The 72,089-nt window shown below is 35.8% G+C and overlaps 1 protein-coding gene across 1 annotated transcript; it reads left to right on the forward strand.

Moving 5' to 3' along the window:
* The first annotated feature begins 7,112 nt into the window (after positions 1-7,112).
* LOC123941848 (inhibitor of growth protein 1-like) lies at positions 7,113-56,672 on the forward strand. Its single transcript, XM_046005664.1, is given in 3 exon segments — positions 7,113-7,278; positions 45,471-45,504; positions 55,886-56,672. Coding segments are annotated over 3 exon segments (984 nt in total). The 3' UTR covers positions 56,670-56,672.
* The last annotated feature ends 15,417 nt before the right edge of the window (positions 56,673-72,089 follow it).

A 72,089-nucleotide genomic window follows, 5' to 3' on the forward strand; every position in this document is an offset into this window, starting at 1 on the left:
CACATGTTTGTAGGTAAAACAGTGTTATTACAGTAGTTAATTCAATCCTATTATTTAAGAAGAAGTTTATACTACTTAGTGCCTACATTGCATTCAAGCAGAGGTGATTTTTTCCTTAAACCTACAACGTATTTTAATCACATATTGTATTCCAATTTCTATAATAAATTCTGACAAAGATTCAATATTTTATTTTAGGAAACTCATATGTAAGTAGGTATTTTAACCATTTTTTTAACAGTAGCTTTTTTTTTAACAGTAAATTTTTTAACCTATACATCCAAATTTGTTCATTTGAACTTTCATCACTCTATTGCATTTAACAACCTACAGCATCTTTTCCCTTGGTAGCCAATTTCTACCCTGTCAGTTTTTTTAATTTATCTTAAAGGAGGAGTATATTTTATAATTTTAAGGATGCATGTGTGTATGTATATAATGGCTAACTATAACTCTTAGGATCACATATTAACCGACCTCAAAGGAGTCCAAGAACTGTGTTTTGTTTTGTTTTGTTTTGTTTGGAGGGAAGGGGGTTCAAGAGGTTTATTTTTTTTCCTAAGTTCAACAAAAATAATGAGTTTTTTCTGAATTAACAAAATGAAGCAATATAAAAGAAGGATTAGAAAGAAAAATCACCCACTTTAATTACACAGAATAAGAAATTGTATTCAGCCAGTTTTTAAAGCACTTTTTATATAAATCATATTCACATATCCTTGAAACGCCTACTCCTGCTTTTCACGAACGTTGTTCTGTAGTTATTAATACTAGTTATGAATGGTGGTGAAGAATTACATTTCATAGTCTTACTGAATAATACGTTGGAATAAACTGTGTGTTCTGTGAAGCATAAAAGCTACTTGTTTTTGTAGCACACTGACTAAAAAAGAGAGTTTTAGTCTTATAAGTTCAAGACCACAGAGATGTAAAGTTTATCAAAATTAGGTATCTATTAAATCTCCTTCCTGACAAGATGTAGTGGAGGTGGATAAAGTAATTATATCTATATTAGCTCTAGATACTAAGTGAGGACTGTGTGTGAGACAAGTTTATGAAATGTCCTGGGAATTTATAAAATTAAAATCTATTGAGACTATCATTAACACAGCAATTGTGTTCACTGGGTCCTCTGGGAAACAGACAGTGAGATGGAGTTAGAAGTGTAAAATGGCAAAGATCATGATGCAGACATGACAAATTCTCAGCAACTTAATGGGAGTTTCAGAGCAAAGATTGCCCAGTAGAGGAGTCCTGCATTAGGAAAAGTGTCCAGACTCCAGTATATCTAACAGGCTAAGTAATTGGCTGATCTGTCCAGCAGATATCTGGTGATATCTGCATCAACATACCTCCATGTTTAGCAACCCTTCCCTTCTAACCTGTTGTGACAGCAACTACTCCAAATTTCTGAGGGGGAATTTATGAAGGTAGGTAGTGGGATAAGCTCTAACACCACTGCAGGGAAGTCTGGGCTGTCACGAGTACTTCAAACCATACCCGCCTCTTCACTAACCATTCTAAATTTCCTTTTCCCTTAGGTGGTCATTCATGCTGTTTCAGTGGCTTCGCTGGTGAAGTAATTCAAATCCCCATTCCTAAGGGGATCTGGGCTCCTAGAAATTATTCTCTTGTCACACTGGAGTTTCTGCACTTATACTTGGTATACACAGGTGGGAAAGAAAAATAACAATAAGTTCCCAGGGGGCTGCTTGAGTTCCACCCATAATCCTTCTTACCTCCTTTGTTTAACAGCAAGTAAACAGTCTCTCCTTCTGCAGATCAGGGTCAATCATTCCTACTTACATGGTGACTCCTTGTGTCTCTAGATAACTAGAAAGAAAAAAAATGCCCAGGTAACACCTATATCTTTTAACTCATTGAATCTCTGTACATTGCTTGGCTAGAGAAGATTCATTCCATTTTGGAAGTAGGACCACTACCCTTGTAATCTCAGAGGCATGAGGATGGGAAGCCTAAACCTTCCAGTGGGTCACAGAAAGTAACCAGAACACTCATCTTTCCATATCTTGGTCTCAGACACATGCATCTTCCTACTAAGGACAGAAGGCCTTATTGAGTTCTGTAGTCAGTGTGGACAGCTCATCTTGGAAGGTACTGCCCCTAATAAGTTACTGCAGCAGCTGCACATGCACTAAGCCATCCACAGCTTTCTCAGGTCAGTTGCTTCTGGATAGTATGATATGTAGTAAAACCAGTGGATTCCATGGTCATGGGCCTACTCCTATGGTTTCTTTGTTATAACGTGGGCTCCCTGACCAGATCCTATGGTTTATGTAAGTTCCTGGATAGGCCTACTAGGTAGACTCTGTAAGTCAAGCCCTTTTTGCTGCCATTTTGACATGAAGAGCTCTTGGCTTCTGGTGTTTGTTTCCACTTACCAAACAAACATTGCTTTGGGGTCCCATCATCCCCAATGTTATCAATGAGCCAAACTCATTAACAGCCTTTCCTATCATGAGCCCAGCCTGCAGAGGAAAGCCCCCCATGGAACTTCTACGTGTCCTTCTCATCAGTATCCACCTGGTCGCCTCTGTGCAGGGTATGTTATCTGTATCTTAGGTAACAGGTATCTCAGGTAACTAGGATTAGGTAATCCTCTAGTGACACCTCTGGCCTTATAAAATATATCCATCCCAGCATGTTCAATTCTCTGAGCGTTCTAATCTCTTTACCATTTGTGTTGGCAAATCTGACCTTTCAGTTCCACTCAAAATAAGCCACACTTTCTCCAGGTTTCTAGAAGCCACTCTATTAGAGTCTGAGTCTTGCTCTAAAATACTTGTCAGGATGTTGAGCTTTGTCTTAGGTATGTGAGCTCATGTGAATAATCTCTTCCTTATCTGGTCCTATGTTCCAGCTTTCTTGGTTAAGCACCCTCAAAAACTAGCTCAATTTCTGAGGTACATAGCTACCTTCTTAATCAGATCCAGGTGTTGTTGCTTGAATTATACTGGCACTTAACTTTGTTATCTGTCTGGCAGCGAGAGATGTGGTAAGGCAAGTCCTGGTGCGTCTCCTACTGACTTTTGGGGGAGAGGCTTCTGGAATGTCCCCTGAGTTGTGATGTTTTCTTAGTCTCAGGAGAATGCTATGTTTTAAATGGGAGGCCAGCTCTTCAGACTCTGAAGTTTCAGAAGAGTCTGGGGAGCCCAAATCCTAAGGGATGTGCACTAGATTCCCTGCCCCATGCTTTAGTCAGTTTTTCCAAAAAATATTGATAGAGCAGATTTGCCTCACTTGAGCATTTAATTGTCTTTGGTTTGTCTGCTCTTCTATGGGAATTAATAATGGCTACTTTGTAAGCTGCTAGGGAGTCTTTACTCTTAGTTTTCCATTCTTTAAATATTTCCCTCTGCTTTTCATTATCACTTCATCAGGCATCCGCACTATTAATAACTAGTCAATTTCATTGTCTTAGCATGTATGATTTCCCTTAAATTTCTCAAATTTCTAAAAATGCTGCAATGACCAGGGAACTACCCTTTACCAAAACATTCTCTCAAGTTGCTAAGTCACCATCAGTGAGAATTAAAGCAACTGAGGCACCACTTTGTGCTAAGGATTACCCGTGTCTCACAAACTCCCTGTAATGAGGGTTTTGTCGGCAAAGTGATAAGTGATGTGGTCCTCAAATCCCACTTCTGAGACTGTTGTGTTATATCCTCCACAACAGTAAATGCTAACACAATTATGAATGGAAGAGGTCTACTGCAGGATTATGCCTGTGAAACACAAAGGGAGGATAAAGTGGAATTGGTTAGGGAGAACCTAAGATAACAATACCAATAAGTCCTGGACAACCCTAACGGAGAGCTTTATATTGAAGAGTAACTGGTAAAGAAGCTGCATGGTAGACAGAGAGTTCTAGTGTTCCTGATCTGCTTAATCATTGGCTGGGATTGCCGGGGAAGAGCATCATTTCAGATGGAAAACCATGAAGAAAGTGGGTATATGTTACACCTTTTGAGAAGTTGAAAATATTAATTTTCTTGGTTTTGTTGTTGAAAGCAATCAGGCAGAAAGCTAACAGGGACATTAGAGGTGGACCTTGAAATCATTAATATTTGGAGGCTGTCAAGAAAGTATAGTTCTTTAAGCTAACTATCTAGTATTTTCTTTATAAGATGTTTGAGATGAGCTCACCTCCTCAGCTGACACATCAAGGTCATGAAAAAATGGATTGAAACTAGTTAATGGTATTGCACATATAAAACGACTAAGTTATGTGGTATATAGATTACATTTTTGTTGAATGCTATGACATTTGCAATCCAGGCTAACAAAATCCATTAGAAAGTATAATTTTAATATTATGACTATATTTTATACCTTTTATAAATAAATCACAAAGCACAAGAATAATTGTCATTGTTATGTGTTTAACTTAAGCAATTCATACAGCACAAGGAAACACCTGTGGTAGTTGATTACATAAGGCAAAAGCAGCAAAACTGGTCATGTATATTTCAACATGCTTTTTCTAGTATCCTGGAAGCACTTCTGTATGGTTAGAGCAAGGATTCTATTTAAAATTTTTTTTTTTTTTTTTTTTTTTTTTTTTTAGATTTTTAAAAATTTTTAATTATTTATTTGACAGAGAGAGAGGTCACAAGTAGGCAGAAAAGCAGACTCCCCGCTGAGCAGAGAGCCCAGATGGGGCTCAATCCCAGGGCCCTGAGATCATGACCTGAGCCGAAGGCAGACCCTTAACCCACTGAGCCACCCAGGCGCCTCTAAATATAGGTTTTTACTAGAGCGTATCATGCTTAGTGAAATAAGTCAATCGGAGAAAGACAACTATCATATGATCTCCCTGATATGAGGACATGGAGTAACAAGTGATACTGATTAAAATCTATACATTAAAATTTTTTCCAAGATCTTCTATCAGCTTGAGACTGATTATAAACTTAGAATAACTCATATGTTAATTTTAGTATCATTTGCAAGCCATAACTGAAAGCAAGCATTGACTTTAATAATTTTAATTCATTTTAGCAAGCAATTTTCCAGTTTTTTTAGCAATAGATTCTTAGGCTTGAATAGTTAAATGAAATTACTCTCTTCAATGAGAGTTCATTCTAAGTCCTATAAGAAAGGTACTGATGGCTATGAAATTTCATCCAGAGACCTCAAGTGTCTGGGGAGGTAAGAAAAGTTTGACAGAAGAGGTGATGTTTAGGAAAAGATAGGATATATTGAATTTCAATAGAAATACAGACATACCTCACTTCACTGAGCTTTGTAGATACTGCATTTGTTTTTATACAAATCAGAAATTTGTGGCAACCCTATATCAAGCAGGTCTATTGACACCATTTTCCTCACTTTGTCACATTTTGATAATTCTTGGAATATTTCACACTTTTTCATCGTTCTATTTGTTGTGATGAACTGTGGCTAGTGATGTTACTGTTGTGATTAATTTAGGGTACCACCAAGTATGCCCATATAAGATGGTGACCTAAAAAAAATGCATGTGTTCTGATTCCTCCACTGACCTGCCATTTTCCTGCCTCTCTCTCTCACCCATCAGGCCTCCCTATTCTCTGAGACACAATAATATTAATTAATAACACTATAATGGGCTCCCAGTGTTCAAGTAAACAAAAGAATCACACATCTCTCACTTTATCTCTTTTAAAATTTTATCTTAAATAATAAGCAGAGGCTCCCCACTGAGCAGGAGCCCTATCTCAGGGCTTTATCCCATGACCTTGGGATCATGACCTGAGCCAAAGACACTGACTGAGCCACCAAGGCACCCCTCTCTCACTTAAAACAAAAGCTACAATGATTACGTTTGGTGAAGAAGGCATGTCAAAAGCTGAGATAAGCTGAAAGGTAGGCCTCTTGCCCCAGTTTGCCAAGTTGCAAAGGAAAAGTGTTTTGTTTTGTTTTTTTTCCCAAAGGAAAAGTTCTTGAAGGGAATTAAAAGTGCTACTCCAGTGAACAAACAAATGATGAGAAAATAATACAACCTTATGACTAGTATAGAAAAAGTTGAAGTGGTCTGAATAGAAGATCAAACTAGGCACAACATTCCCTTAAGCCAAAGCCTAATCCTTAGCAAGACCCTAACTCTCTTCAGTTCTATGAAGGTTGAGAAACGTGAGAAAACTGCAGAAGTAAAGTTTAGTTCATGAGGGTTAAGGAAAGAAGGGTGTCTGGGTGGCTCAGTTAAGCATCTGCCTTCAGCTCAGGTCATGATTCCAGAGTCTTTGGATCAAGTTCTGCATTAAGCTCCCTGTTTGAGGGGATCCTGCTTTTCCCTCTGCCTGCTGTTGTCCCTGCTTATGCTCTGTCAAAATAATAAAATAAAGTAATAAAAAATTAAAAACTCTCTCCATAACATAATAGTTCAAGGTGCTGCAGCAAGTTGTTGAGAAGATCATCTAGCTAAGATAATTAATGAAGATGGCGAGGCTAGACAAACTTTCAAAGTATATAAATCCACCATATATTGAAAAATGATGTCATCTAGGACCTTAGCTAGAGAGAAGTGAATGCCTGGCTTCAAAGGACAGGCTGACTCTCTTGTTAGGGTCTAAATAGCTGGTGACTCTAAGGTGAAGCTAATATTTATGTACCACTGTGAAAATCCCAGAGCCCTTAAGAATTATGTTAAATCTACTCTGTGTTCTACAAGTGGAAAAACAAAGCCTGGATGGCAATATATACGTTTACAACATGGCTGACTATTTTAAGCCCAATGTTGAGTCCTATTGCTCAGGAGAATAAGATTTTCTTTCAAAATACTTGTGCTCATTGACAATGCAGCTGGACGCTGAGAGCTCTGATTGAGATGACCAATGAGATTAATGTTTTCATGTCTGCTAAAAGAACATCTTGCTGCAGCCAATGGATCAAAGAGTAATTTTGACTTTCAAGTCTGTTTAAGGAGTACATTTCATAAGGCTATAGCTGCCATAGAGAGTGATTCCTCTGATGGATCTGGGAAAAATAAATTGAAAATCTTCTGGAAAGGATTCACTATTCTGGATGCCATTAAGAGCATTCATGATTCATTGAAAGTAATCAAAATATGAATATAAACAGGAGCTAGGAGAAAGTTAATTTTAACCCTCATGGATGATGTTGAGGGGTTCAAGACTCCAGTGGGGGAAGTAACTATAGATGTGGAAATAACAAGAGAAGTAGAATTAGAAGTGGATCCTAAAGATGTGACTAAGTTCCTACAATCTCAGGATAAAACTTTAACAGATGAGGAGTTGCTTCTTCCAGATGAACGAAGTGGGTTTTTTTGAGAAGAAATCTATTCATGGTGAAGATGCTGTGAAGATTGTTGAATATTACATATACTTAGTTGACAAAGCAGCAGCAGGGTTTGAGAGGACAGACTCCAATTTTGGAAGAAGTTCTAATGTGGCTAAAATGCTATCAAATAATATCACACACTACAGAGAAAACATTCATGAAAGAATCAATTGATGTGGCTAACTTCATTGCTGTCTTATTTAAAAAATTGAACAGCACCTTCAGCAACTAACACCCTGATCAATCAGCAGCCACCCACATGGAGACAATGCCCTTCACTAGCAAAAACAAAAACCAAAAAACCAAACAAACAAAAAAACGTACTGAAAGCTCAGATGATTAAACAGTTTTGAGCTAAGCATCTTTCCACAGGGTGCATTTGAAATCATGCCTCTTTGTTACAAGCACATTATCCAAGGCAGAATTTCTTTAAAAAAATGTTTGAAAGGGACCAGATTTAAGTGCTTTTAAACACAAGTTTTAACACTATCTGGGTAAAGGGTTTAGCCCTATATTAGAATAAAGGATGTGTTATGGACACAAAGAACTACTATGTTCCCTCACTTAGGTAGTTTAGAGTCATTTAACAGAATAAATGTTAGATATTGGAGTTAAATCAGAGGAGAGATCTAGGAGTAGATAATAAAGCTAAGAGAATATTATTCCTTGAAAGTTGGAGTGCAATATAAAAAGAGGGAAACAAGTTTTTTATGCCAAAGTAAAAAAAAAAACAAAAAACCACACACACACACAACTAAGAACCAGCAGGAAGAAGTAAATTATGAGAGTTCAAAAGATTTACTAATAAAAAATTTACTACTTTTCTTATGTATGGTTAAAGTCTGTTATTTCTTATTGGTTTTAAAAATATGGTTTCCACAGAAACTGTTACAATTTCTACTGTATTGGAATCACAAGTTATGAAAGAGTTTGGATAGTCTAAAGATGCAACAAAGATATCACAAAAGCTAGAGAAGGAAATGTTTATAAGATCTTATGTCTGTTAGTGATAAGGTAAAACTTGATTTTAGAATTTTGAAGTACTTTACCACTTGTCCAAAGAAAATATTTTAGATTGTTATTACTTTGTTTTTATTCATGATTGAAATAAGATTCATCAATTTGCCTCTGCCAATCAAGGCACTCTTGATCACACCCTTACATTTTCAGAAATAAAGAGACTATCTTAAAGGAATTTTTAAAAATCTTCACTATAATTGCCCTGAAATTTCAACTATTTTAGGACAAATAGAAAGTTTAAGTTAAAACAAAAACAATGGTGCTATGACAGTAATGTTTTACTGAAGATAGTTTTAATTTCCACTATTTAATGTTTAATGTGGTGTGTCATTGGAGGCATCTTAAAATTATAGCATTCTTTGTTCTTCAAATAAAGAAGTCCTGTATATTAAAACTTAACTTGGCCACAACAATCATACAATTAGAAAATAGTATTAGAACAGGACTTTTCTACACCCTGTTATTCTGGACTCATTCTACTGTATCATTTTTGTTGCCTCTACACTATCTGGGCCCAAGTCACAGAAGGGGACCTGAAAGACATAGACCTTGTTTCCATGGGCTATCTGCTCATGCCTACTCCTCAGACACTTGCACCACTGACTCAGCAACTGTGTCTGTGCCCCTGGTGCCTTAGAAGTTCTGCATAGTCCTGAACCCAGGATCCTGGCTCTGCTATTGCTGAGTACTAGTGCACCAAACCAGACATCTAGAGGAATCCCCTGAACAAGATAACCCCTCCCCAGGCAAAATAGAGGGACCCAAGCAGCTTACCAACAACGATCCCCAAAAGGCCATGCCATCATACTAATGCAGACACCTGCATCCTTTGTCACCAAGAACACCAGTAGTGACCACAAATGAAGGAACTGAGTGACTACACCACTTACTTTCCCCAGAATCTACATCCCATCCAGACAGTACCTCTGTAGGTGAAAATCAATCTACAAGTTCAAAAAGGGTAGAAGATGGGACTACTTCCTCAGTATCAGCCGTATCAACTCAAAGCCACTGGGAACATGAGAAATTATGACACCCCCAAAGAAATAAGATAATTTTTAGTAACTGACCTCAAAGAATAGAAAAATATAAGTTTACATGGAAAAGAATTCAAACAATTTTAAGGAAGTCAGAGAGATTCAAGAGAACATAGACAACTCAATGAACTCAGTAAAACAATACATGAACAAAATGAGAAGTCCAACAAAGAGTTGGGAATCATAAAATAGAACCAAAAGGAAACTTCAGAGAAGAATACTACATCTTTTCATTTCATTTGTTGTGTTAAAGAGCTTCAACAACATATTTCATGAAGCAGAAACAAGAATCTGCAAACTTGAAAACAAATCTCCTGAAATTAAGGAAGATTAAAATGAAATAATGAAAAAAAAAAACCCAAAAAACACTTAGAGGATCTGTGGAACACTATCAGGAGTGCATATACACACATTATGGGAGTCTAAAGAAAGAGGAGAAAAGACAAAGGGCAGAAATCCAGTCCAAAAAAATAATGGCTAAAAACTTAAGTCTGAGGAGAATTATGGACATCCAAGTCCATGAAACTCAAAAATCCCAAGACTGAACCAGAGATTTTCACCAAATTACCTTACAATCAAACCTTTTAATATCAAAGCTCAAGAAAGGATTTTGAAGACAGGAAGGGCAAAAATAAAACACATACAAGGAAATACCAATAAAGGCTACCAGAGGATTTCTCAGCAGAAACCTTACAAGTACAGGAGAGAATAGGATAATGTATTCAGAGTGATGAAAGAAAAATAAACTGCCAACTAAGAATAGTTTATCCAGTAAAGTTGTCCTTTACTACTGGGTATTTACACAAAGAAAACAAAAATACTAATTCAAAAAGATATATGCACCCTTATGTTTATTGCAGAATTACCTACAATAGCCAAGATATGGAAGCAATCAAGTGTCCATTGATAGGTATACACACACACAAATGGAATATTACTCAGTTGTTTAAAAAAAAAAATGAGATCTTGTCATTTGCAACAAAGTGGATGGACCTACAGGGTATCAAGCTAAGTAAAATAAGTCAGACAAAAAAAGACAAAGACCATATGATTTCACTTATATGTGGAATTTAAAAAATAAAACAGATGAACAAACAAAAAAAGGCAGAGACAGACCCAAAAATACAGAAGAACTGTTCGTTGCCAGACAGGAGGGAAGTCAGGGGATATGCAAAAAATGGTGAATAGGAGTGGAAGGTACAGGCTTTTAGTTACAGAAATAATAAGTCATGAGGATGAAAGGGCCAGAATAAAGAATATAGTCAATCATATAATAATTTTGTATGGTGGTAGGCAGTAGCTATACTTGTGTTAAATATAGCATAATATATAGAGTTTTTTAATCATAATGTTGTATACCTGAACCTAATGTGATGTTGTAAATCAATAGATTTCAATAATAAATAAAGATGTAAGTTATGACATGAAAAATGAAATAGGATGGGGTGCCTGGGTGACTCAGTTGGTTACGCATCTGACTCTTGGTTTCAGTTCAGGTCATGATCTCAGGGTTGTGAGATGGAGCCTTGCATCAGGCTCCGTGCTCAGCAGGGAATCTGCTGGAAATTCTCTCTGCCTCTTTCCCTCAAAATAAATTAAAAAATCTTAAAAAAAAAAAAAAAGAAAACAAAATGGAGGCAAATAAATGTGTAGAGATTTTATATATGATTTTCAGATTAAAATGAACTGTTATGTCTTATTTAAGCCTTATGAAAATTACAGAGCAAAACCCATAGTAGTTACACAAAAGACAAAAAAAAAAAAAAACGCATACCACTATAAAAAAAAAAAATCACTTGACAGAAAAAAATACAAAGGAACTACAGGACGATCTGAAAACAATTAAATTGGTATAAGTCTTTATCCATCAAAAATTACTCCAAATGTAAATGGATTAAATTATCCAGTGAAAAGACACAGAATGACTGAATAAATTAAAGAAAAAAAAAGGTCCAAATGTATGCTGCCTATAAGGAACTTATGTCAAGGACACTCAGTGAAAATGAAAGAATAATGAAAGATATTCCCTTCAAATAACAATAAAAGAGCAAGAGTAGTTATATTTAAATCAGAGAATGTAGACTGAATCAAAACCTATAACAAGAAATAAAGGAGGCCATTACATGAGGACAATGGGGTCGACTCATTAAGAGAATATAACCATTATAAATATGTATATATGCCCAACATTGGAACATCTAAATATAGTAAGCAGTTAACAGATCCAAAGACAGAAATAGATAGCAAGAGACTTCAACATACCACTTTCAACGTTGCAGAGATGATGTAGAGATGAAATCAGTAAAGAAATAATGGAATTAAATTATATATTAGACCAAATGGAGCTGACAGACATATATAGAATATCCAATAGCAGCAAAATACTTATTTTTGTCATGTGTACAGAAAATGTTCTCCAGGAGAGATCATATGTTATCACAAAAACAAGTCCTACCAAATTTAAAGTTGAAATCATATCAAGTGTCTTATTTGACCACAATGGTATAAAATGAGAAATCTCAGCAACATTAGAAAAGCTGGAAAATATGTGGAAATAAAAGCCATTTCTAAATAACTAATGGAGCAAAGAATAAATCAAAAGAGAAATCTAAAATATGTCTTAACACAAAGAAATAGACACATCAACCTAATAAAACCTATGGGATGAGCCAAGGACAGTTTTAAGTGGAAAATCTAGTAATAAATACGTTAGCATAGAATTGTTGAATCATTATGCTGTACCCTGAAACTAACATCACACTGCATGTTAGTTAGTTATACATAAATTTAAAATCACAAATGATCTAACTTTACATACAAGGAACTCTAAGAAGGTGAACAAACTAATCCAAATTTAAGAATAAGGAAGGGAAAAAAAAGAATAAGGAAGGCAATAAAGACTAGAGCATAAATAAGAGATAAGAAAGACAACAGAAAAGATCAATGAAACTAAAAGTAGGTTTTTTTTTATTTTTTGAAAAATAAAATTGACAAACCCTCAGCTAGATGAAGAAAAAGTAGTGAAGAGTCCAATAAAGTCAGAAATAGGGGTGTCTGGATGGCTATATATATATATATATATATATATATATATCTTACAGACTCCACCAAAAACTGTTAAACAAATTCAGTAAGGTTTCAGGATACAAAAATCAATATACCAAAATAAGCTGTATTCTCTATTCTCTATAATAACAGTGAGCTATCTGAAAGAGGAATCAGGAGAACCACTCAGTAGCATCAAGAACAATAGAAAATTTAGGAATTAATTAAGCAAGGAGGTTAAATATATGTACATTGAAAACAAGATTTTGGTAAAAAAAAAAATTGAGGACACAAGTAAATGGAAAGATATCCCATGCCTTAGACTGGAAGAAATATTTTTAAAGTCTTTATGACACAGAACGATGTATACATTTAATGCAAACCCTATTAAAATTCCAATGGCATTTTTAACAGAAATAGAAAAACATTCTAAAATTCATCTGAAATCACAAAAGATCCCAAATAGCCAAAGTGATGTTAAGAAAAGCAAAGCTAGAGACACTATGCTTACTGATTTCCAACTATATTGCAAAATTACTGTAATCAGAACATTATAAAACTGTTCTGGCACAAAAAAAAAAGCACAGAGACCAAGGACAGAATAGAAAGACAAGAAATAAACCCACACATACACACTCAATTAGTCTGACAGTGTGCCAAGAGCCCATAATGAAGAAGGGATAGTCTCTTCAATGAATACTGTTGGGAATCTGGATATACATGAAAAAAATTAAGCTGGAGCCCTATCTTACATTATTCCCAACAACAAATACCAATTGTGAAATGGATTAAAGACTTAAATGTAAGACCTGAAACTATAAAACTTTTAAAAGAAGACCTATGTAAAAACTCCATAACATTGGTCTGGACAATGCCTTTTTTAAATACGTTGCCAAAAATACAAGGAACAAAAGCAAAAATAAATAAATGGGACTATCTCAAACTAAAGCTTCTGCAAAGCAAAGAAAACCATCAACAAAATAGAAAGCTAATATATGGAATGGGAGAAAATATTTGCAAACCATATATCTGATAAAGGGTTCATAACCAAAATCTCTAAGAAACTCATATAACTCAACAGAAAAAAACGATTTTAAAATGGGCAAAGGACATGAATCAAAGACATACAAATGGCCAATAAGAAAAAGGCTATGAGTAGATGCTCAGCACCTCTATCAAGGAAATACAAATCAAAGAAGAAGTACCGTTTCATATTAGGATAGCTATTATCAAAAGGTCAAAGATTAGCAAGTGTTAGTGAGAATGTTGAGAAAATGGAAACGTTGTACACTGTAAGAATGTAAATTGATAACAGTCATTAAAAAGAGTATGGAGATTTCTTGGAAAAAAAATATCAAACTACCATATGATCCAGTAGGGTCACTTCTGGTTATTTATCCAAATGAAATAAAATCAGTATCTCCAAGAGATAGCTGTACTTCCATGGTTATTACAGTATTATTCACAACAGTCAGAATATGGAAACAATCTGTCCATTGATGGATGAATGGATAAAGAAAATGCAGTAAATACATTTAACAATGTATTATGCAGCCATATAAAGAAGGAAATCTTGCCACTTGTGACAACATAGATGAAACTGTAGGGCATTATACCAAATGATGTCAGACAGAGTAAGAAATATTGTATGATTTCACATACATGTAGAATCTAAAAAAGCTGGTGGTTACCAGAAATTGGGGAGGGAGGGGTAAATGAAATGTTCAAATGGTACATACTACCAATTAAAAGAGGATAACTTCTGAAAATTTAAAGTACAACATGAATATTATAGTTAGCAATAGTATTGTATCCTTGAAAGGTCCCTAGTGAGTAGGGCTTAAATGTTTTCATTATGGCAACAACAAAAATTGTAATTATGTAAGTTAAAGGCTATATTAACTAACCTTATTGTGATAGACATTCCTCAATATGTCCCTATACCAAATCATCACTTTGTATAACCTTATACTTTCACAATGCTATATATAATTAAACAGTTGTATATATAATTAAAATGTAATGTATATAATGTAATATAATCATATCTCAATAAAGCTGGAAAAGAATAATTGATGCAAAGGAAAAAATCCCACAAAGGATGAAAAAATTTTAATTCTATATTCAGTATATAAAAATGTTTTTTTAATGGTTTCTTTGTCTGAAAATTCACATACTAAAATTCTTAATGGTTTGTTATTGTAGACATTGTCAAAATACCTATTTTTTAAATACTTAAGCTGAGGCATGAGTAGGAAGAAGGACTCAAAGAACAATCTTTCGCTAAGTATTCTAATAATAATAATTAACAAGTACTAAATGTTTTTTGCGATGTTCCAGGGACACTGAATGGATGGTTTTATTTAATATTCACAATAGTCTTATCCTTTTGTCATTGGTGAATCTGAGACTTCAGAGATTAAGTAATTTACCAGATTGGTTAAAGGTTAATCGATTTAAATTCAAAGTCATACTCCTATACCCATTTTTTAAAACATATTTAGTATATCTTCATTATGTGTCAAAATCTCTGCCAGGCATCTCATGTACATTAAATTAACCCCTACTATAATAAACCTCTATAATAAGTACTTTTGAAAAATCATTTTTACGGATGAAGAACTTGTCATTCAGATGGATCATGCATCCAGGAACCAATGGAGTTGAAATTTACAGCTGAAGTTTATTGTTATATACTACAATTCACATTCTTCAAAAGTAAAAGGGAAAAACTCATAAAAATCATCACATTGGTCCAGGTTTGATTATGTAATTGTTTCCCTTTCCTAATTATGTCTATGCTTTTGTAGTATTACGCACCAAAAGAAAAACTCATTTAAATTTCAACAGTTTTGATTCACTTCCCATATTATAGGCATCATGCTGATTTTTAGGATTTATACATAATACCTACATTTAATGATACTCAAAATATTAATAGAGGGTTTTAAATCAGTTATATTTGGCAGGCTAGCAAAATCACAACTGAAACATAGAAGAGAGCTATATAACATAGACTAAGTGTTAAAATCAAGAAAAGATTTCTAAAGAGATGGGTCAGAGGAGATTTTTGAAGGATAGAGAGATATTCTAGATGAAGCAAAAGAACATTTCAGGTTGATGTAACATGGACAGAGAAGGCATCTGGCAAATGAGGGGGTGAGAAATAATGGCAAGATGACCCAGAATTTTTAATGCCATGCTAAGAACCTTAAACTAGGAACTATAACAAATATTCAGCCACAACAAGTTTTGCAGCAGAGAGTTACATAATCAAATGTGTTTTAAATAGATCACTTTCACTGCAAGGTAGAGAACAGACTGAAACAGTCTGGGTCAATAATTCATGCAAGAATAAGGTCGTAGGCACATAATTGCAGGGAGGATGGAGGAAATGGGATAGATTTGTGGACAACTTTGTGATGGAGATTTCACCTAATTGGAAATTAAGGGAAAGAGATCAAAATGATATAATTCATTTTTTTATAGAAAAAGGGGCTCTTTCACTAAAAAATATATACCATAAGAGACTGTGGACTCTGAAAAACAAACTGAGGGTTTCGGAGGGGGGGGGGGCTTGGGTGAGCCTGGTGGTGGGTATTAAGGAGGGAACATATTACATGGAGCACTGGGTGTGGTACATGAACAATGAATTTTGGAACACACACACACACAAAAATAAAATTAATTTTAAAAGGTGTATTAATTAGGATTATACAACCTTATAATATATAATTATTTGAACATTAAAAAAAATCCCATTTCATGAATGTGATCTTTTATGGTATTATAAATACATGTAAAAAAGAAAGCATGATTCATTTAACTACTTTTTTGAAGATCACTCTTTTTTCTGAATGAACTGAGTTATCAAAAATTATATTTTATAGAGGTATTACTAATAGGTCTAAAACATGTCCTTGCTGTCAGAGTCCTTATAATTTTGTCTTTAGTCTGAACCTGGTATTACAACATTTATGCTATGAAATGTCTTAATTTGCCTTGGCAATATTCATTAATTAAATTTTGACAGGGACACTTAGCTACCTATTAACCCCAAATTAAATCTGAAAATTCTATACCATACAATGGACTATAATTTCTATAATCTCAACTCCATTGGTTCGTAGGTACATAACCTTTTTGATCTCTTTGAAATATATTTGTGATGTTTATCTGGACAATATTCATTAAGATAATTTCATAGCATTCAGATTATAATACTAGGCTCAGACCAAAAACAAAATTATAAGAACTCTAATAACACCATTATCTATAGCTCTAGTGAAAAGAATAAAAATCTGATTTAAATAATGTATAATACCCATATGGAAATCTTCTGCACTACTGTCATTTGGAGAAATTTTGTATATAAAAGAATAAATTTTTAATTACATTTAGAATTCTATGTAGCTATGCTGTCTAATGCTTATTTTTATGTCATTAAATATTTAATTTTCACATAAAATACATTTTCCTCATAAACTCCATAGTACCATACTCAACAGAGTTCTGGTTTTTTTTTTTTTTAATTTATTTATTTTTATTTGTTTATTTACAGCATAACAGTGTTCATTGTTTTGGCATCACACCCAGTGCTCCATGCAGTACGTGCCCTCCTCATTACCCACCACCTGGTCCCTCAACCTCCCAACCCCCCCACCCCCCCGCCGCCCCTTCATAACCCTCTAGTTGTTTTTCAGAGTCCATAGTCTCTCATGGTTCATCTCCCCTTCCAGTTTCCCTCAACTCCCTCTCCTCTCCATCTCCCCATGTCCTCCATGTTATTTGTTTTGCTCCACAAATAAGTGAGACCATATGATACTTGACTCTCTCTGCTTGACTTATTTCGCTCAGCATAATTTCTTCCAGTCCCGTCCATGTTGCTACAAAAGTTGGGTATTCGTCCTTTCTGATGGAGGCATAATACTCCATTGTGTATATGGACCACATCTTCCTTATCCATTCATCCGTTGGAGGGCATCTTGGTTCTTTCCACAGTTTGGCGACCGTAGCCATTGCTGCAATAAACATTGGGGTACAAATGGCCCTTCTTTTCACTACATCTGTATCTTTGGGGTAAATACCCAGCAGTGCAATTGCAGGTTCATAGGGAAGCTCTATTTTTAATTTCTTCAGGAATCTCCACACTGTTCTCCAAAGTGGCTGCACTAACTTGCATTCCCACCAACAGTGTAAGAGGGTTCCTCTTTCTCCACATCCTCTCCAACACACGTTGTTTCCTGTCTTGCTAATTTTGGCCATTCTAACTGGTGTCAGGTGGTATCTCATTGTGGTTTTAATTTGAATCTCCCTGATGGCTAGTGATGATGAACATTTTTTCATGTGTCTGATAGCCATTTGTATGTCTTCGTTGGAGAAGTGTCTGTTCATATCTTCTGCCCATTTTTTGATATGATTATCTGTTTTGTGTGTGTTGAGTTTGAGAAGTTCTTTATAGATCCTGGATATCAACCTTTTGTCTGTACTGTCATTTGCAAATATCTTCTCCCATTCCGTGGGTTGCCTCTTTGTTTTGTGGACTGTTTCCTTTGCTGTGCAGAAGCTTTTGATCTTGATGAAGTCCCAAAAGTTCATTTTTGCTTTTGTTTCCTTGGCCTTTGGAGACATATCTTGAAAAAAGTTGCTGTGGCTGATATCGAAGAGGTTACTGCCTATGTTCTCCTCTAGGATTCTGATAGATTCCTGTCTCACGTTGAGGTCTTTTATCCATTTCGAGTTTATCTTTGTGTACGGTGTAAGAGAAGGGTCGAGTTTCATTCTTCTACATATCGCTGTCCAGTTTTCCCAGCACCATTTATTGAAGAGACTGTCTTTTTTCCATTGAATATTTTTTCCTGTTTTGTCAAAGATTATTTGACCATAGAGTTGAGGGTCCATATCTGGGCTCTCCACTCTGTTCCACTGGTCTATGTGTCTGTTTTTATGCCAGTACCACGCTGTCTTGGTGATCACAGCTTTGTAGTAAAGCTTGAAATCGGGTAACGTGATGCCGCCAGTTTTGTTTTTGTTTTTCAACATTTCCTTAGCAATTCGGGGTCTCTTCTGGCTCCATACAAATTTTAGGATTATTTGCTCCAGCTCTTTGAAAAATATCGGTGGAATTTTGATCGGAATGGCATTAAAAGTATAGATTGCTCTAGGCAGTATAGACATTTTAACAATGTTTATTCTTCCAATCCAAGAGCATGGAACAGTTTTCCATCTTTTTGTGTCTTCTTCAATTTCTTTCATGAGTGTTCTGTAGTTCTTCGAGTATAGGTCCTTTACTTCTTTGGTTAGGTTTATGCCCAGGTATCTTATGGTTCTTGGTGCTATAGTAAATGGAATCGATTCTCTAATTTCCCTTTCTGTATTTTCATTGTTGGTGTATAAAAAAGCCACTGATTTCTGTACATTGACTTTGTATCCTGCCACGTTACTGAATTGCTGTATGAGTTCTAGTAGTTTGGGGGTGGAGTCTTTGGGGTTTTCCATATAAAGAATCATGTCATCTGCGAAGAGAGAGAGTTTGACTTCTTCCTTGCCAATTTGTTCTGTTTTGAGATATAAATTTGCCATATCTATCATAAATTTTCTATTTTGATGACAGGTTTTTGAATGTTAATTTGCCATTGTGATTTCTTATATAAAACATTTGAAAAATTGTTGTGGGTTCTGTTATTGGATTTTGCTATTTGTTGTATTTAGTTTATTTCCTTGGTAAAAAGTTTCTAAGCATTATTTTTAGAGTAACAAATGACAAATAATGAATGAAAATATGATAAATGAAAGTAATAAAAAATTGGAACCACAGATTTTAATACTTTACTGGTTTTTTTTTCCACCGGGAGGTGGGTTTTTGAAAACATATGTGTATCATATTTTTCTATATTCCTAATGATAAATTTAGAAAAGATAACTCATAGAATCTTAGGCTATATTTGCATTAAAATTTACTTGAGTATTCATTAAAAGTATTCTTGTTCATATATACCCTAATACATGTTTCAACTTAGAATAGAGGTTTACATTTAAATAGAGAAAAGCAGAACCATTAACATAAATAGAGAAAGAAGGGAGACACATGAGAATAGGCAATCATGGGGAATAGGCAAATGTCTTTAAGGCATAAAATTCCACGTGTGTGTGAGAAAACACTGTGTAGCACCAAACAAGATTGGTCTGTCATTAAAATTAGGTCAGAGAATTTTTTAGATCTTACATTTAAGGATTTGAAACCACAAGATCATAAAATTCAGTTTTAGGAGTGATTTTTTTTCCTCCTAAAAAGTGTTTTTATCTATGAATTTCTTCAAGTTTTTAGAAAGAGCAGTTTATCACATAACATTAGTATCAAAGAAGAACTTAAAGTATAATTGTTACTTATTGGGATGAGTTATTCATAAAACTCTTTTCAAAACTAATTTTTTCCCTATACTTAACCAAAGTTGCTGTAAAACAACAGTAAAAAGCCATAAAAATTATGCAACTGTGATTATGTACTATAAAAATTATGTGATTGGGGAAAAAGGATAGTTATTTTAAAGAAGAAAAATCATAGAATAATCATACAATCAAATCATATTCTTTATGCCCTTTTAATATAATGTGTTGTTTTCCCTTACTATCTGAGCAAGTCTCTTGAACTCCCAGATGAAAAAGTGAGCAATGTGAAAGGGATTTATAATTTCCAGGAAATTGCTTGATTATATGAATAAAAGAAAGAAACTCTAGATATTTACAGCCTAGAAATCTAGTTTTCTGGAGTGTCCCTGAATAGGTCTTCCAATATGAGACACTACCTAATAGTTAATATAGCCACAGAAACAGCTAGGCTGAAGATTTTAAAGTAAGAAACACATTTGTTATTAATTTAAAGGTAAGTTCACCCCGGGGGAGGGGGGGGATCACATAAGGACATTGAAGACATAGAAGAACTGATTGTCCAGACTTTATTACATCTAAAACAACATTGAAATGGATTTGTTTGTTTGTTTTAGGGTTGTAGTATGTTAAGTGCTTTTAGAACAGCAAAGTAGAAATTACTCTTGAGAAGATCTAAATAAAAAAATATAATTGGTTACCCAAATTTAACTACTTATTCAAGCTGAAGAAATTTTATGGACTAAGCAGGTTATATGTTAATATTAATAGAAAGCACAACAACAACAGATTGGGATCATGAATTCCCATAGTATTAACTTAGAGATCCTCAGATGGTTCCTGATCTTAGCTAGGCAAATCAGTGGAATAAGCCTAAGGCAGAATTGAGCCTGGAAATAAAAGGTCAAATAATAATAATAACTAGGCAAAAATCAGCATCTGATAGAATATCAATCTAGACCAATTTTGAATTGTTTTCTCCATAGGAAGTGTGTTTTGCCATGTGTTCATTAATTAAATATTGATTGAATAACTGCCATGGCCACGTTATGCTAGGCACTGAGGTGATGATGTCAACACAACAGTTTCTGGATTTAAGATCATAATTTCAAAGTCAAAATGCATACGCAATAAATGACAAAATGGAAAAGCTTCATTAATTATGCAAAAATAAATTTCCTCAGTTTAACCCTGGGTGACTAAAGTTTGGTAATAAAAAATAAATTATTTAAAAAAAATTTTAAGTATACTAAAATGAAATTGAGGAAAAAACTAGTGTCTACATAAGAAAAGCAAAATAAACTTATTTTTTGCTATGTAAATTAATTTCATACATTAGGAAAAATGAGGGTTATTCATTTATATTTGACAACTAAACATCCCAGGTATTGTTTTATTAAACATTGATAATATATCTATAATGTCTTAAACTGTGCCTTGTTTATGAAGAAATGAAATTTATTCTTTCTGGAATTTATCCTACTCTAAATGTTTAATATTTATAACCATTTTATAATTAAAAACTTAGTGGAGGGATTTTTAAATATTCTGATACTATAAGTATGAAATGAAACATATACTGCTTTTGATTATTGTATTGGGTACTAAGCAAATATTAAAAAGCTCATCAATTTCTTTTTTAATCTCATCAATTTCTTAACAAAATTAGTCAAAAGAGAAAATACAGCTTTCTCTGGTCAGTAATTTGAGAGTTTATGTCAAGAGTTGGTAAACAAAGACAGGATCATGTCTCAATTATTGTCAGATTTTCATAGGAATATCATATATACATATTTAAAAGTCAACTATATTAACCAGACAGGTCGAAAATCTGGTCCTATAATGCCCTTCCTAGCCACCAATATAAAAACAAACATGGTCACATACATAAATTAGTATACCAAAGTAAAGGAAACAATTACACAAAAGAAACATAATTATTCTTAGTGCTGAGGACCCAGAGATATCCAATATGTCCTCTTGAAGAAAATACTCTTATGAAATTCACCTTTAAAAAATTCTGATATGACAAATAAAATGATTTAACTAGTAAACAATATTTCACTAAGAACATAAGGGAACCGACAAGCCAAACATAAAGATAACAGAACATTATAAATGTATGATAATAGAATTCCAAATTAACATTTTACAAATGACAGTGAAAAAGTTGTATATTTAATATAACAGTTGTATACCTAAGTGACTTTAGTGAAAATAAGAAAATATGTTACTTTCTTATTTTCACATATATGAAAATATATGTGAAATGATCATATATCACATGATCTATGAAATGACTAATATGGGTAAAATTTTGATATATGAAATGATTACATATATGTGATCATATATGTGGTAAAATTTTCAATTTCAAAATTCCAAATTTCAATTTTTTAAAATTTCAATCACTATGGGTAATGAAATTTCAAAAATGTGAATTTCAAAATTTCAATCAATATGGGTAAAATTTTGATATAAACAATAAATTCATGAAGAATACATAAACCCAATAGAAATTTAAGAAAGAAGATTGATACAACCTAAATTATACAAAGATATATATGAATAGAAAATATAATTATTTTGGAGTTGGAGGAATCATAGGATTCAAAGAAGATTGCTGTGTAATAATCAAGTCAATTCTAGAATATAATTATATTTTGCATTATTTGAAAATAACACGAAAGTTTACTTAAAAAACAAACTTCTTAAATTTATAAATACACACTATGTTCTAAAGAAGTTTATGGTTGAATAGTACGTACAAAACATATTTATATAACCATTAGACTAAAGTCTTTACTAATATCAAAAACAGCTTGAGAGAGATTTAGAAGATAAAGCCATGATTATAAACAATAATGCCCATACATAAAAACGCAAATACACTACATAGGCTGATTTGTGTACTGAATTTTAATTAAAGCAAAATAGATTTTGGTGGTTGCCTTTGGTTCTAGGATGGGCTCTAGGCAAATTTGTCATATATATATATTTTTAAGATTTTATTTATTTGAGAGAGAGTGAGGGAGAGCAGGAGAGTCCGGGTTAAGACTGGAGGGAGAAGCAGACTCCCCACTGAGCAGGGAGCCAGACGTGGGGCTCAATCCTGGGACTCTGGGATCATGACCTAAGCTAAAGTTAGACACTAACAGCTGAGCTACCCAGGTGCCCCAACTTGTTATATTAAACAGAAATCTTTCCTTTTGCTATTCTCTCTATCCCCCATTTCTTTAGAGGTATTTAAACGAGCCTCATCACAATTTCTCAAGAACTTTACCATAATATTTTTCAACATCTCTCTTCTCATTAATTAATGCTGTCTTGGTAATACTGCTTAAGGGCTATATCCTTAAAATATCTATTCTCTGCAGTTGAGAAAAATTAATATGAACCTACTGGATGTTTCCCATTATGCTAATTATTATGTTACATTGCATCTCCCTGAAGGTGAAAATACCATGAGTGCATAAAAATGCTACAGTTCAATTTTTATGGAATTTTAAGAGATGGTAGTACAAATGACAGTATCTTATTTCAGAATTTAATGTTTATTTAGCACTTCTGTGTTTCCATTATTGGCAAAGAATTTAATTTGCAATATCTCATTTAATACTACTAAGAGTCTTACAAACCAAGTACAACAGTTATCCAGAATTTGTACTGAGAATTGTGTTTAGAAATTTAATTTGTTATAGTGATCCAAAGGGGCACGTGCACCCAAATGTTTATAGAAGCAATGTCCACAATAGCCAAACTATGGAAAGGACCTAGATGTCCATCAACAGATGAATGGATAAAGAAGATGTGGTATATATATATATATACAATGGAATACGATGCAGCCATCAAAAGAAATGAAATCTTGCCATTTGTGACGACGTGGATGGAACTAGAGGGTATTAGGCTTAGTGAAATAAGTCAATCGGAGAAAGACAACTATCATATGATCTCCCAGATATGAGGAAGTCGAGAAGCAACATGGGGGGCTTGGGGGGTAAGAAAAGAATAAATGAAACAAAATGGGATCAGGAAGGAGACAAACCATAAAAGACTGTTAATCTCACAAAACAAACCGAGGGTTGCTGGGGGGAGGGGGGTTGGGAGAGGGTGGTGGGGTTATGGACATTGGGGAGGGTATGTGCTATGGTGAGTGCTATGAAGTGAAAACCTGGCAATTCACAGACATGTACCCCTAGGGCTAACAATACATTATATGTTAATTTAAAAAAATGTAATTTGTCCAGGGTATTGGGTTGTAAAGCTGGTTTTTGAAATGCACACCCTGAGCTTAGAGGTTTGAAAGTTTACTAAAACTACATGCCTCCAAGCTGAGATAAATATGATATAGGAGATCATAAAAAGCCCAGATACACCAGATTATAAATTCCTGGAATGCTCTTAAATATTGTCTTTAAAATCCCAACACATGGTGCATTATATAACATATTCTTTATTTTTATTAACCCAAAATATAGGTGGTCAATAAAGACTTTTAAACTTAAATAAAATAATTTACATACCAAGTAGTTTGAAAAATTAACATGGATAATATGGACCTCAAACTTCAGAAAAAAAGAAACCAACAACAAAAACTGTTATGTTAGTTCAAAAACATATTCACACATTTCAATATGAGACTAGAGAATAGCTCTAGAATAACCTAGAAAGTAGGACAACAGTCAGGTCTCCAAGTTTCTCATCTTTTCTGTTCCTGTCTTTATCTTTTCTTTGAAGAACTGTGAAAATACTAAGGATTTGCCCTTGGAAATCAAAGATAAAGAGCTGAAGAGAAAAATCTTGTAGATTTAATCCCTGATAATTAAGAACCTAAAATCTGAAACTTAAGAGGAAAAAAAAAAAAGTTATGAAAAAAAATATATATATCTGGCTCCCACTTAGGATGTAGACAGCTGGAAGGAGTGCCAAACTCACTTTAATAACAAGATGGATAATCTACAAAAAGCATGCATTTTATTGAACCCATCAAAGAGTTGTAGCCACAGGGCAAACAACTAGACTGCTGCAGAAGGAAAGACCTGTGCTTCCAAAGAGACACAGGATACAAGTACTGGCTCATCAGAGAAAGAGCATTGGGGGGAAGAAACATGACATTAAGACAAATTTAGATAACATATTTAATGAATTACATAAAGGCTGAATGGAAATATAAAATCCTGAGAACCCTGATACAAGGCAAGTTCAAACATGTCTTCAACAAGAGCTTGCAAGAAAGTCTGGGACAGAACAGGAGATCAGAAAAAGCCTCTGTAGGTGAGGCTGTCTTGGAGGAGAAAAGCAGCTGTCAATAGAAAAGAGGAACAAAGTCTCACTCAGATACTTCTCTAAGGAATGAAAGCATTCAACCATCAGAGCAATGGCAACCACCCTTATGACCCTCCAGGATGCAGGTGAAGACCAACTGAAGCTAAAAGAAGGATGTAAAAAAAGCCTTCAGCCCCAGAGAAGGGATATTAAAAAAGTCGTCTTGGGTTCAGATCCTGTTTCAGTACTATTAGAGATCTCTTAGCAATGGACAAGAGGATGTACCACTGAGAAAATGCAATTCCTGAGACACAGTGATGCAGAGCCCATTAGAAAAAGAACAAAAGGGAACTCCTCCCCTCTTCCCTACAGAAATAGGCTAGCAAGAACTGAGTAACATGTACGAAAACTGTTCCTAACTGAAGAAGGGGGCAAAAATATGAAGAGCGAGTCTCTGGGGGAAAGGGATACAGGTGAAGCTTAAAGCTGAAGATGGAGCAGGAACTCTGAGAAAAAATCCTTCAGCAAACTTGCTCCATCTGAAGGAATGGTAATTCTAGAGGAATTTAAAGCTGGCAGTGTGAAGAAGGTAACCATGGTGATAACTACTCAAACAGCTCAACTACCCCCCAGTACATTAATGACTTAGCAGAGTTAGAGGCATACCTATTTACATACTGTTTACCTTAGTCACTACTACCCTAAACATGTCATCCAGCTTTCAGTGAAAAATTAAGAGGTGCCAAAAAAATCAACTGCCTTTTTTCTTCTTTTTTTTAAGATTAATTTATTTATTTGAGGGGGGAGGGGCAAAGGGAAAGAGAGAATCTCTAGCAGACTCATCCCGAGCAAAGAGCCCGATGTGGGGTTTGATCACATGACCCTGAGATCCTGACCTGAGCTGAAAATCCAGAGTTGGTGCTTAACTAACTGAGCCACTCAGGTACCCCTCAACTGCTTTCCAAATAAAATGTAATTAATAGAACCAGACTCAAATGATTCAGGTGTTGGAACTTGCAGGCAGATACTTTTATCTTGTTTTTATTTATTTATTTTTCCAGACAGAAAACTTTAAATGACTATGATTTCTATGTTAAAGGGTCTAATAGAGCAAGTGGACAGTTTGCATAATCAGCAGAAAGATGAAGATTACAAGAAGAATCAAATAGAAATGCAAAAAATAAAAAAACACTGCACCTGAATGTTTTTACAAGTTCAAGAGTAGACTTGACATGCCAAGAAAAGAACCAGTGAACTTGAAATTGATAGACATTAACCAAACTGAAAAGCATCCAGGAGTTGTACACAATACTAAGCACTATGAAATATGGACAATTAGAAGTTCAGAAACAGAAGAAATGGAAAACTGCAGACAAAGTATTTGACAATATAACAGCCAAGAATATTCCAAAAATTAGGAGAGACATCAAACTATATATTCAGGTCCATGAAGTTCAATGAAGAAAAAAAAAAACAAAACCATAGCATGTAATATACATGTAATTATAATATACACCTATTAGAAAAGCAAGCACAACAAACCTGGCTGTGTCAAGTGTTAGGAGGTACATGCAGCAATGCCTGTGCCCTCAAACACTGAAGTGAGAATGCAAAATAACATTAGCAACAACTTCAGGAAACGGTTTTGACTGTTTGTTATAATGGTAAGCCTACACTTACCATATAGTATATTAATCTCACTCTTAAGAGTTTGCCCAAGGGAACCATTTTTAAACTTCTGTTTCTAAAAACATGTAGGCAAATATTCATAGCAACATTATTCAGAGTTATGCCTACCTGCAAACAAAATATCCTTCAACTGGTAAAGAAAATGAATAAATGATATTAAACTCATGCTATAAAATACTGTCCAACAATTAAAGATGCTGATAATTCTCACATCTATTATACAAAATTAAAGAAGTCAGATTCAAAAGATTAGATCCTGGGAGGAGTCAAGATGGTGGAGAAGTAGCAGGCTTAGACTACATCAGGTAGCAGGAGATCAGCTAGATAGCTTATCAAACCATTGCAAACACCTACAAATCCAATGAGAGACTGAAGAAAAGAAGAACAGCAATTCCAGAAACATAAAATCAACCACTTTCTGAAGGTAGGACCAGCAGAGAAGTGAATCCAAAGTGACGGGAAGATAGACTGTGGGGGGAGGGGCCAGCTCCCAGCAAACAGCAGAGCAACAGAGCACAAAATCAGGACTTTTAAAAGTCTGCTCCACTGAGGGATATCACACCAGAGGCTAAACCGGGGTGAAGTCCACAGAAGGATAGGGGGTGTCTGAGTGTCACACAGCTCACAAGCATTAGAGCAAGGAAGCCGGCTACAGAGACAGAGCCGAGGAGTGAGCTCTCAGCTCGGGGTTACCTTGAAACGGTCGCAGGCTGGGTGAGCTCAGGGTGCAGCCAGAGGCCAGGGAGACAGGAGTGATTGAGTGCTTTTCTCTGAGGGTGCACTGAGAAGCAGGACCCTGGGGTCTTGGCTCCTCTGGGCCATAGATTGGGAGGCTGCCATTTTCATTCCCATCCTCCGGAACTCTACGGAAAGCATTCAGGGAACAAAAGCTCCCGAAAGCGAACCCGATTGGATTACTTAGCCTGGCCCCTGATAAGGGTGGTGCAATTCTGCCTCCGGCAAAGACACTTGAGAATCACTACAACAGGTCCCTCCCCCAGAAGATCAACAAGAAATCCAGCCAAGACCAAGTTCACTTACCAAGGAGAGCAGGGAATTCCAGAGGAGAAAGCAAAGCATGGAACTCATGGCTTTCTCCCCATGATTCTTTAGTCTTGCAGTTAATTTAAATTTTTTTTAATTTTTTTTCTTCTGCTATTTTTTTTTACTTTTCTTTTTTTTTACTTTTTCTTTTTTATTTTTTTTTACCCTTTTCTTTTTTAACATTTTTAAACTAGTTTATCTTAACAATATCTTTCATAAAAAAATAATCTTTTTTGAACCTTCATTATTATAGTCATATTTTAATACTTCATTTTATTTAACTTTATTTTTTGTATACACATAGGGTTTTTTCTTCTAAAAAATTTGGAGTACAACTTCTAATAGATCAAAATATACCCTAAATCTAGCTCCAGGCTTGTTCTAGTCTCCAGCCCGAGCAAATTCTCTCTACTTTCTTTTTCTTTATTCTCCCAACCAACTTACTTTATCAACTCCTTTTTTAGAAATAAAAAAAAATTTTTTTCATCTTTATAGGCATATTCCATCCCTTCATTGTGTTTATCCTTATATACATTTTTCATTCTTTAAAATTTTGGGAGGTAGTTTCTTCTAAGAGACCAAAATACTCCCCAAATTAAGTGGGTAACCCTTTTCTAGTCACCAGTCGAATATATATATTTTTTCTTTTTTATATATTTATTTGTTTTCTTTTTTTAATTTTTTTTTCTGAACTTCTTTTTATCCCCTTTCTCCCCCCCACGATTTGGGGTCTCTTCTGATTTGGTTAAAGCACATTTTCCTGGGGTCTTTGCCACCCTTTTAGGCATTCTACTTGCTCCTTCATATACTCTTATCTGGACAAAATGACAAGTGGAAAAACTCACTACAAAAAAAAAAAAATGAACAAGAGGCAGTACTGAAGGCTACGGACCTAATCAACACAGACATCGGTAATATGTCAGATCTAGAGTTCAGAATGATGATTCTCAAGGTTCTATCCAGGCTTGAAAAAGGCATGGAAGATATTAGAGAAACCCTCTCTGGAGAGATAAAAGCTCTTTCTGGAGAAATAAAAGAACTAAAATCTAATCAAGTTGAATTAAAAAAAGCTATTAATGAGGTGCAATAAAAAATAGAGGCTCTTACTTCTAGGATAAATGAGGCAGAAGAAAGAATTAGTGATATAGAAGACCAAATGACAGAGAATAAAGAAGCTGAGCAAAAGAGGGACAAACAGCTACTGGACCACGAGGGGAGAATTCGAGAGATAAGTGACTCCATAAGATGAAACAACATTAGAATAATTGGGATTCCAGAAGAAGAAGACAGAGAGAGGGGAGCAGAAGGTATATTGGAGAGAATTGTTGTAGAGAATTTCCCTAATATGGCAAAGGGAACAAGCATTAAAATCCAGGAGGTGCAGAGAACCCCCCTCAAAATCAACAAGAATAGGTCCACACCTCATCACCTAATAGTAAAATTTACAAGTCTTAGAGACAAAGGGTAAATCCTGAAAGCAGCCCGGGAAAAGAAGTCTGTAACATACAATGGTAAAAATATTAGATTGGCAGCAGACTTATCCACAGAGACCTGGCAGGCCAGAAAGAACTGGCATGATATATTCAGAGCACTAAACAAGAAAAACATGCAGCCAAGAATACTCTATCCAGCTAGGCTATCATTGAAAATAGAAGGAGAGATCAAAAGCTTCCAGGACAAACAAAAACTGAAAGAATTTGCAAGCACCAAACCAGCTCTACAGGAAATATTGAAAGGGGTCCTCTAAGCAAAGAGAGAGCCTAAAAGTAGTAGATCAGAAAGGAACAGAGACAATATACAGTAAGAGTCACCTCACAGGCAATACAATGGCACTAAATTCATATCTCTCAATAGTTACCCTGAATGTTAATGGGCTAAATGCCCCAATCAAAAGACACAGGGTATCAGAATGGATAAAAAAACAACACCCATCAATATATTGCCTACAAGAAACTCATTTTAGACCCAAAGACACCCCCAGATTTAAAGTGAGGGGGTGGAAAACAACTTACCATGCTAATGGGCATCAGAAGAAAGCTGGGGTTTCAATCCTTATATCAGATCAATTAGATTTTAAGCCAAAGACTATAATAAGAGATGAGGATGGACACTATATCATACTCAAAGGGTCTGTCCTACAAGAAGATATAATAATTTTAAATATCTATGCCCCTAACATGGGAGCAGCCAACTATATAAACAAATTAATAACAAAATCAAAGAAACACATCGACAATAATACAATAATAGTAGGGGCCTTTAACACTCCCCTCACTGAAATGGACAGATGTTCCAAGCAAAAGATCAACAAGTATGGTACTGGCACAAAAACAGACATATAGATCAATGGAACAGAATAGAGAGCCCAGAAATAGACCCTCAACCCTATGGTCAACTAATCTTTGACAAAGCAGGGAAGAATATCCAATGGAAAAAAGCCTCTTCAACAAATGGTGTTGGGAAAATTGGACAGCCACATACAAAAAAATGAAATTGGACCACTTCCTTACAACACACATGAAAATAGACTCAAAATGGATGAAAGACCTCAATGTGAGAAAGGAATCCATCAAAATTCTTGAGGAGAACACAGGCAGCAACCTCTTCAACCTCAGCCTCAGCAACTTCTTCCAAGGAACATCGCCAAAGGCAAGGGAAGCAAGGGCAAAAATGAACTGTTGGGATTTTGTCAAGATCAAAAGCTTTTTCAGAGCAAAGGAAACAGTTAATAAAACCAAAAGACAAATTACAGAATGGGAGAAGATAATTTGCAAATGACATATCAGATAAAGGGCTAGTGTCCAAAATCTATAAAGAGCTTAGCAAACTCAAAACCCAAAGAACAAATAATCCAATCAGGAAATGGGCAGAAAACATGAACAGACATTTCTGCAAAGAAGACATCCAGATGGCCAACAGACACATGAAAAAGTGCTCCACGTCACTCGGCATCAGGGAAATACAAATCAAAACCACAATGAGATATCACCTCACACCAGTCAGAATGGCTAAAATTAACAAGTCAGGAAATGACAAATGCTGGTGAGGATGTTGAGAAAGGGGAACCCTCCTACACTGTTGGTGGGAATGCAAGCTGGTGCAACCACTCTAGAAAACAGCATGGAGGTTCCTCAAAAAGTTGAAAATAGAGCTACCCTGTGACCCACCAATTGCACTACTGGGCATTGCCCTAAAGATACAAATGTAGTGATCCAAAGGGGCACATGCACCCGAATGTTTATAGCAGCCATGTCCACAATTGCCATACTATGGAAAGAACCTAGATGTCCATCAACAGATGAATGGATAAAGAAGGTGTGGTATATATACACAATGGAATACTATGCAACCATCAAAAGAAATGAAATCTTGCCATTTGTGACGATATGGATGGAACTAGAGGGTATCATGCTTAGTGAAATAAGTCAATCAGAGAAAGAGAACTATCATATTATCTCCCTGATATGAGGAAGTGGGGGGTTAGGGGGGTAGGAAAAAAATAAATGAAACAAGATGGGATTGGGAGGCAGACAAACCATAAGTGACTCTAAATCTCCCAAAACAAACTAAGGGTTTCTGGGGGGAGGGGGGTTGGGAGGGGGGGTGGGGTTATGGACATTGGGGAGGGTATGTGCTATGGTGAGTGCTGTGAAGTGTGTAACCCTGGTGATTCATAGACCTGTACCCTTGGGGATAAAAATACATTATATGTTTATAAAAAAATTTTAAAAATTAAATTAAAAAAATTTGATACTACATGGTTCTATTTGTGCGACATTCTGTAAAAGGAAAATCTATAAGAACAGAGAGCCAATATGCTAGGGGTCATATAGGAGGAGAGGGTTTGACTATAAAGGGGTATAATTTGGTGGGGGGTAATGGGAATCTTCTACATTTTGACTATGGCAGCAGTTAGAAAACTGTATATTTGTCAAAATGCTTAGAACTATATATTAGAACTGTGAATTTTACTGTATGTAAATTAGGCCTCAGTAAATAGGAGTTCAAAGACAAAATCATGGGACCTTTAGTGGTTTGTAGCATTTGTGGATCTTTGTCTAAGAATCTTATGTGGATACTATCCAGTTCAGAAAGCCTACTACTTGATCTGATTTTCTTTCCTTTATGATGATGTCTGCTTCTAAGAATCCTGAGAAAACTTCAGTTTTAGATCCCCAAAGAGTAAATTATTCAGGTTGTAGAAACATGATGTATTGACCGGTTGTGGAAATATGGATCCAGGGATCTATACCTTGCTTCTTCATTGCTTTGTCAGTATTTAATAGTACATGATAAGCCCCTTTCCACCAAGGTTCAAACCAGTTGGTATTGTTTCCGATAAAGCAGGTCTCTTGACTTAAGCTCATGCAGAGATTTCTGTGGTTTATTTATGGGAAAAGCCACTTTTACCTCTTGGGTATATCTGGTATATACCAACTTGGATATGCTACATTAAACCTATACAGTAATTAGTCACATCAATCTGTAAAAGAACAGAGTCAAGACAAACACATAGACCATCTGTTGACTAGCTCATACGGAAATGGGCTATAAATTCCTTTTGGAGTTCACCCGTGACTATAAGAATTATTAACAAAGCTTTTGACAATGGCAATTGACATTCTTTACTTTGTACAAATCTCAGTTTTAATATGCCATTCATTCATTTATCTGAGAACTAGAATGGTAAGAACACAGAAGCTTCTAGGAGATAGATAGTTTTCCATTAATCACTTTTGCATTTGATGGGTAGGGAGTATGATTGTTTTTACCTAAAATGAAAACAGCTGCCTTTTGACAGAGTATAGCTTCTAGCCACGGGGTGGGGGCGGGAGGTGCCGGGTGAGGTGGGAAATAGTAAGAAGATATGAACAAACAACAGAAGGAAGCAATTGTATAGAAACTGCAAAAGGATGGACACTGAGACATTGATTATTGGGTATTGCTAGTGTTACACTTCAGCCAGTGTTATGAAGTAGACAGGACATGGGCTAGAAAAATTCTCAACAAATTTTAGTGAAAAGCAGCATAAGCCAAGGGCACACAATGAGAAATAAAACTTGAGTGTTAAGGATAAAAGTCCAGAGTGCCTGGGTGGCTCGGTTTGTTAAGCGACTGCCTTCGGCTCAGGTCATGATCCCTGACTCCACAGGGAGTCTGTTTCTCCCTCTGACCTTCTTCCCTCTCATGCTCTCTCTCACTCTCTCTAAAATAAATAAAGTCTTAATAAAAAAAAAAGAATAAAAGTCCAGTCTTTTCCACAGTGAAGGAAACCATCAATAAAATGAAAAGTCAACTTACTAAATGGGAGAAGATATTCCCAAATGATATATCTCATAAGGGATTAATATCCAAAATATAGAAAGAACTTATATAACTCAACACCAAAAAAAAAAAAATTAAAAAATGCACAGAGGACCTAAATAGACAAATTTCCAAAGATATACAGGTAGCAAATAGGCACATGAAGGATGTTTTACATCACTAATCATGATGAAAATATAAATCAAAATCACAATGAGATATCACCTTACACCTTTCAGAATGACTAAAATGAGAAAGACAAGAAATAACAAATGTTGGCAAGGATGTAGAGGAAAAAAGGAACTCACATGCACTATTGGGAGTGTAAAATGTTTCAGCCAATTTGGAAAACAGAATGGAGTTTCCTCAAAAATTTAAAAATAGAAATACCGTTCGATTCTGTAACTCCACTACTGGGTATTCACCCAAAGAAAACAAAAACACTAATTCAAAAAGATATATACATCCTTATGTTTATTGCAACATTATTTAAAATAGCCAAGATATGCAAGCAACCCAAGTGTCCACTGACAAATGAATGGATAAATAAGATATGGCATATACACTCAATGGAATATTAGTCATAAAATGGATGACATCTTGCCATTTGCAATAACACAGAATTAGAACGTACTATGCTAAATAAAATAAGTCAGACAAAGACAAATACTGTATTATTTCACTTATATGTGGAATCTAGATGACAAATGTATAAATAAACAAAAAGCAGAAATAGACCCATTAATTCAGAGAACAAACTAATGGTTGCCAAAGGGGACAGGGTTGGGGAGAAGGACAAATTGGGTAAAGGGGAGTGGGAGATACAGGCTTTTGGTTATGAAATAAATAAGTCATGGGATAAAATGTACAGCAAAAGGAATATAGTCAAGAGTATTTAATAGTGTTGTATGACGACAGATGGTAGCTACACTTGTGGTGAGCATACATAGCATAATGCAGGGACTTGTCAAGTCACTATGTCCTCTACCTGAAACTAATATAACACTACAGGTCAACTGTACTTCAGATTAAAAAAAATAATAGAGGTCCAGCCCTACTAATTATCTGTTTAGTGCATGTGATAAGGGAATTTGAACCGAAACAGTAATCAGTAAGAATGTTACTGAAGTTTCACTCTAGTACTGATTCTCAACTAAGGTGGCAGGGGCAAGTGTAATGAAAAATGTTGAAATGAGTAAAACCATGTTTTTGGCTATTATTATGAAGAAAAGAGATCAAATGGCATTTACTGACTTAAATCCAGTGACGCTAACTGTTTAGCAGTGCAAAGGACAGAGTTACACAATAAAAAATTCAGCCAACATGCCATTGTTGACCTTCTGATAAATACTGAAGGAGTGAATACATACCTTGTATATCATCTTAGGAACCATCTAAAGAACCATAATTAAAAGAAGGGACATTGCGGAAGATGTTGGAGAAGGGAACTTTTCTCCAGATCTACAAATCACAACTCAGAGCACAACTTGAAATGTCTCTCCTGGCTGCTTCAGAAGCAAAACTAATTAAAACATTGTGAAGTAAATAGGCTCAGCCTTCGGTGCTAGAGTAACAGTGAATATGCTTAAGAGTAACGGTTTTAATTGATACAACTTTTAGAGAAATCAAAGCATGTCTGTGTGTAGGGTGTATTCAGTGCTTTGGAGGAAGATTTATATTTGTAATTATATTTTCCTTTGCCTACCCTTAAAGGTCTTTTGCATATGCTAGCACACACAGACTAATAAAAAGACGTATTCCAGGAATACTTAGGAGTTAATGAAAGTGAGTACAGTATTACACATTCTCCATGAATAAAGCCCTAGGAAATCCATAAATACCTGGTATTTTATCTGTAACCTTATTTAGTATTTAGTCTTTTACTATACTTAACAGCAGGTCACAAAATCTTTTTTGTAAATAAAAAATATCGATATTTTATAAAGACTCAAATATATGTTTAAACCTCACCATTTAATGATACAAGTTTATAGAATCTTTGAATTTATGGTCACTGGTCACCATACATATATTAATATAACTAAAAAATAAAAGGACATAAAAAGGATATGAAATTCCAGAATTGGCAAGTCTATAGCAACAAAAAATATACTGGTTTTGTCTGGGGTTGGGAGTTGGATGGACAAAGGTTGGGGAGAGAATGAATGCTTATGGGTTTCTTTTTGGGGTGAAAATGTCCTAAAATTGTGGTCATGGTTGTGAATATATTAAAAACCACTGAACTTATACTTTAAATGGGTGAAATTTATAATGTATGAAGTATACTCAATAAAGTTTCAAAAAGCATATAAGGAGAATTGATTAAATGCTGAATGTTGGCATCTAGCAGATTGATGGGGCCATGGCCCAGGTATGGTGCAGCTCTAATGTCCTTTTTATCACTGCTGCTTAGTGGGGATGGGCAGTTTGCTTTTATAGCTTTGTGAGCCACTTTCAGAACCCCCAGTTGAAATGGTGTGCAGCTCAGGAGGGCCACACTCCTCAACAGGATGTGGGTCTCCTTGGATTCCCTCCCTCAAACGCAGGGATACCATCCTGGTTGACTACTGAGCCCTGAATTGAAAGTGAGGAGGACCTAACACCTCCAAGGTCCCATTTCTTCCTGTTCCTGCCCTGTCCTGGTTTTGGCCCATTCATCCCCACTGGGAGACCTCATGGTGGTCCCATCTTCAGATGGGGGGACAGGGAGGGCTACTTCATGGTCAAATGGCCTGGTCTCATTCCACTTCCTCTCCATCCTTTAGGCCTTTAGTCTTGACCTCTAAAGGCTCAATAGCAGAAAGGTTTTTATAATTTTGAATTTTTGAAGCTTTAAAACAAATGAATGTTTTAGCTCAATTTTTAAAAAGGTGATCATCCATATAGTGGAGATAAACAAAAGATACTGCAAACAAAAATCTTCATACTTTCCTATTAACTTTTTACAGTGAAATTATATATACTTAAATTCTAAGTTTACATAAAAATCATTTTAAGTATATGAATGTGAAACCTGTGAAGTGTATAGTTTTCATGTAAAAAAGGGAAAGTTTTTATTTTGTTACAAGCTAGACAAAATAAACCTAAAGGTTATCACGTACAAAAGATATTTTAGGGAAAAAAAAGAGTATTTGATGTATGGATATAAAAATGAATTAAAAGAGCCCGGCATATGGTCAGTCTTTGATAAAGGAGGAAAAGAGTATCTTTTCAATAAACAGTGCTGGAAAAACAGGACAGCTACATGTAAAAGAATGAAACTGGAATACTTTCTAACACCACACACAAGAATAAACTCAAAATGGATTAAATACCTAAATGTGAGACCTGAAACCATAAAAGTCCTAAAAGAGAGCACAGGCAATTCCCTGACATTGGCCATAGCAAAATTTTTCTAGAATGTCTCCTACGTCAAGAAAAGTAAAAGTTAAAAAAAAAATTACTGTGACTATATCAAAATAAAATGTTTTTGCATGACAAAGTAAACAACAGAACAAAAAGACAACCTACTGAATGGGAGAAGATATTTACAAATTATATAGCCAATAAAAGGTTAATCTCCAAAATATATAAAGAACTTACAAAACTTATCACCAAAAATCCCAAATAATCTGATTAAAAAATGGGCAGAGGACCCTGAACAGACATTTTTCCAAGATACATACAGAGGCAAACAGACACATGAAAAGATGCTCAACATCACTAAGCATCAAGGAAATTCAAAATCAAAACTACAATGGATATCACCCCAGCCCTGTTGGAATGACTAAAACAAAAACCACAAGAAACAACAAGTATTGGTGAAGATCCTGTAGAGAAAAAGAACCCCCCCGTGAACTGTTGATAGGAATATAAAGATACTGTAGGAAACAGTTTGGAGATTCCTCAAAAAACTACAACTAAAAATATATGTTCCCATAATCCCACTATTGAGTATTTACTAAGGGAAAACAAAAATACTAATTTAAAAAGATATATGCACCCCTATGTTCATTGTAGTATTGTTTACAGGCCAAGATATGGAAGCAACCCAAAGTGTCCACTGAAAGATGAATGGATAAAGAAAATGTATACACAGACACACATAGGAATATTATACAAGCATTTAAAAGGATGAGATCGTGCCATCTGAGACAACATGGATGGACCTAGATAGTGTTAAGTAAAAAAAGTCAGAAAGAGAAAGACAAATGCCTTATGATTCTACTCATAAGTGGAATCCAAATAAAAAAGAAGGAAGAAGGAAGGAAGGAAGGAAAGAAAGAAAGACAGACAGAGAGAGAAAGAATCAGAACTATAAAACAGGACTGATGTTTGCCAGAAGGGAAGGGGCAGGGGTTTGGATAAAATGCATAAAGGGTAGAGGGAGATATAGACCCCTCCACTTTTTTCCCATACACAAGTCATGGGAATACAACGCAGGATATAAGGAATACAGTCAGCGATATTGTATAAACAATGTAATGGGATAAAAATTGTAGCTACACTTGTGAACACAGCATAAAAAAACTTGTCAAATAACTAAGTTGTACATGTGAAGCTAATATAACACCATGTGTCAACTATATTAAATCTTAGAAAAAAAATCATGTCTAAATAAATTAATGAAAAAAAATGTCCGGTAATGAAACAAGGAAAAAAAATAGAGTCCAGAAAGTACAGAGAAAAAGAGAAAGAAGTCCTCTTACAGATTGACTAGAGGGTTCAATTATAATAAAGTGCAACTGAACTAGAAGAGTACACAAAACTATATAAACTCAGATGAAGAACAAGACAAAATATTAAATAATTATGAAAGGTATAAAATTTATAAAATAGAAAAAGTTTACCTAAGAAAGGATCAAAGTTCTTAAGTCAATGAACATAAAAAGACTCAAGCTTCAATATATTAAACAAATCTGAATTTCTGTATGATGATATAGAGGAATTTGAAATAAATGGGTAATAATTTGGAAAAAAACATTACCAATACATTACAAAAATCAGGGGATAAAAAAGGGGTAGCTGCATAAATTCACTAAGTATTTTCATTTCTTTAAAAGGTACACTCATTATCTTTATTTACTTTCTGTGTATATAAATAGATTCTTAGAAATTTATAGTTTTGAGTTCACTTTTTATTTTATTTTATTTATTCATTTGTGTGTGTGTGTGTAAGAGAGAGAGAGCGAGAGAGCGTGCACAAGCAGAGGGAGAGGCAGGCAGAGGGAGAAGCAGGCTCCCTCCTGAGCAGGGAGCCTGATGCAGGACTGGATCCCAGGACTTTGGGATCATGACCTGAGCCAAAGGCAGACACTTAACTGACTGAGCCACCCAGGCGTCCTGAGTTTATTTTTTTAATATCTGCTATGTAAAAAAAAGTTAGACCCGAGGCAGACAGAAATTTTACCTAAGGTTTTTAATCCTCGTTTTCTTAAAAAGGTAATTTGATAGATAATTGAGGTAGGAGGGATCATGGGCCAAAAAATGAAAATACACTAATGTATATATAAAACATTGATCTGCGGAAGTAAATAGGATAGTTCAATATAAGAACTGGATGTAATGTTGTTTATTGTTCTAGTATGTTTTAAGATTTATAATACCCAGTGTGAGTGAGGATGTCAAGAGACTTCTATTCTCACATGCTATTAGAGTATAATTTGGTGGATGCTATTTGGAAAATGATGTTAGATTCTGTCAGAATTAAAAGCTGTACTTATTTTCTTCCAGCTCTTCTACTTTTAGGAATGTGTCCAATAGAAATAATTGTTGCAGATGCCTGGGTGGCTCCATGAGGTAAGCATGTGCCTTCAGCTCAAGTCTTGATCCCAGGGTGCTGGGATTCAGCCCTGCATCAGGCTCCCTGCTCAGCGGAGAGACTGCTTCTCCCTCTCCCTCTGCTGCTCCCCTCCTGCTTGTGCCCTCACTGGCTCTGTCAAATAAATAAAGTCTTAAAAAAAAAAAAAAGACAAAGAAAAAGAAATAGTTGTTGCTAAGAAGAAGAAGAAGAAGGAGGAGGAGGAGGAGGAGGAGGAGGAGGAGGAGGAGGAGGAGAAGAAGAAGAAGAAGAAGAAGAAGAAAAGAAACATTTGTTGCTCATACTAACAGAAAAAAATATACCCAAGATAAGTGTACTTTCAGGAAGAATGATTTAATACATACTAATTTCTGCCAATTACTAGTTATGTAAACTTGAACAAGCACTTAACCTCTTTATATCCCAGTTTTCTTTTCTGAAAGATGAGTTAATATAAATATTAATGAGAGGAAGCTCTCATATGTTGATATTAATATTAAATAAGTTAATATATGTAAAATATTTCACACTTATTAGTGTTTTGCAAATACTATGCAGAGCTGAGCCAGCTTTACCCATAAACCTATGGACAACGTGGAGGGAATGATAGAGCAACATGATGGAGGGAAACAGGTCACGAAAGAGCTAATGTACCAGAGGTGACCATGTGCCTTGACCCGCAGTATATTTTGGGATCTTCTCATACAGAAGTGTAGCTTTTCCTTTAGTAAAATTACTATTCAATTTTCATGTTTGTTTATATATGTATGTTTTGTCAGTCGGTGGATAAAATTTTAAAAATCAAACTGTTAAACTGTAGCTTCTTCTCAGCAGGAAAACAGTGCTATGGATGAAAGTGAACTTGAATTTTTAACTGTGAATTTTAAGTTCTTTATTTTTTTAATAAAGACCTTTTGAAATAATATAAAAACAATGGAAAGAATAATGTAGAATAATATACTAATTTTACAACTATCCAGAATTTTATAGAACACATCTAATTTTTATACGAACCATGTAAGTTAGAGGCAATGTGTGTGTGTGTGTTTTTAACTAATGAGGATGTGGAGAATCAGAGATTAAGCTATTTAAAATTATTCTGAGAATATATGTTTGCACTGAGACATAAGCCTGGGTCACTGAGTTTAGGCCTCATCTTCTTTTACTATGCACTAAATTTAAATTTCCTTTCAATTAACTACGTGTTCTTAACTTGGTGTTAAATGTCATTTATGAGGGTCTGTACCTAGTCTCATTTTGTGATAATGTCTTCATTTTCATTATCTAATAATTTATTAGGACATCTTTGTTCAATTTTCATTACTTGGCACTGTCCTACATCCTAAGAATTCAGACCTAAGTATTAGTACAGTGCTACTTCTCAAGAGGCAGGGCCTCTGACAGCTCAATAAAATATCAGTCCTAAATTGATAGATACAATGTTACATATGTCTCTACTAACATTATTATGATTCCAAATGATCCAAGTTTCAAAATTCCTTAAAAAAAAAACAACATAAGATTGAATTGGTAAAAGGAAGAAATAGCATCAATAAGCCTAAACTAAGGAAAATTGCTTAGAACATTTTGAAAACACACATTTCTTTTCCCCTACTGTTGAAGCATTCTGCTAACGCTGGACCTTTCTGGAGAACCAACAAATGACATTAGTGCTTCATTTAAAAATCAATATCCATGTTCACTTTATGAATTTCAATGGTTTTTAGGTAGGGGTCTCTCAAAAAGCTCATTCCTTAGATGTGCTCCTGAAGATAGTGCTGACAGATGGAACTGAGCTATCAACACCTACCGACAACAATGTCTGATCTTATTTTAAGTATTTAGTTTATGCCTGATATTTTTGTGTGACTATCATTCGTATTTCCTTAGTAGGGGTAAAAGAAATAATGTCCAGTGAAGTAAATAACATAGATAATTGTTTAAAACTGCTGAGAAGACTTGGACAGGAGTACTTTTTGTACAAATTAATTTCTAGGTGTTTTATTTTTTTTAAACTTTACACCTTTGTGGATGTATTGAAGAAATAGGATAGAAATTGATTCTTAGAAATATATGTTAATTTGTTTAGTGTTTGCTATGTACAAAGTGCCTTATTTGAGGTTAATTCCTGGAGGTGAGAAAGAAATAAAATACTCTTTTCTCTTTCATAGGGACGTGGACTGGGAGAGAATTATGTATCCTCAAATTATACAAAAGAAGAGAAAGCAGAGAACGAAAACGTGGTATGTGTTAACGAAAAATTGTTTTGCTATTTCTGATTTTAATTTAGTTCATTCCATACCAGCCACTGTTGTAAAAGTAAGTATTGGCTCATTGCATTTGGAACTATTAAGAAAGTTATTAACATTCTATAACATAACATGGGGAAGTATATTTGAAGCTTTTTAAAATTTGCAGCTTTGGGCCAACATCAGAAGAGTTTACACTTCTCATACTCATCTAAAATCTAAGAAGGCTTGTATGCTTCCACGAGGATCATATTATTAAGTTCGGGAAATGATTTCTACTCAAAGTCACAGCAGTACAATTAGATGAAATGCATAGGAACGCGTTCTGAGACCTCTCAGCCTCACCAGTAATCCAATCACTGAACAGTATGCAAATGACCTAACAGGAATACAATCAGAACTACAAGAGCAACTAATTTCCATTTCTATTACTGCTTAATGAGATCGTGCTGTAATTTTAAGGCAGTGGAAACCTCCAGGAAGGGTGTTTTTTTTTTTTTTTTCCTTCTTCTTCATTTATTTTTGCTTTATTGCAACTACTTCCACCAATCAGACTGAGTGAGAAAGTATTGCCTTATCTGATTCCACGACTACAAAATGTTCCTAAAACAAGTTTTTCTCCTATGAATGTGTTTTGAAGTTTGCTAACATAAGAATTAAAAAGTAAAGGTAGCCATAGCAATCTTGACTTTTTTCACTGTACTTGTAAGTGTGGTATTTCATAATCTACACTCTATAAGACCTTCTTGTTCTATATCCTATCACTTAGCCTGTCAACCATTTTAATATTAAAATACCTTCCAGAGAAAGGTAATTCCTACTTCCTAGACACTGAAATCCATTGTGTAGAAAGGTCGTTTCCACGTTGTTTTAGTTAAGGCTAGTACAGGGCACAATTATGAAAATCACTGAACATTTGAAATGAAAGGACATTTAGAAATTATTATCCACTCACTATATTTCTCCTTCATTCTAAAAATGAGATGTTAAAAGTTTAAAATTATCTACCCAATGGTTCAGAGAGCTGCTGATGGAGCTACCTATCATGTTTCCTGACTTGGAGTTAATTAGGTTTGCATTTCTGTTTTCTTCTCTAACTTCATTTCTTTCCTTGATTTATGACTCCATAGTATTAATAGTTACTAGACTTAAATATTTAATCTCTATGAATTTATGCTATATGAATTGTGCTTAGTGCTTTTTTCTATTTTTCATCTTTAAAACAGTGGAATAGGTACAATTATTTACCCCTTTTTATAGATAATACAGTCTGGGAAGTTTAAGTGACTTTCCTAAAGTTGTGCAGTAAGTGATGTTATCAAGAAAATAAACACATATCTGTATGACTCGAGACCAAAGGTTTTAAGCACAACTGGAAATTACTCCAGTTATATTCTGTGTGCTTACATTTCTCTATCTCCTGGATCCAGATATTTCACTTTTCTGTAAGTTTCACCCAAAACTAACTTTCAAAAGTACTCTTATTAACTAATTCACCCTAAGGAATGATGAATCATGGTAACAATGTATTGTCTTTCTGGGGATATTTGATTTTTATCAAAGGGACAATGTTATAAGCCAAAGATTTAAAATGGTAGTGTTAGAAATTCACCCTTAAGTGACTGGTGATTAAAAAAAAAAAAGACTCAGGGTCAAGAGAATCTTTGTTGTATCCTTGATTTATTGCCTCCTATGGAGTATGATGAAAAGAGACTAAGTTTTAGAAATATAGTTTATTTCTAACTCTGACTTCAAACTCATTCATTGGAGGATTTGGGGAAGCTTACTTTATATTTTTGAGACTCAATTTTCTTTGGAAAAAAATTGGACATAATAATAATAATACCCGATGCATAGAATTATTACATTTTCTTAATAAACCATTTCATTAATTGAATGGGGAGATTAGGGATACTATGAATAACTTAATTTTCAAAATTTAAAGGCCTTCTTTTTTATGTAAGTCATAGATTCTTTGATTAGGAGACAACTAGGTGATCCCTATGGTCTAGTGATGTTGAAATTTTTCCTCCAAGGTGATTTGATGATGCAGTGGGAATGTAAGTTGGTTAGTGGGTCTGGAATGGCTCTCTCATCTCCATCTACAAATCACTCAGTTAATCTCCAATTTTATATAATACATGTATTTCATTCTTACATTAGATTTCACTTTAAGAATGAAACCCATGGAGGGGCGCCTGGGTGGCTCAGTGGATTAAAGCCTCTGCCTTTGGCTCAGGTCAGGATCCCAGGGTCCTGGGATCAAGACACACATCGGGCTCTCTGCTCAGCAGGGAGCTTGCTCCACCCCCATCTGCCTACTTCTCTGCCTACTTGTGATCTCTGTCTGTCAAATAAATAAATAAAATCTTTACCAAAAAAAAAAAAAAAAGAATGAAACCCATGGCTAAAAATAACTTGAAATTCATTGATTTTGTACAAAATTGTACATCCTTTATAGGTAAACAAAATACCTTATAATATCCTTTATAGGTAAGCAAAATACCTTAATAATTTTCTATACTCTATTCTCTATTGTACAAAATACATGTCTCAACAAAACTGTTCAAATCAGTCTATGTTATTTGTTTTGTAACCATGTTTTTTGTATAAGATATTTTATAAGAACCTATTCTCTTCAATATTGTTTAAAATTTGTTAAGTTCAGTACATGGTTTTGTAAACTCCAAGAAATATATATATCTTTTTTTCTCACAATAATATATATATATTTATCTTTTAAAAAAACTCTCAAAAATATCTAATAACTATTCATGATTTTCACTCACACAGCCATTTTAATCTTTCTACCTGAAGTAGCTTACTGTATTTTAATTACTGTTTATTTGAAAAAGAGTAAATTTTTCTTTATAAGCTTTTCATAGTTCTGTTTCTAAATACTATATTCACACTCATGATTTAGATTGTTTTTGTCCAAATATATTAACAGAACGATTTACATTAAATCCACAGAATCTAACCAATTTCAGTTTTAACTGAGTCAGTATTATACAATATTAATTTGGCTTTTAATAATATACTAAGAACATTATGAAAACTTTAAATCAACTATAGGTTATTCTAATACTACATGAAATAGTAATTATAAATTTGTTATTAAAATCTTTAGGTGGAAAAATGAAGAATTTTTGTTGTATGACAGAGTATCCATGCTTAGAAATTTTTGTTAGAAAAAGTTATATAGGGATGCCTGGGTGGCTCAGTGGGTTAAAGCCTCTGCCTTAGGCTCAGGTCATGATCCCAGGGTCCTGGGATTGAGCCCCACATCGGGCTCTCTGCTCAGCAGGGAGCCTGCATCCCTTCTTCTCTCTCTGCCTACCTTTCTGCCTGCTTGTGATCTCTGTCTATCAAATAAATAAATAAAATCTTAAAAAAAAGAAAAGAAAAAGTTATATAAAATTCTGATTTTGTGTTTATTGCTATCTTTTCAGTTATGCTTTCATGAAATATGTAATATCCTTAGGTAATATATTAACTTTTCCTTATTTTCTTTATATTCTTACATTTTGCTGCATGTAATTTTCTGTGCCTCATAATTTATGTTCAACAGTTATTCTAATATTCATTCATGCTCATTAAGGCAACTGTAGGATTCCCTTATACCACAATGTACATTCACTTGTCAGTGCATACTGGGATTCTGTTCAGTGTTTTACCATAAAAAAATAGTAAAATGTTTAGTGCTCATCTGTATGTATTTATACATGTTTGCAGACATGCATGTACAAAATTTTGCTGGTTATATACCTTGAAATAGAATCAATGGCTCAGAGGATAGACAAATCTCAAACAAAAAAGCTAAATTATCTTCCAAAATTCTTATATCAATTTCAATTAACACCAACAGTGCCCAAAGGTTTCTTAAGTACTATGTTCTTCAAATCTATATTGTCAGATGCCCTCATTTTTATCCATCTAGTAGATCATAAAATAATATCTCACTGTGGTTTTCTGCTCCCCTGATTATTATGAGATAGAACATCCTTTCTAATGTTTTAGGGCTATATTTATTTCTTCTATTAAATTCATCTTTGTATCTCTTGATCACTTTATATTAATTTGAACTTTAAATTTTTGTATACAGAAGCTACATCTCCTGGATAGTATTCCTTTGTCAATTAGAAGTGTTATAATTTCTTTGTCTTAGTTTATAAATTTCCCTCCTAATACTTTAAATTATATCATTTGAGGAATACAAGTTAACTTCCATTCCTAATATACAAAGGCATTTTACAATGAGTAGATGCTGACTTTCATCATGCATTTATTCTTAGTGAGATATTTTACATATTTTTTCCCTTTAATCTATTATATTTTCTGTTTTAGGGTTCTTCCGAGAAGCAGAAGGAGAAAGAGAAAGGTAAATATTTACATATATAACATCTATCTGTCTGGAGAGCTTTTTAAGGAAATTGGCTTATCTGACTGTGGAGGATGCAAACTGGAGACCCACGGAAAAGCTGATGTTGCAGCTCCAAACCAAGGCAGTCTGCTGGCAAAATTCCTTCTTCCTTGAAAGAGTATTATGGACTTTAATTGAGATCAGGGCATACCCAGTTAGGACTACAACATATGAATTTTGAAGGGGTACAATTCAGCCTCAAACACTTTCCATATGTTTCTGGAGTAAATGAAACTAACTTATATTTATATGAATGTTTATATCTCATAGTTTATATAAAATGTGTATAAGTATATGCATGTGTGTGTAAATACGGGGTATAATACGACAGCATAGCATTGTAATTGAGAACAAAGAGCCTAACTGCCTGGTTTTGCATCTAAGATCCGCCACTTATGACGTGTGATTTACAGATTTATAGTTTTTAGAATAAGATTTAGTATATGCTGACTATTCAGAGTATTTTCTAGGAAGTTGATAAGAGTGAGAACATACTTGTAAATTTGTGTATTTGAGATTTTTTGCATTATTTTGTCCACAATATTGGCCTGAATGGTAGACAAAATAATGGCCACCCCAAAATGTTCATATCCTAATGCCTGGAGCCTGTAAATATGTTGTTATGTGGCAAAGGAGAATTAAGGTAACAGATACAATTAAGGTTGCTAAGCAGCTGATGTTAAATTAGGGAGATTATACTGGATTATCCAGGTGGAACCAGTGTAATCGCAATGGTCCTTAGATGTGGAAGAGGGAGGCAGAAGACCCAGGGTGATGTGGTATAAAATATGTGGTATAAGAGAGACTCAACCATCTGGTGCTGGCTTTGAAAATGAGAAGGACCGGTGAGCCAGGAAAATGTATAACTACTAGAAGCTGAAAAGGAGGAGAACATGGAATTTCCTGTAGATCTTTCTATAGAGAATACAGCTCTTCATTTTAGCCCAGTGAGACCTATTTTTGACTTGTGACCCAAAATCTAGAAAATAGTTTTCTTTTAAGCCACTAAATTTCTGGAACTTATTACAGCAGCCTTAGAAAACCACTGCAGATTTCCAGACTTCAAAGTGGGATGCTCCATTACCAAATACCTGAAAATGTGGAGACAGCCTTGAAGTCGGGCAGTGAGCAAAGGCTATGAATACTAAAGAACAAGGCTGAGACAGCCTTGAACAGGTGAGTAGAAATAAGAATGTTAACCATTCTGCTGGTGAAGACTCAGAGGAAGTGAGGACATGATAGAGAAAACCTTATTACATGTGTTTCAGATTATGACTAATAAATACATACCACATCAGTTTTGGCGTCATAGAATTGCCATCTAGTTAAGGAAAAATGTGTTCACAGAACTTTCAGGGAGTGGAATAGGTGATGTATGGGTTTACAGGGTAAAAAATAAATGTCAATTTAAGTGCATGTTAGATCATTTTTGCTTCACTAATTAGCACAATAAGATATCACACCATGTTAGTGCAACAAGAGTTGCCAATCAGTCATCTTGCAGGATGTTACCTATGACCCAAATCCCCTTCTCTGGCTTCTCCATTTTCCTGCTATCCCTTTAACCATAACTAAACTATGTGTCTTTCTTTACATTCTTCAGCATAACTACAATAGCTCCTTTAAAATCCTTACCTGCTTTTGCCGTTGTTCCTAGGAAGATGTTGCTGCGGCTGAGGTCGAAGAGGTTGCTCCCTGCATTCTCCTCAAGGATTTTGATGGATTCCTTTCTCACATTGAGGTCCTTCATCCATTTTGAGTCTATTTTCGTGTGTGGTGTAAGGAAGTGGTCCAATTTCATTTTTCTGCATGTGGCTGACCAATTTTCCCAGCACCATTTATTGAAGAGGCTGTCTTTTTTCCACTGGACATTCTTTCCTGCTTTGTCAAAGATTAGTTGACCATAGAGTTGAGGGTCTATTTCTGGGCTCTCTATTCTGTTCCATTGATCTATGTGTCTGTTTTTGTGCCAGTAACATGCTGTCTTGATGACGACAGCTTTGTAATAGAGTTTGAAGTCCGGAATTGTGATGCCACCAACTTTGCCTTTCTTTTTCAATATTCCTTTGGCTATTCGAGGTCTTTTCTGGTTCCATATAAATTTGAGGATTATTTGTTCCATTTCTTTGAAAAAAATGGATGGTATTTTGATAGGGATTGCATTAAATGTGTAGATTGCTTTAGGTAGCATATACATTTTCACAATATTTATTCTTCCAATCCAGGAGCAAGGAACATTTTTCCATTTCTTTGTGTCTTCCTCAATTTCTTTCATGAGTACTTTATAATTTTCTGCGTATAGATTCTTAGCCTCCTTGGTTAGGTTTATTCCTAGGTATCTTATAGGAAGCAAGGGCAAAAATGAACTATTGGGATTTCATCAAGATCAAAAGCTTTTGCACAGCAAAGGAAACAGTTAACAAAACCAAAAGACAACTGACAGAATGGGAGAAGATATTTGCAAACGACATATCAGATAAAGGGCTAGTATCCAAAATCTATAAGGAACTTAGCAAACTCAACACCCAAAGAACAAACAATCCAATCAAGAAATGGGCAGAGGACATGAACAGACATTTCTGCAAAGAAGACATCCAGATGGCCAACAGACACATGAAGAAGTGCTCCACGTCACTCAGCATCAGGGAAATACAAATCAAAACCACAATGAGATATCACCTCACACCAGTCAGAATGGCTAAAATTAACATGTCAGGAAATGACAGATGCTGGCGAGGATGTGGAGAAAGGGGAACCCTCCTCCACTGTTGGTGGGAATGCAAGCTGGTGCAACCACTCTGGAAAATAGCATGGAGGTTCCTCAAAATGTTGAAAATAGAACTACCCTATGACCCAGCAATTGCATTACTGGGTATTTACCCTAAAGATACAAACGCAGTGATCCAAAGGGGCACGTGTACCCGAATGTTTATAGCAGCAATGTCTACAATAGCCAAACTATGGAAAGAACCTAGATGTCCATCAACAGATGAATGGACAAAGAAGAGGCGGTATATATACACAATGTAATACTATGCAGCCATCAAAAGAAATGAAATCTTGCCATTTGCGACGACGTGGATGGAACTAGAGGGTATCATGCTTAGTAAAATAAGTCAATCGGAGAAAGACAACTATCATATGATCTCCCTGATGTGAGGACATGGAGAAGCAACATGGGGGGTTAGGGGGATAGGAGAAGAATAAATGAAACAAGATGGGATTGGGAGGGAGACAAACCATAAATGACTCTTAATCTCACAAAACAAACTGGGGGTTGCTGGGGGGAGGTGGGATTGGGAGAGGGGGAGGGGGCTATGGACATTGGGGAGGGTAAGTGCTATCGTGAGTGCTGTGAAGTGTGTAAACCTGGCGATTCACAGACCTGTATCCCTGGGGATAAAAATACATTATATGTTTATTAAAAAAAAAAAATTTTGGAAGGGGAGGCGAACCATAGAGACTATGGACTCTGAAAAACAACCTGGGGGTTTTGAGGGGTCAGGGGTGGGAGTTTGGGGGAACAGGTGGTGGGTAATGGGGAGGGCACATTTTGCATGGAGCACTGGGTGTTGTGCAAAAACAATGAATACTGTTATGCTGAAAAAATAAATAAAATGGAAAAAATATATATATATATAAAAAAAAAGAAAGGTGGCCATGATTGAGAGCTAGCCTTGAAGAAAACAAAACAAGCAAACCCAAAATCCAAAAGTAGCAAATAAACTCAGTAGAAATAAAGCTATTCAGATATCTGTAATCAAAATAACCAAATAACTATTTTCTATTTTCAACATTATTCTTTTTAGGATTTGACACTTTCAGAAGCCACATTTTCTTTTTCTGGCAAGTTTTACCTATTACTTTCTAGAAGATGATCAGAAAAGGTAGATTTAAAAAAAATAAATCAGCAATTGAGAAATATAAAAAAAAAGAATTGATTAGAGATATTCATGAAAATGTTTGGCAAAGTTCTGAGGCTTTTGCCAGAATTGCACCTGTATTCTAAGTGCATACACTATTAAGTCCCCATTTTGAAATATTTAAAAATGATCTTTTAAAAACAGTTAACATTCTCTGTACATAAACATCTTAACATCTCTTCAGCTCTGACTGAGATAATGAGATAAGCATAGCTGGAATCCTAATGTGATTGTGCTTTATGCTTTCATTTTTGTCCACAGTTCATAAATAGCTATATTATCTGTCAATGTTCTGATTACACTTGTGAAAGAAATAATAAGATGTTTTTGGAGTGAAAAAGAAGATATGCATCATCAGTCCTTTAAACATATGAGATTTGATACGGTTAATAGCATTATAATATACCAGTGTTGTCTTCTCTCTGTAACAGTGACACGCTGAAATATGCTCAGTAGAGTGGAGACCATAAATTGCTTTCCCGCAATAGCAGTAAAATGCTGACATTAGTCACCTATACTGTTTGGTCAGCCCTCTCGTAACAAGCTCGGCACACCAGCTATATTTTTTGTTTTATTTTAGGTGTACCACTTGTGGTTTACTTACACCTCTAAAGATGATATCTGAGATCTTAAAGCAGCATTAGGTTATAAAATTAGCTGTGGAACTCTGTTTCCAAATGAAATCTTTCCTTGAGACACACTATGTAAAGCTCATAAAAGTTGAGCTAGAATTACAGATGAGATCAAATTCTCTCTCCCTTCTGCCCCTTCCTAGGTTTTCCCAGAGAACATTCAGCCCAGAACCCTATGACTCACTATTAAAACCCTCCATAAACTAATGCCTCTTTAAAAAAAAAATTCAAGCATCAAGAGATCAGAATGATATGCTGAAGATTGAGAATTACATTGCTGTCTTAGCCAATATTTTGAGTGATTATTATTTGTGAGTTATTATGTTGAGCATTTTAGGTGCATTATGCTAGATATTCTTTATTCTCATCACTTGAAGGTAAGTATTATTTCTGAGTACCATTCTTAATCCATTTTATTAAATAAAACTGAGACACCGTGGGCCAAAATTTCCCATAGAAAATAGCTATAGGCCTAATTTGGATTGAGATGATTTTACTCAAAAGACTACTTATAGAGTGGACATACAGTATTTTCTGTCTGACCTCAATTTCATCATTTCTAGAACTATACATCTTTCCCTACCTAAATCTATGTGATCCTAATGGGGATGAAAGTGAAGATCCACTACTCCAAGATAAAAACAAGCATTTACCTAGAGTGGCCATTAAAAATAATTTTGCCTTACAAAATGATTGGTCCAGAGTGAGGTACAGACGTAGGGCCAGTCTTTTTTTCTGAGATCACTATATATGGAGGAAAGTCTCTCTCACAAATTTTTTTTTTATTTGACAGAGAGAGATCACAAGTAGATATAGAGGCAGGCAGAGAGAGAGAGAGAGAGGGAAGCAGGCCCCCTGCTGGGCAGAGAGCCCGATGCAGGACTCGATCCCAGAACCCTGAGATCATGACCTGAGCCGAAGGCAGCGGCCTAACCCACTGAGCCACCCAGGTGCCCACTCTCACAAAATTTAAGTGCCTGTAAACCCAGATCTGCTTGGAAGGGGAGGGTACTGAGAGGTGTCTCTCTCATCATGTGGATATAGTATACGATGAATTTTTCAGTCATGAGAATAAAAGATTAATTTTTTTTTTTCCTATGAACTAATTCAGGTTGGCTTTTTATCTCTTCTCTTTGGTCCTAATCACTACAAAATGGCTCTGTTCTTTCTCTTTTACTTTTTAGATTGAATTAGCCCCAAACATATGTAATAAAGAAAAATATATTTGTCAAGCATAATACTACTGAGGATACAGAAATGTGTAAGACACGACTTTATTTGAAGAAGTGGTTGAGACAGACATAAAAAATACACTGCAATGCAAAGGGATATAATATAACTGAGATGTGCTTCAAATACCAACTTTTCCACTGGACAAGGAGATGCACTGAATCTTAGGGTAGTCATGAAAATGAGGGTTAGTGAGGGAGCTTTTCAAACTGAGGGAATTTGATATACGAATTTCAGAGTCAAAGGAAAACATAAAAATCCTGGAGGAATTGAGGCATTCTTTGAAAGAATCCGTATTACAAACGAATGGAAAGAATAGTCAACACTAATCTAAAACTTGGACCATGACTTTTAGTAACTTACGTGTACAGTGTAATGTTAGGTATTATTTTACATATTTTATTTAAGATATATTTGGAGAAAAAGGGGGAAAAAGGTGGACTGTAGTTTTTATGAATGGGTAGTACCCCCTCTAGTAAAACATAAGCTCATGTACAGGAAATAAATATTCTCTGTAACTGGTATTTAGAATTCTATCTTGGTGGGGCGCCTGGGTGGCTCAGTGGATTAAGCCGCTGCCTTCGGCTCAGGTCATGATCTCAGGGTCCTGGGATCGAGCCCCGCATCGGGCTCTCTGCTCTGCAGGGAGACTGCTTCCTCCTCTCTCTCTGCCTGCCTCTCTGCCTACTTGTGATCTCTCTCTCTGTCAAATAAATAAATAAATAAATCTTTTAAAAAAAAAATAGAATTCTATCTTGGTTAATTGAGTCTCCAGTCCATAACCTCTTTTAATATGTATTTTCTATACAGATATTCTAATTATTTTTTTCTCTGTGTTAACATTTCATATATAATTTCACTAACTACATACTGGCACTGGTAATTGCTGATTTTCTCCAATCTGATGAAAGATAGGGGCAACATGAGGAAAAAAGATAATATTCTTATGACATATTTTTGACTCTGAGTAAATATTAAGTATAGGCAGGTAATAATATGGAGCAGCTGTCTCATGCCATTTAATCAGTCACTAGTCATAAAGATCCAACAATTAAAAGAAATGGATTTTGCACTTCTCTAATTGAGAACCTTTTTGGATTCCACACGCACTTACACAAATTAATAAAGCCTGATTTCTTTAACACTGTATTCTAGTATCCTGACAACCTAAACAGTTTATGTTACCAATCTCACTTCCTTCCCTTTTATTGTCTCAATTTTCCCGTTACGCTCAAACTCTCTGTTTCATTTACCACCACAGATAATATTCTCTCCTTCAGGACACCTGAACTGAACGTCTTCACTCACCCTTTCCATCCTGAGGAAACTCTTCATTTTTTTTTTTTTAAGATATATTTATTTGAGGAGAGAGAGAAAAAGAGCAGAGGCATGGCTGGGGCAGGGGAGAGGGAAAGAATCTCAAGAAGATTCACTGCTGAGCTTGGAGCCCATGCAGTCCTGGCTCCATCTCAGGACCCTAAGATTATGACCTGAGCCAAAATCAAGAGTCCAGTACTTAATGGACTGAGCAACCCAGGTTCCCCGAAAATCCTTTATTTTTAATGGTACAGCTCAACAGCCATTTCTTTAAATACTTTATTTTTTAGATTTATTTTTGAACACCTTATTTGCTACTACCATCACTGTTTAGCTAAAGACCTGGAAGAAAGCAGAAGAAAAAAAGAGAGAGAGAGAGAAAGAGAGAGAACCAATCACAAAATAGTCTAATGACAATGTAGAGGAATGGTCTGCATTTTCATGTAATTACATCCTTGTAGTTGGATATTTGGTATCTACTACTCCCTTTTCTAACTGGTCTTCAGTTATTCATCTAACAGGTTCTTGGCATTGTGCTACAGTAAAAATTATAGCATTCTCCCTGTCAGGCCCTATAGTTTTATTAGGAAAACTATATAATTACACATTATCAACAGAATGTGGTAATTGCTATAATAGAATAACCTATGGAGGGTTCTGGAAATAGGAAGGAAGATTTAGTTTCCAATAAGAAATACTATTTTAGCTTTTTTTAAAATTTTCCTCTCAGTTTCACAGATAATTCATGTTCTCTGTTTTAAAAAAAATCAGAAATAAATCAGAGTATCTTATAATTTATAATGTAATTTCTCATGCATGTTTTTAACTGAAATCACCACAGTTCCTTGAACATACTGAAGTATTAAAGTATTTTATAATATTTTATATAGTGTCCCTTTACATGGTCACTTACAAATGGACTAAGCAAAATCACAAATCAACCAAACCAATTGTATGCCCAAATGGACACATATCCTATAAGCCCTTCACCCTCATCTTCTGCTACATGCAAATAGTTCCTCAGTTACTTATGCAGTGAAGCTCATATATATAGTCTATCAATGTCAGGGCTGTATTTTAATTAACATAAATATTTTACTATTAATCATTTTCCCGTGATCTGTTTTTTCATTAAAATAGTCATGCTCATTAATCTTAACGATAATCTATAGTTTCCTTAAAATATTTATCTACCTTCTATAAAATCTACCTTTCTTATCTTATAACTCACAATTATACAAAGGAAAACCTATGAGACAAACTTGAAACATCTAGTTCCTTTAAATTTTGTCTCAGTATTAACAATGTCCTTGGGTCTATCCATCATTATAATGGATTTTGTCATAACATGATTAAGTGAAGACGTAATTTGCCCTGTTGTGAAAATGGCTTTGGTTATGAAGGTATCATGCTTCCATGCAGTTCCTTTAGCCAGGGTTTTGCTATTATAGAGCATACTAATACACAACACTAAAAGGTATGGAGGGCCAGGTTGTCACAAAGCACCACGAAAAAATTAAATGCTTACTCTCCAGTTTCTATTGGTTATTTTAGGCACCCTTTATGTTTTGGAAAATATTTCTATAGATTGCTCCTTGAGGAGACAAATTTGTTTTGGTTGTTTTTCTTCTTGTAGAGGAAACATAAACTGATATAGGTAGGTATATTCCAATTATGTTTCTTCAGTTTGGATTTATGCATATGTGTGCGCACAGAGACTTGGGTAATATCAACCCTTTCGTTCATATATTGAGTATCCACTAAATGTTAGGAACTGTGGTAGTGCTAAACAAAGCACATGGATAGAGCTTAGAACATAATGGGGACACTGTTTTAAAGTACCACAAAAAAATTTTAACAAATGATTACAAATGCAATAACATCCTCTCAAAGAAAAAACTGCATGAACAAAGAGGAGAGAACTACTTTAGATGACCTCTTCAGCTAGGACTTCTGTAAGAAGTCCTCTTCTCTACTGAGGCTTGGAGAGCCACAAAAAATGAGGCAATAAAACTAGAGGAAAGAGATTCTTGTTAGAGTGAAGAAATAACACTTGGAAAGGCCTTGGTTTGGGGAAATAAATGATGTGTTCAAAAATCTGAACAAGGAAAAGTATTAGATTATTTATTCTAAAAAGAGTAAAGCTTAATACTTCAGCAGTATTATGTACATCATGTGGAAAGTATTCTGTGAAATAGATATTGACTCATCTAACTGTTTTGTGCAATTGATTTAAGACCAGTATGAGGCAATGATCCACTGCAACCCAGATTAGGGGAAATGTCATGGATCCAAAGATTATATTTTCAAGTTATGGACAATAAAACCCCTCTTCCAATGAATGTCATTTAATCACTTATCATTGCATTGATAGAGTATTGTTTGAAATGTAGAAATGCTTTATGCAAGCATTGTGTGCCTCATGGAAGAGTTTGCTTTCTTTTCACATCCCAAAAATGAAGTCAGACTTTAATAATGACTTCAAACACAAGGACATTCAGGTGGAGAGGGAAACAACACTTAGAAATGCTAAAAGTTTACTCAATAGCGTATGTCATTCTTATGCTGTCTGCATATGTTATCCTGCCTGCAATATTGTTTATTAAGTCATTAAAATATTTTTAATAGTGATGTTGTTGGGAAATAATCCCTGCCTCTTTTCTCAGTAGAATGTAGATGTTTTTCACTTCAGGGGTCACCATAATAATTGAAAGTTTTTCAGGTAAAATACAAAGAGGTAAAATATATAAAAAATCTGTGAGCAAATTAATGTTGCAAATTTGTAATAATAACAATTATTTTGCTTCCAGCAGCCAGACTGGCCCTCTGGCTGTCACGTCTTCACTCATTAGGAAGGTTCCTCAAAGTCCTTGCAAGAAGTGCAGTGCTCCTCAGGATCTGTCACTACCCCATGCCTTTTACATCTTTTTTGCCAATTCCTGCTCACTGTGCTCTGGGTAGGCTGGTCTCCTGGTTGTATTTGGACTCTAGCTGTGCTCCCACCTCAAGTCCTTCACCCTGTGACTTCGGTGTACTCAGTTTATGAATTTGACATCTGCTCACGGAATCCCTCCTTGAGTTGTCTCAAGTTGTACCCCGCGACCCCCTCCCCAGCCAAAGTGACAGGCAACTCAAGGAGGGATTCCGTGAGCAGATGTCATTCAAGAGTAAACATGGAGGCTGAGAGAATGAGCCATATGGAAATGTGCGAAATGCTTCCAAGTGCGAAACTCTTAGTAAAGTTCACACTTCGCCCACCGCCCCTGTCCCCGCGACCCCCTCCCCAGCCAAAGTGACAGACAAAGCCACACTCCCGTGCTGCCGGACCAAAATCCTGAAGGAACTGGATGAGTATTATGAGAAATTCAAACGCGAGATGGACGGCGTCCAGAAAAGGAGAGTGTTGCCTTGCATTCAGAGAGCCCTGATTCAGAGCCAGGAGCTGGGCGACGAGAAGATCCAGATCATGAGTCAGATGGTGGAGCTGGTGGAGAACCGGACCAGGCAGGTGGACAGTGACGTGGAGCTCTTTGAGGCCCATCAGGAGGCCAATGACACCACTGGCCACAGCGGCAAAACCGGCCAGGATAAGTCCAAGAGCGAGACAATCACGCAGGCGGAGAAGACCAATAATAAGCAGTCTCGGTGACAGCGCAACAACGAGAACCGAGAGAATGCGGCCAATAGTCACGACCACGATGACATCACCTCCAGAATGCCTAAGGAGAAGAAAGCAAAAGCCTCCAAGAAGAGGAAACGCTCCAAGGCCAAAGCGTCCCCTGCAGACCTTCCCATTGACCCAAAGGAGCCGACGTACTGTCTGTGCAATCAGGTCTCCTATGGAGAGATGATCGGCTGTGACAATGACAAGTGCCCCATCGAATGGTTCCATTTCTCCTGCGTGGGGCTGAATCACAAACCCAAGGGCAAATGGTACTGTCTCAAGTGTCGAGGGGAGAACAAGAAGACCAGGGACAAGGCCCTGGAGAAATCCAAAAAGGAGCGGACGTACAACAGGTAGTAGAGCCCGCACAATGGTGAGGACAGCGGGCCGGCCAGTGTGTTTATTACGTCGTGACCTGTGCTGAGGCACAAGGACCGTACATTGTATATTTTTCAAGAATGTTAGAAAAGGAGCCATTCCTTTTGCAGGGATGGTGGTGAGTCTCTGCCTTTTGTTTTCATTGGTGCACGCGTGTAACAAGAAAGTGGTCTGTGGATCAACATTTTAGAAACTACAAATATGGGTTTTAATTAAACACTCAAAAAAAAAAAATTCTCGTGATTATTGGCCGCATTCTCTCGGTTCTCATTGTTGCGCTTCACCGAGACTGCTTATTATTGGTCTTCTCCGCCTGCGTGATTGTCTCGCTCTTGGACTTATCCTGGCCGGTTTTGCCGCTGTGGCCAGTGGTGTCATTGGCCTCCTGATGGGCCTCAAAGAGCTCCACGTCACTGTCCACCTGCCTGGTCCGGTTCTCCACCAGCTCCACCATCTGACTCATGATCTGGATCTTCTCGTCGCCCAGCTCCTGGCTCTGAATCAGGGCTCTCTGAATGCAAGGCAACACTCTCCTTTTCTGGACGCCGTCCATCTCGCGTTTGAATTTCTCATAATACTCATCCAGTTCCTTCAGGATTTTGGTCCGGCAGCACGGGAGTGTGGCTTTGTCTGTCACTTTGGCTGGGGAGGGGGTCGCGGGGACAGGGGCGGTGGGTGAAGCGTGAACTTTACTAAGAGTTTCGCACTTGGAAGCATTTCGCACATTTCCATATGGCTCATTCTCTCAGCCTCCATGTTTACTCTTGAATGACATCTGCTCACGGAATCCTTCCTTGAGTTGTCTGGATAAATGAGCAGCCTCCACTCCCGTACTACTGCACCCTTCCCACATACTATTTTTTTTTATCCTGCCTTATTTTTCCCCATAATGCTTTTCACCTGACACGTATGTCTCTACTGTGCTCCATGAGAACAGGAATTGGGTGTGATTCCCTGCTTTATCCCAATGTCAAGAAAAATTTTATGAAGCTAAAAGAGAATGACATGTGTGTTTAATCAATTAATTTGGGACCTTATTTGAGGTTTCTTTGGTCCATTTTAAGTAATATACAATTAATTTCTGGGAACTTTTGAGTTTACAATATTCACAAAAAAGATCACAGATTAAAGGAAATTCTCCAGTTTTTAGTTGAGTCATATTATTATTAGAGATTTCTTTTGAAATAAGGATACAAATATATTATTAGGTTTAATTCATATGATTTTTATTACCCTTTTAATTTACTTCATAAAATTTTAAAAAATCAGAGGACTGAATTTGTCATTGAAAAAGAATTAGAGTAGAATTATTGATTTAATAGCCTAGTATTTGAGCACCGTAATGAGAGAAGGGCCACCACTCTTTCCCTGTTTTTTCCAGGCTTATTGGCTGGACTCTGGCCTACCACTTTGCTCCCTCAGTAAAAGAAGAAATAGAGGGTATCTTATAACTAGGGCCAGGAGTAAAAATCCCTTCCCACCAACACTGGAGTCCTACATGAAACTGCAGCCAAACACCGCCTTTTTTTCTTCTTTCATGTTTCATGTTTCTTGCTTCTACTAATATAATTCAGGCACTGTATCTCCTAAACCCATGTTTATCCTATATATTAATATCATAGTTCTAAAGAGCAAAGCATAAAATTCAAGTTGTTTAATAACATTCATTTGCCATATGAGCCAATAATTGGATGAGCAGTCCACAACCAGATAACACTGAGAAGCAGCACTGGACAGGAAGCTCCAGGGCTGTAATTAAGGAGGACATCCTCCCACAAGGGTGTGACGGACAATGATTCTAGACCATTTCCTACAGAAAAAGATTCAGAAGGAGTAAATAAGAAGGTAAGCTGTTAAAACCACTGAACAACCAACACAATAAAATTGTAGAACAGTAATTATGGCCTTAGAACAAGGCAGAGGCTGAATTATTGGAACCATGTTTTCTGTCTCAAGTATATGCCAGATATCAGGTAGGTCATCATGAATTTGACAGTAAAATGGAAAAAAATGTAAGGATCTAGAGGGTGGTAGTGAAGATGGACTAGGATTAAATAATATTAAATGCCATGTAATCCATGGATACTGCCTGTTAGGGTCCATGATCAAAGGAACGAGACCGACACAAAGCCTAAGTCAAGCAAAGCTTTATTTCATGCCATGCATTGAAAATCAAACCAACCAGTTGGAGCCGTCTCTTACAAAGAGACAACGATGACCAGGACACCGACCCGGACAACTTCCCTTACCCAACAATGGCCGCTACCCCATGGCTCCCCTACCTGACAATTTTCCCACAAGTCCCCCTACCGGACTATTCCCCCATGACTCCCCCTACCTGACGACTCCCGCTACTCGATGACTCCCGCTACCCCATGGCTCCCCTACCCGACCACAACACTCCTGGCGGCACTGCTCCCCGACTGAGGCCACTTCCTGATGATGACTCTCCGGCAGCACCGCTCCTGATGATGCTGCTCCCCATGACTATGCTTCCCCTATGACGCTGCTCCCGAGGATCCTGAGGATCCTGACGCTGCTACTCCTGACGCTGCTGCTCCAGAGGCTGCTGCTCCCGATGCTTGTGACACCCTGAGGCTATCACCCCTACACTACTACACAGACTAACCTTTATAGAGGTGGTTGAGCCTGGCCCACACACAGGTGGCCAATGAGACTGCAACACACAGGGAAAGCTGCATAGTCATGCTGGGTCAGCAATATGGGTGGCCAATTGAATTTCAGTCCACCATAGCAAATATGTGTGCACCCCACTGATTGGACGTCTCCATCCAGCTGGCACGCTCCTACATCCAGGGCCTGCAAGCAAGTTCCTCCGGGAGGGGCAGGGTCAATCCAAACCCGCAAGAGGGCTCCCTCTGGCCAACCAGGCCCCTACACTGCCTGTTTCTTATCTTTATTTTGTATCTAAACACATAGTAGGATCTTAGTTAATATTTGGGAAAGAAGTGCCATCATTTCAGATATAGTCACTGTACCTCACTGTGACATTTTTTTTTCTTTTTATAGTCTACACACAATCCAGGAACATACACAGCATGTATCATGCAATTAGTTATATTTTCTGGCTTGATACATTTTATAAATGTGATTGTCAACACTCTACCCACCACTACCACCACTGGATTCCTTTTTGTTATTCTTATCATCTTCTTAATAAGAGAATACAGTGAACGAGCAAAAGGGAGTTTAAAACTGGCATTTTTTTTTTTTCCAAAGGAGGGGAGGCTGGAGGAGGAGGATTTAAATATAATTGAGTCATATGCATGCCCTTGCTTTTTGTTTAATAATCCTCTGACATATGACTTAGATGAAACAAAATTACTCATGCTGTACTAAAATGCGTTTATAGCTATGAAGAGAGTAAATGTGTCTGTAGATACTGTAATTTTAGAAGTGAAAGGAGTTAATGACTAAAGAAGATATTTGGTTTTCATTTGTATCATAAGAAAATTTCAGGGCCCTTAAAAAATTGTGACTGATCATTTGGGCCATTTAAAACTACATGGACTTTTAGATTAAAAAAAATAAAAGGAATAAGATATTGGGACAATTTTTAATGGGTTGCTTGCTATTTTAATAATACGTTAAACATAATTTAGAATTAACTGTTTTCACTGTGTGACCAGAGTTCTCTCCCTTCAGTGTAGATGCAGGCAATGACAGGGTAGTTACCTTTAGTAAAACTAGTCCCTGATGAACATTTCACATATACACAATAATATTGAAAAACTACTGAATAACATTTGATGTAAAGTAACTCTAGTTTTCCGGGTGTGAAATAAAAGAGAAAAATAAATGTTGATACCAGGGAAAACTATATCATGATGCTTATGTAAAAACAGTAACTTTTCTAACACACACATCTAAAAGTATATGCCATATAACATGTTGAAAGCCAGTGATGCTGGCCTGCATTAGATTAATGTCCCTTCCACCCCATACATAAAAAGAAAAATGCATAATTTTATTTTTTTTTAATTTATAGTTCTACCATTAAGGAAATCTAGTAGGATATTTTAATCCTCAGTTATATGAAATTAGTAGTTTTAATTTTTGAATATTTATTTGAACAAACATATATAATGGATTTCAGAAAACTACATCCAGATTTTATAGAATGAGATTTCCTGTTTTTTTTTTTTTTTCCGAGATTTCCTGGTTTTACTAGTTTTTGTGATGTGAGAGCCCATGGACACCTGATGTGACACACTCTGCTGCTCCAGGGCTCTAATTTCATTCCCTCCCTGGGAGCTAGGGGTGAGAGAATCTCATAAGATAATTCTAAGCTTTAATTTAAATTTCCTTTCTATTTTATTTGTCTCACTCTAATTTATAAAAGCAAGAATGGATAAAGAAGTGGTATACATACACACACACACTGGAATATTACCCATAAAAGAATGAAATCTTACTATTTGCAATGACTTGGATGGAGCTAGAGGATATTATGCTAACTGAAATAAGTCCATTAGAGAAAGACAAATGCCTTATGAGTTCACTTATATATGGAATTTAAGAAACAAAACAGATGGATATGGGGGGTGGGGAAGAGAGGTAAGCCATAAAATTGACTCCTGACTATAGAGAACAAACAGGGTTGCTGGAGGGGAGGTGGGCGGAGGATGGATTAAATGGGTGATGGGAATTAAGGAGGGCACTTGTGATGAGCACTGGTTGTTATATGTAAGCGATGATTCACTAAATTCTACTCCCAATACTAATATTACACTGTATGTTAACTGGAATTTAAATACAAACTTGAAGTGAAAAATAAATAAAATGAAATGCTGCTTTACACACACACACACACACACACACACACACACGAAGCAAGTCAATAATTATCCAAGTACTTAAAAAACAAAACAGCAGGTATTAATGTCTGAAGAAACTAACTTGAATTACTGTCTGCATATAATTGACAAATAGGATTTTACAAACTTTTAGGATTGTTTTATGTAGTTGACAGATTTTAACCTATTGAACAATGGTTAAAATGACTGAATTATCATATTTCACATATATGCACACATACATGTAAAATTTAAGAGTTATTCTTTCCAAACCTCCTTTATGTAAATGGTAAGCTTACTTCCATAAATGGTATCTCTATCCAATTTGTATCTCTATCCCATTTCTTGAAGACACTAATATACATAAGAAAGCATACATCTTAAATCCTCAAATTCTCTCTTCTTCCACAGTTGATCCCATTAGTTTGCCCTATGATATCTACCCACAAAGTTCCAAATCCTTTTACTTTTCTCTAGTTCAACTGTAAATCTACTGTCCAAGCTGGCTCTACTGCTTCTCTGCTCTAAATATGTAATATCATCCATACTAGACTTCCTACTTACACATTTTCTCTACACAGAATATAACATGGGGCACCTGGGTTGCTCAGTCAGTTAAGCATCTACCTTCTATGCTCAGGTTATGATCCTGGGGTCCTGGGATCAAGTCCCACATCAGGCTCCCTCTTGATGAGTAGTCTGCTTCTCTTTCTGTCCCTTACCCTTGCTCAAGTTCTCTCTCTCAAATAAATCAATAAAATATTTAAAAAAAATAACAGATTCCTGATCTGTACAGGAATAAAGAGTTCATTTGGGGCCCTAGACACTATTCTAGACACTGTAATGTTTTAATAAGGAAGTGAATGTAACAAGCTATCAAAAAAACAGTTATGGCAACATGGAGAAATGGAAAATAGTTTGCATTCTTGAGATTATTGTTAAGTCTTAGAATAAAGCAACTCTAGAATTACTATATTGTTTCCACTTCTATAGGAGGCGTCCATTTTTTTTTTTTTTCCGTTTAAAGCATGTACTGGCAACAACATTCTTGCTCCTCTAAGCTCTTCTAAGCATTACAGAAAACAATTCTATAAGATCCTTAAAAGAATAGATCTTATAGATTGAAATCACTTAATAATTATTTATTGAGCTCCTACTAGGGGTCAAGAAATTTTAATTGCTGGGGATGCAGTGGAGAACAAAACAAAACAGAGAATCTTGTTCTCCTGGAGTTTATTTTCTAATGGGATGTATATGCACACATAATAAATAATTAAAATATATTGCATAGGGACCAGTAACAAAGAAGAAAAAACTTCTTTTTGTGTGTGAGGAAAGGCTTAGGAAATGCTGAATGTCCGTTGGAGTTTTGGATAGAGTAGCAGGAAAAAAAACACACTAAGGAGTTATTTTTTTTTTAATAAACACTTAAAGGAAATGAAAGAGTTAGTGGATGTAGATTAAAAGCAAGAGAACTGTGACTCTGAACATTTAAATCAGGAGCATGACCGATGGAGTTCCACGTACCACAAGGGGGCCATTAATGTTGGAGCTGAGAAGAAAAAGAGTAAAGCCATAAGGTAAAGAGGAGACAGATTCATATATAGCTCTATAAACCTTTCTGAGGACTTCGGCCTTTACTTTTGAGTGTCCTGGGAAACCAGTGAACGTTGTTCATTAGAATGGTGATATGATCTCACTTTATTTTAACAGGAACCCTGGATGCACTTTTATGAATGGCTAGGGGTAAATGATCTGGGGACAGTGAGAAAGAAATGGGCTAGTTAAGAGCTACCATAATAATCCAAAAGACACACACACATCTTGGTGAGGACGTTTCAATAAGGCTGGCAAGAAGGGATCAAATTCTGAATAAAATTTTAAAGTGTAGCCAACAAGTATTGGCATTCTATTCAAGTTTATACATAGTTTTTAGATAATATACTTCCTAGGAAGAGACACTAATTATGAATACACCCATTTTTTTGTTATCTCTTTCCTCTTGATTATATCGCTCTAAACTACAGACCTATAATGAGGCTTTCATGAGAGGTATGATCCTATCCCACAACCCCCTTTATCCCTACTTATTAAGAATGGATGCTGTATTTTGTCAAATGCTTTTTCTGCATCTATGGAGAGGATCATATGGTTTTTATCCCTTTTTATTAAGAAGATGTGAGACATAGGTAGGTAGGTAGGTAGGTAGGTAGGCAAATAGATAGATAGGTATATAATAGAATATTACCCAGCCATCAAAAAGAATGAAAAATTGCCTTTTACAGTGACAGGGATGGAGTTAGAGTGTATTACGTTAAGTAAAACAGTCAGAGAAAGAAAAATACCATATGATTAATCTTATGTGGAGTTTAAGAAGCAGAAGAACGTAGGGGAAGGGGGTAAAAAAGGAGAAGGAGCAAACCATAAGAGACTTTTAACTTAGAATAAACTGAGGGTAGCTGGAGGGAGGTGAGCTAGGGACGAGCTAAATGAGTGATGGGTATATTAAGGGTATTCATGGGTATATTCATGAGTATATTCATGGGTATATTATTGCGATGAGCTCTGGGCATTATATGTAGTGATGAATCACTAAATTCTACTGCTGAAACCAATTCTAGTTATGTTAACTAGTTATGTTAACTAGTTATGTTAACTAGTTATGTTAACTAGTTATGTTAACTAGAATTTAAGTTAAAAACTTGAAACAAAAAAGTAATAATGGGCGCCTGGGTGGCTCAGTGTGTTAAAGCCTCTGCCTTCAGTTCAGGTCATGATCCCAGGGTCCTGGGATGGAATCCTGCATCAGACACTCTGCTCAGCAGGGAGCCTGTTTCCCTGCTTTCTTTTTTTTTTTTTTTTAAGATTTTATTTATTTATTTGACAGAGAGAGAGATCACAAGTAGGCAGAGAGGCAGGCAGAGAGACAGGAGGAAGTAGGCTCCCTGCTGAGCAGAGAGCCCCATGCAGGGGCTCGATCCCAGGACCCTGAGATCATGACCCGAGCTAAAGGCAGAGGCTTAACCCGCTGAGCCACCCAGGCGCCCCTTCCCTGCTTTCTTTGCCTGCCTCTCTGCCTACTTGTGATCTCTGCCAAACAAATAAATAAAATCTTTAATGATAATAATAATAATATAAATAAATAAATAGTAAAGAACTTGAATAGAGGTTTCTCCAAAGAAGGTATAAAAATGTATAATAACCACATGTAAAGATATCCAACACCCTTCATCTTTGGGGAAACGCAAATCAAAACCACAATGAGATACCATCTCACACCCATAAGGATGACCACTCTCAAAAACACAGAAAATAAATTGATGAGGATGCAGGAAATCAAAAACTGCATGCCCTCTAGGTGGGAATGTAAAGAGGTGTATCCAGTATGGGCAATAGTATGAAGAATCCTCAGAAAATTAAAAATGATTTGCTGTACGATCCAGGAATCTCCTTTCTGGGTATATATCTCAAAGTACTCAAAGCAGAATCTTGAAAAGATATTTGCATACTTAATGTTTATCACATCATTTTCCCAATATCCGAGTGACAGAAGCAGCCCAAATATCCATCAGCAAATTAATGACAAAGAATATGTGGTATATGTACATAAGAGAAAATTATATAGCCTTTTAAAAGGAGGAAATTCTATCACAGGTTACAACATGGATGACAGGAGGACATTATCCTAAGTGAAATATACCAGTCACAAAAGGACAAATACTCTTTGATTCCACTTATATTCTAAAACTTTTAGTATCAATTTTAGAAGATCTGCCTATTTTTAGTTTCTGCTTCATCTAGTAATTTTAGCCTCCTGAGACCCAAATCAAAACTTGCTATTTTAGATATTCTGGAAGTACAGTCCAAAAAATACATTTTGTATAGGCATCACTGTTGATTGCATATACATATGGTAAAACTTGTTTTCCTTTGGGAAGAAAGAATATATTCATTTTATTTAAAATTACTACTTAAAGACACCTTTGTGTTTCATACGTTTACTTTAAAGTTAAACTTTATATGCCTACACTAAATTTTGCCTTCTATTAAGATGCAGTGTTGAATGGCAGACCAGGATAGCACTATATTTCACAGAGCTCATTAACTTTCTAAACTCAATATAAAATATTGAGTGAATGTAAGTGTTCCCTTTGGGAGGAGATATGTAACCTTCATGAGATTCTCAACCAGACTGGTGATGAAGGGAAAAACATTTTCACCATCACTAATTTATGAGGTGCTTTTCCCCCCCCCAAAACCAATAATTTCCCTTTATCTAAACCATCCAACTGATAGACAATCAATTGTAATCAGGTTTGGAAGTTTACAGTACTATAAATAATACAAGCTGATACTTCTGGTTGATACTATGTATTTTTTTAAGTCAAATGTATGTGTCCTTCACATTGTTCAAATTAATCAAAATATGATTACTGTGACATTCAGTCTCTTTATTTCAATTTTAATACTTTGCCTTTTTCAAAATGCAGTATTTGCAGCTGCAAATATTTACAATTCTATGTAAAAACATGTACATTAACATAGAACATAGGAGGGAATTAAGGAAGGTCGCAAAGACTATTCTAGGATTGATAAAGATTATTAAAAGTTCATTTAAAGAGGAAAAAGAAGGGTTGAAGAATGAAAAATAGTCTCTATGTTCTCAGAGAAGAGGAGATGGTACAAATCTGGGTCTTTCTCTGTGCTGTTGACTCTTGCTTTTATACCTCCTACTGTCATTTGCAGAGTATCTGCCCCTGAAATTGGAAATCCATGATGGATGATGTTGATAGCACTGAACACACAAGTGGATTTTTAACCTACAGTGAGTATTCAAATAAAAAACAGATGGCAACTTCTAAGAAACTAAGTACATTCCTCTGGAGGTAAAGTGGAAGTTAAAGCATTTTAACATCGCACTGGAGCAGATAATTAGGGTAATTATGACTCTTCAAAGATACAAGGAATGAGGTCTAAGCCAACTTCCTTCTTCACTACAAATTGTAAAGATGATAAAATTCTAAGGGGAACTTGGGCAAAGTAATCATTTTATAAAATGCAGTAATATTTATAATGGTGACATGTGAGAATGAATAGTTTGTCTACTTCAATATTATGCTCAAATATGAATTATATAATTAAGAAAGCAAAATCAGGTCACCTCTACTTTACATCAAAACTGATTAAGTTGCAAAAACATATGAAAAGTTGTCAAGCTAGTTTAGAGACACAAAGGAACAAGTGTGCATACATCCACTCCATACACACACACCACATACACACATATATACCAAATAAGCAGAACTAAGTGATTTGATTTGATTTTAGAATATTTTCAGCTATACCAGTGTGTCATAGCTGCATGAATAATCTCAGCAATATTCTGAGTGATTTTTATTTTTACCTATTTTAATGATGTCTCCAAATAAGCAATTTGTTTTTTAAAGTACCATATTGTAAAACAATAATAATGCCTTAATGAAAGCAATATACATAACTTGTATAAAACACTTTTGAAACAAAATAGATACTAATGTGCAAAAACAGATACATCCCTCATCCTATTCTTTCTAACTTCTACATATTGTTCAACCCTTCTCATCCCTTTATTACACATTACACTCTTAGTTTGGGCCCTGCCAGTTCCCTTGGACCCTTTCAAAAGTATCAATATTGGTTCTGTGTATCTATTCTCTATCTTTTCAGAGCTACTTTTATTGTATGTACCTAGGGTCTTTAATAGCCTTTGGAAACTAAGCACCATACTGTGCTGCTCTACCTAGTGTAAAAGAAAAGAAAGAAAAATCAAAGTTGAGGACACTGCCAAGTTATAATTTACTTACTAAGTCACTGCATTTTACATCAATACCTAAGCAGTCATTGATGTTTGAAGATAACAGAGTTCACTAAAAGGCACAGGAGGTATTTATGGCAAAATAACCAGTGTACTTGACTCAATTTGATTTGAAAATGTATTATGTATTCTTAACAGTCATATTGCTTGTTGAATCTAGGAGAATTTCCTGAGTATTTCCCTGCTTTACTGTAGATCTTGAGGCTCATTCATTGACTTGTCACAGAAGTCAATTTTCAGAAGATGGTTATTACCAACATAACTGATTTTCACATATGTCCCTGCACTGTATCATAACTAGGTCTTACAGCAATACCTAGATTGTGATAGAATCACTTGCCTTGTGACTAGATACACTGGATTTATCATATTTAGTTGTCTTTTCAGACCCTTGTAACAATGTAGTAAAGAGCAGACTAACCGCCCTTTCATTCTCATCCTCATCAGTCACAAATCAAATCACTTCTTCCTGTTGGTGCAAGCACAAATTATCACATACTTAGTGATGTAACGCATATTTCTTCCCTGATAGTTCTGGATGTCAGAAGTCTAAAATTAGTCTTACAGGGTTAAAATTAAGGTGTTGGAAGGGATGGTTGCTTATGAGGTTCCCAGGAAAGAAGTTTTTCCCTGCTGGCTCCAGACTCAAGATGGGGCAGACCTTCCTTGGCTTTGTGACCACCCTCCTCCAAAACCTTCCATCATCACATTATGTTGTCCTCACTATGACCTTTCTCTTATTAAGGGTCCTTGTGATTACATCAGTTCCACCCAGATAATATAGTATAATTTCCCCAATTCAAAAATAGTTGATATTTCATCTGCTTGAGTCTATTTTGATGTATGGTGTAAGAAAGTGGTCCAGTTTCATTCTTTGGCATGTGGCTGTCTTATTTTCCCAACACCATTTGTTAAAGAGACTGTCTTTTTTTCCACTGGATATTCTTTCCTGCTTTGTGAAAGATTAGTTGACCATACATTTGTGGGTCCACGTCTGGGTTCTCCGTTCTGTTCCATTGATCTATGTGTCTGTGTTTATGCCAGCACCATACTGTCTTGATGATCATAGTTTTGAAATAGAGCTTGACATCCACAGAGAATCGTGATGCCACCAACTCTGGTTTTCTTTTTCATATTCCTTTGGCTATTTGGGGTCTTTTCTGGTTCCCTACAAATTTTAAGATTATTTGTTCCAGCTCTGTGAAAAAACTTGATGGTATTTTGACATGAATTGCATTGAATGTGTAGATTGTTCTAGGTAGCATAGACATTTTAACAATATTTGTTCTTCTAATCCATGAGCATGGAATGTTTTTCCATTTCTTTGGGTATTCCTCAATTTCTTTCATGAGTATTATGTCGTTTTCTAAGTCCAGGAATCCATCAGAATCCTGGAGGAGAACACAGGCAGAAACCTCTATTACCTCGGTTACAACAACTTCTTGCTAGACATGTCTCCAAAGTCAAGGGAAACAAAGGCACATGATGTAATGAGTACTGGGTATTATATAAGACTGATGAATTACTGAACTCTATCTCTGAAACTAGTAATACACTATATCTTAATTAATTGAATTAAAAAAAGAAAAAATAAATAAAACTCCTTTCCTGGAAATGCTGCTGTCGCAGGACAAAAGCTTCAAGAATAGAAGTATTTAATCAGGGACAAAAGAAAATACTCAATCCTACTACAAGGTTCATTTTATCATGTAAGGTAATACATTCACAAATATCAGAAGTTTGGACAGGGACACATTTGGGCATCCATTAATCAGTCTACCATACACGACTTCAAAAACTAGTATTTTTGTTATCTCAATATACATAAACCATGGTGTCTCAATTAGATATGCTACCAGTCACTGAGTCAATTCCATGAAATAGATTAATAACAACTCCAAAGAAAAAAAGACCCTGAGGTATATTATTGAGTTCCTTAACCTGTTTATTCTTATTAAGACAATGTTATTAAATAGTAGGTTATGTATAGCTCTTGAATTTTTGTATACTTCTTTATTTCCAAGTCACTTTTTGCTCACTTGTTAACATTTGAAATTTATTCTTAAATCATTTTGTTACTGAAATAGACCTAAATACTGTGTGTGATCTTGTTAAAATTGAATGATAATTTATGTATAAATAATCAGTGAAGGAACCTTGGACACACCAGAATCCTTTACCTGACAACAGCAAACACAGGTAACTATGTTTCATGTGATTTACAAGATTTTTAATTTTGTTTGCTGTTTAGCTGTTTTGACTTCGTTTGAAGAATATGATTCTCTGGGGATACATGTACAGCTAGACATAGTGAGACATAATAGGCAGAGAGGCTCCCAAAGCCTGCTGATGTAGAAAAAGGGAAAAGAGCTCAGGTAAACTATCTTCTATTCACAAATTCCACATCTGAAATCTACAACTTGTGATGTAGTCTGTTAGTCACCAATTTAGAACATTCTGAGTGATATCTGAATCACTACTTAAGCAAAACAGTCTAACTTTGTCCCTATGTTAAATGTAAAAGAAACAAGGTAGGATTTAGTATTTAACATTATTGAATCCAACATATTATTACATAACAGAAGTGTTTAAGTGACTAGCTTTTCAGGGTAAATTGTCCCCCCTTTCATGTGAATATAACTGGAAAATAAAAATCTTTTATTTAGATCATTAAGAGTTGTTAGTTTGGTTTACTGTCCTTATCTTTCATTTTCCCCAATGTTTAAGTATGTTTTTGTGTGACTGTTGGGTTCATAGATTTTTACCTAAGGATCACAACTATACTTAAGGACAGCTGCTTCAAAGGTCCTTATCAATATATTTTGTCAAAATATATCATAAGTGGAAAAATCCAAACATTCAACTAACTGGAGAGTAATGACAACTCTGTATGGATAGGATTATCGCTCATACGTAGAGGAAAAATCCTAAATTTAAGAAACAATAACTAAAAAATATGAGAAATTTTTATAAACTATAAAATGTTTAAATATATATGTATATATGGAATTTATTTTTGCCTATAATAATTTGGTTGGGAAGACGATGTTTATCCTCATTTACATAATGAATATATTTTGAGAAATTGCTCTGGTCCGTGCACTATGCTAGGTATAGAAAAAGGAAACATCGATGGAGCAAGATGGCGGGGAAGTAGGAGGAGGCACCATTTCAACCTGTACCCTAAAGTGAGCTGATTACCTACCAAAGAACTCCCACCACCCATGAAATCAGCCTGAGATCAGAATTATACACGTCTGGATCTCTACTGGAGCAGAAGACGCCAGTGGCAGGTAAAGCAGACTGGGAGCATCGAACTGATATCGGAAGATAAACAAAAGGGGGAGGGAGCCACCAGAGGTGACCGATTGGAAAGTAACACCACACCCCAACACGAGAGTGCTCTGCGTCTGGGGACCAGCATTAACTTGGAGTCTGGTTGAAAGCACTCAAAAAACAAACAGCAAAGGATCGCCATGGGGGGGGTAATAGTGGGAACCTGGGCGGTTAGGGTCAGGGACCTAAGTCCCCGGACCCAGGACAGCCTCCCCTGGCGCGGAGCCGGAGAGAGTGCGGCGGAGAAATCAGGTCTCCGTCCCTGAGCCGCGAGTGCACCTGAATGCCAGCGCGCCCGAGAACGAGTGGGGTCTGTCTCCCCTGAGGGGCTGGGAGCCTGGCCTGACGGCAATCCTGAAACGCACACGTCCCACACCCTCCCTTGGGAGAGGTGCTCATAGGCGCTAGCCTGGAGCTCTGGCAGCAGGAAAAACCAGACATTCCCAGCCTGGGACAGCGGGAAAATCTCAGTGCGCGATCTCTGCTCGGAACCTCTCTGGCGGTCTGGAGCGGCCTAGACAGCCACCGCTGCCCTGGTTTTGGGCACAACGAGGAGCTCCTGCATCCCCAGGGACAGTGACCCAGAACCAACTCTGCCAGCAGCTTTTGCAAAACAGTCTGAGGCATCTCTTTGAGAGGGAGGTTGGGGTGCTGTTTGCTCTCCTCTAAACCTCCAAAAACCATCAAAAGCTGTCAAGGCGAGAGAAAGCAGATGAAAGAACATAAAAACCCCCAGAGAACAAAAGGCTGAAAAAGAAAAAAAACAGTTTCCTGAAAAAAAAAGAGCTCACCCCCTTGAGGGGAGTGGGAGGACCTAACTCAGGGAACATCATTGTCTGAAAACCCACGTGGCAGGCCCCTCCCCCAGAAAACCAACCAAGAAGGAAGGAAAAAAAAAAAAAAAAGACTACAAGAGAACAACCACCACTACTTCATAAATACAACTTTTATTTTTAACTCTTTACCAATATTCTGGTTCTTTTTTTTTTATACATACAGATAATTTTTTAACCTATTTACCATCACACTGAGATGTCCAGTACATCAAATTCATTAATAACCTTCTAACCTGAAATTTTTGATACATACACCCGTGTTTTTCTTTTGTTTTTCTATTTTTTTAATTCTTTTTTAATTTTAACTTAGTTTAGTCTAGTTTATTCTTTTTTTAATTTTTATTTTCTACTATACATATAGAGTTAAACTTCAAGGTAACCCCCTTTCCCCAATCAATGCTACCCCTATAGGCAAACCATTTTCTAATCCCCCTGTAACTTAGGAAAGTTGAGTCCCTTAACAAAAACATCAAGATACCTTCAGGAAGAATCAAAATAACCTTCCTCACCCACACTGAGAATCTATAACCATTCTCCCAATTTTTCCTTCTGTCAG

This window comes from Meles meles, chromosome 1 (assembly GCF_922984935.1).
Source record: "Meles meles chromosome 1, mMelMel3.1 paternal haplotype, whole genome shotgun sequence".
Classification (NCBI taxonomy): Eukaryota; Metazoa; Chordata; class Mammalia; order Carnivora; family Mustelidae; genus Meles; species Meles meles.